The 69576-nt window shown below is 51.5% G+C and overlaps 4 protein-coding genes across 4 annotated transcripts in view; 1 reads left to right on the top strand and 3 right to left on the bottom strand.

Annotated features, from left to right (window-relative positions):
- The window catches only part of anks1ab (ankyrin repeat and sterile alpha motif domain containing 1Ab), a 28169-nt gene extending 17993 nt beyond the window's left edge, over positions 1 to 10176 (top strand). Inside the window, exons 4-14 of the mRNA XM_084705251.1 lie at positions 1357 to 1455; positions 1870 to 2016; positions 2601 to 2708; positions 2964 to 3122; positions 3842 to 3979; positions 4660 to 4731; positions 4990 to 5073; positions 5878 to 6015; positions 6229 to 6405; positions 8269 to 8367; positions 10046 to 10176. Of these exons, the coding sequence (XP_084561377.1) occupies positions 1357 to 1455; positions 1870 to 2016; positions 2601 to 2708; positions 2964 to 3122; positions 3842 to 3979; positions 4660 to 4731; positions 4990 to 5073; positions 5878 to 6015; positions 6229 to 6405; positions 8269 to 8367; positions 10046 to 10165 (1341 nt within the window). The 3' untranslated portion in view covers positions 10166 to 10176. The remainder of the gene's footprint in view (positions 1 to 1356; positions 1456 to 1869; positions 2017 to 2600; positions 2709 to 2963; positions 3123 to 3841; positions 3980 to 4659; positions 4732 to 4989; positions 5074 to 5877; positions 6016 to 6228; positions 6406 to 8268; positions 8368 to 10045) is intronic.
- Positions 10177 to 14234: 4058 nt separating this feature from the next.
- Positions 14235 to 19922, bottom strand: LOC146272234 (T-complex protein 11-like protein 1). Its single transcript, XM_084705252.1, is given in 11 exon segments — positions 14235 to 14919; positions 15256 to 15434; positions 15882 to 16063; positions 16559 to 16701; positions 16704 to 16748; positions 17406 to 17542; positions 17869 to 18089; positions 18780 to 18900; positions 19065 to 19197; positions 19518 to 19607; positions 19765 to 19922. Coding segments are annotated over 11 exon segments (1563 nt in total). The 5' UTR covers positions 19844 to 19922; the 3' UTR covers positions 14235 to 14686.
- A 413-nt stretch (positions 19923 to 20335) lies between these two features.
- Positions 20336 to 33273, bottom strand: LOC146272233 (polyhomeotic-like protein 2). Its single transcript, XM_084705327.1, has 9 exons — positions 33108 to 33273; positions 27326 to 27702; positions 26873 to 27062; positions 24374 to 24606; positions 23554 to 23671; positions 23180 to 23300; positions 22910 to 23024; positions 22479 to 22797; positions 20336 to 21841 (listed from the first exon to the last, which is right to left on the bottom strand). The coding sequence occupies exons 1-9, from the start codon at positions 33271 to 33273 to the stop codon at positions 21687 to 21689; spliced, it is 1794 nt and encodes a 597-aa protein (XP_084561453.1). The 3' UTR covers positions 20336 to 21686.
- Positions 33274 to 33275: 2 nt separating this feature from the next.
- On the bottom strand, positions 33276 to 51214 carry phc2b (polyhomeotic homolog 2b (Drosophila)). Its single transcript, XM_084705328.1, has 8 exons — positions 51079 to 51214; positions 45043 to 45139; positions 39317 to 39584; positions 38120 to 38266; positions 37916 to 38020; positions 37439 to 37594; positions 35810 to 35947; positions 33276 to 33482 (listed from the first exon to the last, which is right to left on the bottom strand). Exons 2-8 carry the CDS (start codon positions 45090 to 45092, stop codon positions 33276 to 33278), a joined length of 1071 nt encoding a protein of 356 aa, XP_084561454.1. The 5' UTR covers positions 45093 to 45139; positions 51079 to 51214.
- Positions 51215 to 69576: the final 18362 nt, after the last annotated feature.

Genomic DNA, 69576 nt, shown 5'->3' with positions numbered 1-69576 from the left:
CTCTCATCTCTCCTCCTCTCCCCTCTCCTCTCCTATATCCTCCTCTCCTTTCTCCTCTCTCCTCTCTCCTCTCTCCTCTCTCCTCTCTCCTCTCTCCTCTCTCCTCTCTCCTCTCTCCTCTCTCCTCTCTCCTCTCCTCTCTCCTCCTCTCTCCTCTCCTCTTTCCTCCTCTCCTTTCTCCTCTCTCTTCTCTTCTCTCTCCTCTCCTCTCTCCTCTCTCCTCTCCTCTCTCCTCCTCTCCTTTCTCCTCTCTCCTCTCCTCTTCTCTCTCCTCCTCTCCTCTCTCATCTCTCCTCTCTCCTCCTCTCCTCTCTCTTCTCTCTCTTCTCTCCTCTCTCCTCTCCTCTCTTCTCCTCTCCTCTCTCCTCTCTCCTCTCCTCTATCCTCCTCTCCTTTCTCCTCTCTCCTCTCTCTTCTGTCCTCTCTCCTCTCTCCTCTCTCCTCTCTCCTCTCTCCTCTCTCCTCTCCTCTCCTCTCTCCTCTCTCCTCTCCTCTATCCTCCTCTCCTTTCTCCTCTCTCCTCTCTCCTCTCTCCTCTCTCCTCTCTCCTTTCTCCTCTCTCCTCTCCTCTCTCCTCTCTCTTCTCTCCTCTCCTCTCTCCTCTCTCTTCTCTCCTCTCTTCTCTCCTCTCTCCTCTCCTCTCTCCTCTCCTCTCTCTTCTCTCCTCTCTCCTCTCCTCTCCTCTCTTCTCCTCTCCTCTCTCCTCTCTCCTCTCCTCTATCCTCCTCTCCTTTCTCCTCTCTCCTCTCTCTTCTGTCCTCTCTCCTCTCTCCTCTCTCCTCTCTCCTCTCTCCTCTCCTCTCCTCTCTCCTCTCTCCTCTCCTCTATCCTCCTCTCCTTTCTCCTCTCTCCTCTCTCCTCTCTCCTCTCTCCTCTCTCCTCTCTCCTCTCTCCTCTCTCCTCTCTCCTCTCTCCTCTCCTCTCTCCTCTCTCTTCTCTCCTCTCCTCTCTCCTCTCTCTTCTCTCCTTTCTTCTCTCCTCTCTCCTCTCCTCTCTCCTCTCCTCTCTCCTCTCTCCTCTCTCCTCTACCATGTCTCAACACTGCAGGTCAGGATTGATCCTGCTGCTGCTCTGATTGGCTGAGTCTTGCTGCTGTTGCATTAGATGAGATTGATTATGTTTGGCATGCGCAATTTATTTGACTCCTACGTCCTTCCACTGTGCTGTTCCAGGGCAAAAAGTGTGCGTGTGCGTTAGAGAGATAGTGTTTGTGTGTGTGTATGTATGTGAGAGAGATAGATTGTGTGTGTGTGTGTTGTCTGTCTGTGGGGAATGTTGCAATGTAATGACATTCCACTCAATGATGTGTAAGACTATTGTGTGTGTGCATACATGTGTGTGTGTGTGTGTGTGTAGGGCAGTAACGTGTTGGAGGACATGGACCTCAGAGACATGGGAATCACTGATCCTGGACACAGGAAGAAAATCCTCCATGCAGCCCGAAACCTGCCCAAGGTACCTCTCCTCCTCCTCCTCCTCCTCTAACCCCTCCTCTTCCTCCTCCTCCTCCTCCCCCTCCTCTAACCCCTCCTCTTCCTCCTCCTCCTCCTCCTCTAACCCCTCCTCCTCCTCTTCCTCTTCCTACTCCTGTAACCCATCCTCCTCCTCCTCCTTTTAACCCTTCTCCTCCTCCTCCTCCTCCTCTAACCCCTCCTCCTCCTCTAACCCCTCCTCCTCTAACCCCTTCTCCTCCTCCTCCTCCTCCTCTAACCGTTCCTCCTTCCATAACCCCTCCTCCTCTAACCCCTTCTCTTCCTTCTCCTCCTCCTCTAACCCTTCCTCCTTCCCTGACCCCTCCCCCTCTAACCCCTTCTTGTCCTCTAACCCCTCCTCCTCTAACCCCTCCTCCTCTAACCCCTCCTCCTCCAGGTCAAGGCTCTGGGTTGTGATGGTAGCTCCTCTCTCTCCTCCTGGCTGGATGTTCTGGGCCTGCAGGAGTACCTGCCCAACTTCCTGTCCAGCGGCTACCGCACCCTGGACTGTGTGAAGAACCTCTGGGAGCTGGAGATTGTCAACGTGAGGACGTTCATTCTCCCATGAGAACCTAAACTACATGATAGACCAGCAACTACACAACCCTCTCCTGCTCTCCTCTCCTGCTTTCCTCTCCTCCTCTACGCTCCTCCTCTACTCTCTTCCTCTACTCTCCTCCTCTGTTCTCCTCCTCTCCTCCTCTCCTCTTCACGCTCCTCCTCTCCTCTCCTCCTCTCCTCTCCTCCTTTACTCTATTCTTCACTTCCTGTCTTGACTTCCTCATCTCCTCTTCAGCTTCTCACCAGTGTTTTGTGAGTCAGAGATCCTGGGGGAGGAGCCAGACCTGAGGGGCTTAAAGCTAAACAGATTGGAGATTAATGATTGAGGAGAGTTCATTCTGTCTGCCTCCAGGTTGTTAGCCAACACTGATGTGGGAATGTCAGTCTGTATGATTGTGTGTATGTGTGTTTGTGTGTGTTTTGTACCCATCACCACCTGTCCATATCAATGTCAGTGCCGTTATACACACGCACACACACACACGCACACACAGGCGTCCCCAGCAGTGTGTGTCCAGAGTGGCAGGAGAAGACATGATGACCAGGACGCTGTGTCCTCCTCCGCAGGTGCTGAAGATCGTCCCTCTGGGACACAGGAAGAGGATCATTGCCTCGCTGGCAGAGCGGCCCTACGAGGAGGCGCCCACCAAGAACCAGCGCCTCTCCCAGATCAGGGTGAGGTCACGCCCCCTGACAGCACACGGCTCTAGGCCTGCACCAGGACAGAAGTGATGTGTCTGATGATGTTCAGCAGCAGATATGTAGGCTGTTATAATAACCATGATATCTCTGGGCCATGTGTGTGTGTGTGTGTGTGTGTGTGTGTGTGTGTGTCTGTGTGTGTGTCTGTGTGTCCGTGTGTGTGTCTGTGTGTGTCTGTGTGTGTGTGTGTGTGTCTGTGTCTGTGTGTGTCTGTGTGTGTGTGTGCAGTTCCAGGACCTGCTGTCCCAGGGCCCGTCCCCCCTGTCCCAGGTGGACCCCCACACCAGCCGCTCCATGGACCTGCTGCTGCCGGGGGAGGGGGGGCGCAGGAGGGAGCAGGACTGCAGCGTGTCGCTGAGATCGTACAGCGAGAGGCCCCGCTCCGTCGTCAGTATCTCTGCCTAGCTCCGTCTATGATCTGTCTATCTCTGTCTCTCTGTAACACCCTTCTCTCTCCCCCCCACTCCCCTCTCTCCTCTCCTCCCCTCTCTCCTCTCCTCCCCCATCTCTCCTCTCCTCCCCTCTTTCCTTTCCTCCCCTCTCTCTCATCCCCCCTCTCTCCTCTCCTCCCTTCTCTCCTCTCCTCCCCCCTCTCTCCTCTCCCCTCTCTCCTCCCCTCTCTCCTCTCCTCTCTCCTCTCCCCTCTCTCCTTTCTCCTCTCTCCTCTCCTCCTCCCCATCTCTCCTCCCCTCTCTCACCCCCCCTCTCTCCTCTCCTCCCCCATCTCTCCTCTACTCCCCTCTCTCCTCCCCTCTCTCTCCTCTCCTCCCTCCTCTCTCTTCTCCCCTCTCTCCTCCCCTCTCTCTCATCCCCCCTCTCTCCTCTCCTCCCCCCTCTCTCCTCTCCTCCCCTCTCTCCTCTCCCCCTCTCTCTCCTCTCCTCCCCCCTCTCTCCTCTCCTCCCCCCTCTCTCCTCTCCTCCCCCTCTCTCCTCTCCTCCCCTCTCTCCTCTCCCCCTCTCTCTCCTCTCATCCCCCCTCTCTCCTCTCCTCCCCCTCTCTCCTCTCCTCCCCTCTCTCCTCTCCTCCCCTTTCTCCTCTCCTCTCCTCTCTCCTCTACTCCCCTCTCTCCTCTCCCCCTCTCTCTCCTCCCCCCTCTCCCCCACAGGACCGTCAGAGTGAGCGTCACTGGCAGCCCCGCCCGGCCCTCAGGCCTCCCAGCCAGGCTGCCTCCTACACCACCGTGTCCGGCTGGCACCACCAGCCTGAGAAGCTCATCCTGGAGTCCTGCGGCTATGAGGCCAGCGTGGGTCGCCCTGTCACTCTCACCTTGTCATCCTCACCCTGTCACATCCTCACCCTGTCATCCTCACTCTGTCACATCCTCACCCTGTCACATCCTCACCCTGTCACATCCTCACCCTGTCATCCTCACCCTGTCACATCCTCACCCTGTCATCCTCACCCTGTCACATCCTCACCCTGTCACATCCTCACCATGTCATCCTCACCCTGTCACATCCTCACCCTGTCACATCCTCACCTTCTCACCCTCTCATGGAAACCCTCATCCTCTCACCTTCTCATCTGAACCCTCATCCTCTCACCTTCTCATCTGAACCCTCATCCTCTCACCCTCTCATCTGAACCCTCATCCTCTCACCTTCTCATCTGAACCCTCATCCTGTCACCCTCTCACACCTGTTCTCTCACCAACACTTCTGAGTTAAACACCAACAAAGTCTCTTGACTTTGGGAACTTCACAGAGTTCATTTGAATTTGAACTTCCCTGAATTAAACATTAACTGCTGTAATGGCACAAAGTTGCACTTTGCTTATGTTTAGTGCATAAATGTAAGAAATACTTTGAGATCTGGTGTTGTTGGTGTTGTTGTGGCAAGGCCTCGCGTCTAAATGTGTTTCATGCATGACCACAGCTTGTGTCAAAGCAGGCATCTTATCCTGACCTGCTCCTCCTCCTGCAGTATCTGGGATCCATGATCATCAGGGATCTACGAGGGATCGAGTCCACTCAAGAAGCCTGTGCTAAGATCAGGGTAGATCCACAGTCCATGCATGAGTGACTGAATGAGTGTGAGTGAGTGAAGTTAATGGATAAAGATGCATTGATGGATGATGTGCAGTCAGAGCATGGGTGTGGCAGATGCGTCCTCACGACAGCAGTTGTGACTATCTGACTTCATCCCAACATGCCTCCCCTCCCTCCCCCCCCTCCATTCCCCTCCCCTCCCCCCCTCCCCCCCCTCCCCCCTCCCCTCCCCTCTCCTCCCCTCTCCTCACTTCTCTTTTCTCAGAAATCAAAGGACTGTAAGAAAGGCCCTGTGGTCATCCTGTCCATCACCTATAAAGGGGTTCGCTTTATCGATGCAGCCACCAAGGTAAGAGACTATTCAGATTCCATTCAGCCTCCCTCCAACCTCTACCCGGCCTCCCTCCACCCTCTACCCGGCCTCACTGTTTCCTCCGCTAGATGGAGGTGTTCGTCACCATACATGCCATTACCTGACCTGCTGTTCCTCCAGACCACAGTACCTGACTTCCTGTTCCTCCAGACCACAGAACCTGACTTCCTGTTCCTCCAGACCACAGTACCTGACTTCCTGTTCCTCCAGACCACAGTACCTGTCTTCCTGTTCCTCCAGACCACAGTACCTGACTTCCTGTTCCTCCAGACCACAGTACCTGACTTCCTGTTCCTCTAGACCACAGTACCTGACCCGCTGTTCCTCCAGACCACAGTACCTAACCTGCTGTTCCTCCAGATCACAGTACCTGACTTCCTGTCCCTCCAGACCACAGTACCTGACTTCCTGTTCCTCCAGACCACAGTACCTGACTTCCTGTTCCTCCAGACCACAGTACCTGACCCGCTGTTCCTCCAGACCACAGTACCTAACCTGCTGTTCCTCCAGACCACAGTACCTGACTTCCTGTTCCTCCAGACCACAGTACCTGACTTCCTGTTCCTCCAGACCACAGTACCTGACCCGCTGTTCCTCCAGACCACAGTACCTAACCTGCTGTTCCTCCAGACCACAGTACCTGACTTCCTGTTCCTCCAGACCACAGTACCTGTCTTCCTGTTCCTCCAGACCACAGTACCTGACTTCCTGTTCCTCCAGACCACAGTACCTGACTTCCTGTTCCTCCAGACCACAGTACCTGACTTGTTGTTCCTCCAGACCATAGTAGCCGAGCACGAGATCAGGAACATCTCGTGTGCAGCCCAGGACCCGGATGACCTTCACACATTCGCCTACATCACCAAGGACCTGAAGAGCGGTCACCACTTCTGTCATGTGTTCAGCACCGTGGAGGTGGTGAGTCTGGACGCGTCTTCTGAACAAGGGGGAGGGGCAGAAGACGAAACCATAGCAACATCTGATGTTCATCCGTGTTCATCTCCTGATTGCCTCGTTACGGAACTTGATTAACTAGGAGGCTTTTCAGAGCAAGGCAGGACATCAGTGTTGATAAGTAACTCATCTTCATCTGGTCGGGACTTCCTGTTGACTCTGTGTCTTCCTTTCCAGACACAGACCTATGAGATCATCCTGACGCTGGGACAGGCGTTTGAGGTGGCCTATCAGATCGCTCTGCAGGCCCGGGCCAGGCAGTATGTGCCCCCGACCTCTCTGGTGTCAGAGGTCATTGAGACCAAAGCCAGCAGACCTGTCTCTCATAACTGGAGCAGCATGAGGAGAACTACAGTGAGTAGTTCAGCCAGCCAGCTGTGTGTGGTAGTGTTTGAGAGTGTGTGTGTGTGTGTGTGCTTGTATGTGTTTGTGTGTGTGTGTGTTTGTGTGTGAGTGTGTGTATGTGGGTGTTTGTCTGTGCGTGCGTGCATAAACAGTGATCAGATGAGAACTGGGTGTATTCAAGTTTCACACACAGCAACAACATTAGCGGGGTTGTGAAAGTGAGTCAGTTTTGTGCCAGCAGTACAGTACAACTTACTTGGGTGGAGGGAGAGAGCAGGGTGGAGGTAGAGAGCAGGGTGGAGGGAGAGAGCAGGGTGGAGGGAGAGAGCAGGGTGGAGGTGTGGAGGCAGAGAGCAGGGTGGAGGTGTGGAGGCAGAGAGCAGGGTGGAGGTAGAGAGCAGAGAGCAGGGTGGAGGTGTGGAGGCAGAGAGCAGGGTGGAGGTGTGGAGGCAGAGAGCAGGGTGGAGGTAGAGAGCAGAGAGCAGGGTGGAGGTGTGGAGGCAGAGAGCAGGGTGGAGGTGTGGAGGCAGAGAGCAGGGTGGAGGTGTCGAGGCAGAGAGCAGGTTGGAGGTGTGGAGGCAGAGAGCAGGGTGGAGGTGTGGAGGCAGAGAGCAGGGTGGAGGCAGAGAGCAGGGTGGAGGGAGAGAGCAGGGTGGAGGTGTGGAGGCAGAGGGCAGGGTGGAGGCAGAGAGCAGGGTGGAGGGAGAGAGCAGGGTGGAGGTGTGGAGGCAGAGAGCAGGATGGAGGCAGAGAGCAGGGTGGAGGTGTGGAGGCAGAGGGCAGGGTGGAGGCAGAGAGCAGGGTGGAGGTGTGGAGGCAGAGGGCAGGGTGGAGGCAGAGAGCAGGGTGGAGGTGTGGAGGCAGAGAGCAGGATGGAGGCAGAGAGCAGGGTGGAGGTGTGGAGGCAGAGGGCAGGGTGGAGGCAGAGAGCAGGGTGGAGGTGTGGAGGCAGAGACCATGGTAGAGGTGTGTGTATTGATCAGTAGAGCCGATCCTGTGGGTTAGTCTCTACTGCTCCTCAGTATTGATCAGCGCTGTGCTAACTGTGTCCATATTTACGCAGGCCCAGAGCCCTTGCTTTGATCCGCCCCTCTGACTCAATATGACTAGGCCTGGGTGAACCTGACAGTGATCATGTCAGGCCTCTGAGTCAACACAGCTGAGCGTGTTTGAGCATGCGCACCGGTCACCTTGGTTCATTATCTGTCCCATGTGAGGTCTGCAGAGACCAGAGGGCAGGGTACTGGGGCCGGGGGCCGGGGGCCGGGGGCCGGGGGCCGGGGGCCGGGGGCCGGGGGCCGGGGGGGGCTTGAGTAAAACAGTTTTTATTTCTAATCCTTTTGACTTTTTTCACCCACACAAGTACAGAAGTCTCAAACTGAATCTCCTGCGTTGTATGAATCCTTCGTTTTTTCTTTATTAGTAAAACGTATCTTGTTTTATTAATGCCGTATTTCTGGGTCGAATTCAGGAAGTCTCTCCTCCTTCGTAGCTAACAGTCCCTTGGAGAACAGCTGCTCACTTCATCTCCACAACAACTACTGAAACCTAAATAAATCACATCCAGTCAGATATATCTAGTTCATTCTTTATTAATAACGTATTCTCATTTGGCTTGTTCTCATCATTCCTTTTGCCGTGGTGAGTTTAAATACCAGTAAAATCTCTCAGCTCCTCTTTCTTCTTCTGCTGTTTTCCTTTGTAACGTTTCAGCAGTTGCTTCTTCTTCTGCTGTTTTCCTTTGTAACGTTTCAGCAGTTCCTTCTTCTTCTGCTGTTTTCCTTTGTAACGTTTCAGCAGTTCCTTCTTCTTCTGCTGTTCCTCTGCGTAACGTGTTTGTGTTCTTGTCTTCTTGGTCCTCTTGTTTCCCAGGGTGCACCTGTGCTGGACTGTCGCTGCTGTTATTGTCACAGCTGTACCACCCACCGGCCCTCCTTCCTCCCCCTGAGCTCTGCTAGCCCTGCAGTCCAGGTCTCCTCCCTCCTCTACTCCTCCCTCCATCCTCCCTCCATCACCCCTCCATCACCCCTCCATCACCCCTCCATCACCCCTCCATCACCCTTCCATCACCCCTCCATCACCCCTCCATAACCCCTCCATCACCCCTCCATCACCCCTCCATCATCTCCACATCACCCCTCCATCCTCCCTCCATCATCTCCTCCCTCTCTCCTCTCTCTCATGATTGGCTGCCATGCTCTTCATGCAGAGCACTCCATTTTCCTTTTTTTCCCCTTTTAACACAGACGTGTCTAAATGAGATGGATGATGTCACCTCTGCTGCCTCCTATCACACTCTGCTCTCTCACCATTCCATTAAAGCTTGTTCTTCTTTTCTTTTTGAAGAAATGCTCACTTATTTTTCTGGCTCGTGAGTGAAGTGCTGTGTAGTCTAAATGGATCGTGGGGAGATGGTCATCAACATTTATGTTTGAAGTGGTTTGTTGAGTTCTTACCAAGAGGTGGCGCTGGTCAGATGTTTTCGACGCCAGAGATTATGGAATGATTTTGTTTCTACGACCAGGAAGGAGGTCTGGAATCCTCCAGAGAGCTTCCTTGTGGAGCAGGATGTGTTGGGTGATACATGACAGCCCTCATGTAAACCCACCCTGATAATAACACTTTAAACATGGAGACCATGGCTGTGCCTGGGTAGTTATCCCAGCAGGTGGGCTAACTGAAGCACGCGTCTGTGTGGGAGCGTGTGTGTGTGTTTAAGCATGTGTGTGATGGTTGTTTTCCCCTGAGTCCCTGCTAAGAGAGAGAGAGGAGAGAGGAGAGAGAGGGACAGTGTTATCTGGGTTAGCTAGGCTTGTGTGTGTGTGTGTGTGTGTGTGTGTGTGCGTCTCTCTGTGTGTGTGTTTCTGCAGTCAGGTGTGTGAACGCTGGACTCTCCTCTCCAGCCGTCTCACACCCTCTCTCCCTCCACCCTCCTCCTCTCTCCCTCCCCTTCCCTTCCCTCTCCCCTCATTTCTCCCTCCACCCTCCCCTCTCCCTCTCCCCTCCTCTCCCTCTCCCCTCCCCTCCCCTCCCCTCCCCTCCCCTCCCCTCCCCTCCCCTCCCCTCCCCTCCCCTCCCCTCCCCTCCCCTGCCCTCCCCTCCCCTCCCCTCCCCTGCCCTCCCCTCCCCTCCCCTCCCCTCCCCTCCCCTCCCCTCCCCTCCCCTCCCCTCCCCTCCCCTCCCCTTACCTCACCTCCCCCCCTCTCCCTCTCCCTCTCCCTCTCCTCTCCTCTCCTCTCCTCTCCTCTCCCTCCCCCCTCCCCCCTCCCCTCCCCTCCCCTCCTCTCCTCTCCTCTCCTCTCCCCTCCCCTCCCCTCCTCTCCTCTCCTCTCCTCTCCTCTCCTCTCCTCTCCTCTCCTCTCCTCTCCCTCTCCCTCTCCCTCTCCCTCTCCCCTCCCCTCCTCCCCCCTCTCCCCTCCTCCCTCCCCTTCTCCCCCTCTCCCCTCCTCCCTCCTCTCCCTCTCCCCTCCTCCCTCCTCCCCCCTCTCCCCTCTCCCCTCCTCCCTCCTCTCCCTTCCTCCCTCCTCCCCCCTCTCCCCTCCTCCCTCCTCTCCCTCTCCCCTCCTCCCCCCTCTCCCCTCCTCTCCCTCTCCCCTCCTCCCCCCTCTCCCCTCCCCTCCTCTCCCTCTCCCCTCCTCCCCCCTGGCAGATTGGTCCTCAGGAGGAGGATCCAGACAGGCAGTCCCTAGGCAGCACCGCCTGGCTCTTCAACCCCAGAGACCCCAGCAGGCGTCCAGCCAGCACCAAGTACGAGACCACCATATTCTGAGGCCCACCCTCCACGGCTGCCCCCTCCCCAGCCCCCTCCCTCAGGGCTGCCCCCCTCCCTAGCCCCCACCCTCCATGGCTGCCCGTCCCCAGCCCCATCCCTCAGGGCTGCCCCCCTCCCCAGCCCCCACCCTCCACGGCTGCCCCTCCCCAGCCCACCCCACCCCGGCTGCCCCTCCCCAGCCCAACCCACCCCGGCTGCCCCTCCCCAGCCCCCACCCTCAGGGCTGCCCCTCCCCAGCCCACCCCGGCCTGACCCAGTACCTGAACGTAGCCCCGTCACAACCTCCTAGACCCTAGTCCCTCTCTCCTTCTCTGTCTCTCTCACACAAGCCCTGTGCCTTCTCACTGTGACAGACCCTCAGGGCTGCCCCCCCCGGCCCCCTCCCTCAGGGCTGCCCCCCCCAGCCCCCTCCCTCAGGGCTGCCCCCCCCCCCAGCCCCCTCCCTCAGGGCTGCCCCCCCCCCAGCCCCCTCCCTCAGGGCTCCCCCCCCCCCCCAGCCCCCTCCCTCAGGCTGCCCCCAGTGCCCTCCACATCCCCTATCCTGCCAGTCCCAAGCCCCTTCTCCTGTTGCAGCCTATCATGGACCCTCTGGATGCATCTGGACTGAACTACTGACTGATGATAGGTTGACCTGCTCTCTCAACCAAACTTACTCCTCCTCCTCTTCCTCCTCCTCTTCCCCACAACTACCTGCATCTGCATCCAACAATCCAATTACATATTTAGTGAAGAAAAGTAGCCTTATTCTGTCTCTTAGTAATAGTGAATGACAGTTTCATGTTTATTTATTTTTTTATACGGATGTCTTAACTCTTAAGGCACTCAACCATACAATGCACAAGGGACTAGTTTTCTGGGGAATTTATCACAGATTATTTTGTCTCAATGCAGAATGGAGGATCTAATGTCAGGTTGGGCTTGTGTCAGTGGTAGTACTGTGGTAGTAGTTTAACTACAGACCATAGTATTGCTTTGGATAAAAAAGCATCTACTAAACAATTACATTATTATTATTATTATAAATGCCCAAGCAGACCCATGTCTGCCCTCTGCTGCCCCTCATGTATTATATCTGTTTATTCCTTTGTTTACCTTTTGCTTTTATTTGTTTTTGTTTAGTTTGTTTGTTAAACAAACCCCTCAGGCAAGTTTCTTTCCCCATCTGTAGCTTGTCCTGTCTTACCAGGCATCTACCATCTGTAGCTTGTCCTGTCTTACCAGGCATCTACCATCTGTAGCTTGTCCTGTCTTACCAGGCATCTACCACTGTGAGGCGCTGTGGGGAGGAACTGCTCAGAGTCTGGCCTTATGTAGCAGGAAGCCAGACGGACTGAGATATGACAGACAAACAACGAAACTCAGCAAAACAAACTCTTTTTCTAAGCATTTCTGATCCTTCTGTAACGGGCTTCCTTCAAATCCTCCTCTCTGGACTAAGAACTGAACCACGTCATCCCTGCACACACACACACTCGCACACACACACATGCACACACATGACAGCTTGTCTGTGATCCAGCCTTACTTCAATCAATCCATACATCTGTAGGCCTCCCCTCCCATCTCCCTGTTTCCTGAACTGCACGAACTCACTTCCTGCTGGCTGGCCGCCATTTTGAACCTGTGATGTCATGATGCACACTACAGCTGGGAGCTGGGAATGAACCTGTACAACTCCTGCTGGCCCTGTCCTGCAACTGGACAGGGTGTGTGTGTGTGTGTGTGTGCATGTGTGCGTGTGCGTGTGTGTGCGTGTGTGTACTGTAGCTACTGATGGAGTGAACAGAGACAGTGTTCCATAGACCTGCACTGTGTCAGAACTGTTCTTCATTTGCCCTTATTTTGATACCAGAATAGGACATGTTTATGTTTAGTAGTATGTGGTGTTCAGTCAGACCGTGAAATACTGAAATATCTTCAGAGAAGAACCCCAAGGATACTGTTTTCAAATTAAATTTGGTAAATATTGTTTATAAAACAAGTGTGATTGCTGATTGCATTGATGATAGCATTAAACAATCAAAGCAAGCATGGAGCGCACTTATCTAGGTGTATTGTGTGACACGATTCACAACATCCCGAATGACACGGATCCATTTGATGCTACTGTTATCATCTGAGCAAGTGTCGTGGCTCTCCTTCAGTTAACGTCGGATTATTCACGGGATCTTCGTTCACGTCGCGTCCACTTGACCCTGATGTGGTGATCCCAGATGCTCCCAGCCTGAACACGTCATTCCGTTTAGAAGCACACAGGTCTGTGAGTTACAGACGTGTTAGAGAAACATTTGAAGGTGTGAACAAGCGATTATTGTGTAGGCTATATCTCACGGTTCCCCACGGGCTCTCTCAGCTGTGGTCTCTCCCAGTCTGTCTGTCTGCCTGCTCTGTGTGCTGTACTGTCTAAACTCTGTCTGCACTGGGTGGAGTTAGTGCCATCTCTCCTCTCCGTTTGTCTGTCTGTGCCGCTAATGGCTGTTCAGTTCTTCTCACACCCGTGTATCTATCTGGGGCCTCACTGGGGAATGTCTGTCGGTGTCAAACGCTGGCGCATTCTGGTGCTTCTGTCCTGTAGCATAGCTGTGTACAGGCACTATTGTCACGACTGTTGTCTTCTGTTGTAGCGATTCTTGTGACGCATGCTGTGCTCGTGTTCCGCACCCATGACCGCACGCGCACAGCTGAGGCGCCTGTTGTTGTGGTGGACCACTTTGGGTTTCCACAGTTCTTTTTTTTCCTTTTTTTTTTTACCGTCCTGTTTAGTTGCCTTTTTGTTGAGCAAAACACGGCACCTCATCTCACCTACATTCTCTCCACCATGATCATTAGGCATACCTGTCACACTGTGTGTTTATGTTCATCCATGTTGAAAGTAACGTAGCGACACATTTAACCCGCTCCAGTAAGCGTGCTGGATGTGGATGGATAAGCCTTACATTTTTAAACAACTGAGGCTATTTAAAGTGAACACAGTTTTGGTGGCATGTCATAGCTGTGCATGTTTCGGTCTTTTAACATCAGTGTCTCTCTTGTGTAGCTCGCTCCAACGTTCAAGTTCCCGGACACCCGTCTGTGAGTGGAATGGGGGAACGACCGTTGAGAATGTGTGCGTGTGTGTTAAAAGCATAAGAGTGGAGGATGAAGAGATTCACGCTGTTACGCTTCACAGCCCAGAGTGGCGAGGAAACTGTTCCAGCATCTGAAGAGGGTAACTTCCCAGGGATCTGTCTGTCACCTGTCAGTCACTCCACCTCTCTTGTCAGGTGAAAGGTCATCGTATAAGGTCGGGCTGGTTTCGGCCGCCCCAGCCTCGTTCATGTGCTGTAGGTACTGTAAACCAGGGGCGTAGGATTCATTAGAAACACTTTGAAAACGGCAGTTCCCCCTCACGAACACACACACACATCCCACACACATTGGCGGAAATCCCGAGGGAGACGGGGGACACAACCCCCCAATCCTATTGTCAAAATTATTTCCTCCCCCCCACGATACAAATTACAACCTTGATAATGTGTTACAGCAGTAGTTTTGGTGTGTCGCCTCTAAAATTGCTCTTGAGAAATGTTCATGTAATTGTCCCCCCAAAGTATATATGAGATTTTTGCCCCTTGCCCACACACACATTTATATTAAGAAAATTATATCTAACGGCCGCATCCTCAGTTATTTAAAAAAGCTGTCTCGCCAACATTTGAAACCAAACCTACGCCCCTGCCGTAACATGTCGATTCCACGAGCCACCTCTGATCCTCTCCGGAGATAAGCTCTGTAGCAGATGACAGGCTGAGGATCCACAGGAGGGTTCATGAGATGTGTTATAACGTGTTTAACTACTGTACCAGCATACAACGCTTTGCCCAGGACTATGGACAGAGCATGGTTACTCAATGATAATGTAATACTGTTTCAAATTTCAAAGCAATATATACATGAAATTAAATAATACTATGAAAAACGAATTGACTTATTTTTTTATGTTTACTGCTATGTGAGAAATTCTAATCATATAATTTACATTTGTCATCAGAATGTTTACCCCAACAGAAGACACACAGTAGGCTAATTCCAGTTCAGAAAGATAACTGTCATTTTATTTGAAAGAAAAGGACTTGCTATCTTTGGTTAATGCTGTTGTCTACTAGTTAACACATGTTAACTAGTAAACTATTTAATCCAAACTGCAGATCAAAAGGAAAATAACCAAAACCTTCCAGCAGCAGTAAGAATAAACGCCTCACTACATTTCTGGAACATTTTTAAATATATGTAACAGTTTTCCTTTATGAGGGAAACTATAGAAATATGATTGTACACGCAAAACCACCAAAGCATTTTCCAGTTATGACACAACAATGCAAAAAAAAGAAAGACATTTTTTTACTTTTTTTTTTTTTACAAAACACATATTTACATGATCCTGTAGTTGTACAATATACAATACACTGTCTCTGTCTCCTGAGTGATCCAGCATCTTATTAGCGAGGTGGAGCTCCAGGCTGGGGGGGGGGGGGGGGTCTAGCGGGAGTCTTCCCCCATCTCAGCCTCTCTCTCTGGGAACAGGACCCTCCTGAGGATGGGGGCGTAGAAGGGCCCGAACACAGAGCGGTTGAAGTGGAGGATTCTCCCAAAGGAGGAGGCCAGCGAGGTGAGCTCAGCCCCCACCAGGCGCAGGGCCGGGGGCAGGGCCGGGGCCCCCTGCTGGGAACCGGCCTCCAGCGTAGCCTGCAGGTAGCCCCGGACTCTCTCCCCTGGGACGGAGGGGAGGGAAGGAGGTAGAGAGGGGGGGAAGAGAGGGACAGAATGATGGAAGGATGAGGGGAGTGGTGGGGGTGGTAGGAGAGAAAGAGTGAGGGATGGAGGGGAGAGAACGATGAAAAGACGAGGGGAGAGAGAGAGAGGTGGGTGTAAAGTGAAGGGTGGGGGGGATGGGGAGATGGAAGAGAAAAAGTGGAGAGAAAGATGAAGGGAGAGGGAGGGATGCTATATGGCTATTGATAGCGGTGTTTAAATAACAATGGTGTGATGAGGTAATGACAGAAACGCCCTCCCCCCACACACAGACAAACACTCACACACACACTCACCTAGGAGCTTGCGGACAGGGTTGTCAGCCTCCCCCAGATCTGAGATCTGTCTCTTCAGCAGCTCCAGTCCCTCTCTGTCCAGCAGTGGCCCCTCCTGGACGCTCTCCTCCTGGATGCTCCGCACCTGCACTAGCACCAGCTCCGCGAGGCCCTGCAGCGCCCCCTGCAGGTCGCAGCTCCTGGAAGCAGCACAGAAACAGTGACACGCTGCCCTTCCCTCAGGGTGGAGTGGACCACAACTTCCACCCCAGCAGGATGAGAGTGGAAAGGGTCTCCCACGGCAACGGCTGCTTGGCTATGCTCCGTTTTCATTGGTTGCCCTCCTAGCTTACGGGACGGGGAACGGAATCCATGGAAACCTGATCCACTAGTCTTTTTTTGGAATGTGTGTCTTTCAGCTTTAAAAATAATAATAATTGTCCTTAATCCGTGTCTGGTGTCAGAGCCAAGACTTCCACCGGCTCTGTGTGGACGAGCAGGGCTGGAGAACAGCAACTAACACCCTGGAAGAGCCGCAATCTAAAATTCCATCACTGCCGACCTTTCAGAGAAGTTGAACTGCTGCTTATTCTTAGTGTTTTATCTGCTCCCAGTGACAGCCAGGATACAAACTCATCTCTTCTTACCTGCTGTGACTGCCCTCCAACAGGGCAGTGATGGTCTTCTTCAGTTTACCTACAAACCCATGCTGCGAGGAAACTGTGCCCCCACAATGAGTGGTGGTCAAAAGAAGTACTGCAGCCTCCAGAACCAGCAGATTCAGACTCCGACCCAGAGAATCCAGACGGACCCGATCCATCACTACCGTCTGAGAGAGAGAGAGAGAGGGAGAGAGGGAGAGAGGGAGAGAGGGAGAGAGGGAAAGAGAGAGAGGGAGAGAGACAGAGAGGGAGAGAGAGAGGGAGAGAGAGAGAGAGAGAGGGAGAGAGAGGGAGAGAGAGAGAGAGAAAGAGAGAGAGGGAGAGAGGGAAAGAGAGAGGGAGAGAGAGAGAGAGAGAGAGAGGGAGAGAGGGAGAGAGGGAGAGAGAGGTAGAGAGGGAGAGAGAGAGGGAGAGAGGGAGAGAGGGAGAGAGGGAGAGAGGGAGGGAGAGAGGGAGAAAGAGGGAGAGAGAGAAAGAGGGAGAGAGAGAGAGAGGGAGAGAGAGGGAGAGAGACAGACAGTGAGAGTAAAGTTAAATAAACAAATCTAGCAATTACATTCACAGGCACTATCAAATACAAACACAATCTAACTGTGTACATTTGATCTCAGAACTTTGCATCATCTCCATGTCTTCCCCAAGGTGGAGGCCGGCCTCTCTACCTCGGGGTAGTTGTGGTCTTGTGGGTCCCAGCGGAGCAGGTTCAGGTAGGCTCTGTTGAGGACGGCTGTGGGGCTGGGTGGACCAAGAGCACCATCAGGGGGGGGGAGACCCCCTCCGGTCCTGATGAGGGCTTGAATACGAACTCTTGGGCGGCCCCTCGGAGCCATGCAGTGGTGCGGTCCAGAGAGGCTGGGGGATGAGGAGGAGAGAACTGAGGTTTCAGAACTGTGGCTTTACGTGCTAATAAAGTTCTGAAGTCCTATCAATGATCCTGCCTTGGGTTTGAGAAACAAGAGAGTCTGACATTTCTTTGAAAAACAGGTTTAGAGAGAAAAACTCTTTACATCTGGAGACGCAGACCCTCACCTGGAGAGACCCTCACCTGGAGAGACCCTCACCTGGGGAGACCCTCACCTGGAGAGACCCTCACCTGGAGAGACCCTCACCTGGAGAGACCCTCACCTGGAGAGACCCTCACCTGGCTGGTTCCTCACCTGGAGAGACCCTCACCTGGAGAGACCCTCACCTGGCTGGTTCCTCACCTGGAGAGACCCTCACCTGGAGAGACCCTCACCTGGAGAGACCCTCACCTGGCTGGTTCCTCACCTGGAGAGACCCTCATCTTGGGAGACCCTCACCTGGGGAGACCCTCACCTGGAGAGACCCTCACCTGGGGAGACCCTCACCTGGAGAGACCCTCACCTGGGGAGACCCTCACCTGGGGAGACCCTCACCTGGAGAGACCCTCACCTGGGGAGACCCTCACCTGGGGAGACCCTCACCTGGCTGGTTCCTCACCTGGAGAGACCCTCACCTGGAGAGACCCTCACCTGGCTGGTTCCTCACCTGGCTCCTTGTCTAGGATCTGCTGGAACTTGGTCCGCTCGTACTGGACGGCCTGCTGGAGCAGGTGTGGTCTCAGGTTCTGGACGGTGAAGTTCATCATGTCGGTCTTCATCAGTCCCAGAACACGCAGGATCTCCCTGCAGCAGCACACCAGAGCCTTTCACATTCAACCTCAACATTAAGGGATCCTGTGCCATCAGTGCTGTAACGATAATGTATTCATTGAGCAGACACATTCAACTTCAACATTAAGGGATCCTGTGCCATCAGTGCTGTAACGATAATGTATTCATTGAGCAGAGCCTTTTATCCCAAACAACAGTGGAACACGCTCCAACCTCTTGATTGGTCAAGTGCTCTAACCACTGAGCTCTACCCTCCCTGACCCACCACCCACCTCAGGGACCCCCTGCTGCCCCTGCTGCCCCTGCTGCCCCTGCTGCCCCTGTCCCCTGTCCCTAACCGGAGGATGTCCACTGGGTCTGAGAGGCCTCGCAGGGCCCGGATGTCTGGGTCCCGTATGGGGGCACAAAGGGAGCCCATGGTGCTGGTGACGTAGGCGGCCAGGCGGGGCAGGTCCAGGGCCCCGTGGTGGGCCTGCTGCTGGATCAGAGGCAGGTCGAGAACCTCGTCCAGCTGGGCACGCAGCCTGGCATGGCCCGGCAGGAGCAGGGAGAGAAGGGTCTGAACACACACACAGACACACACACACAGACACACACACACAGAGACAGAGACACACACACACAGAGACACACACACACACACACACACAGACACACACACAGACACACACACACAGAGACAGAGACACACACACACAGAGACACACACACACACACACAGACACACACACAGACACACACACACAGAGACAGAGACACACACACACAGAGACACACACACACACACACAGACACACACACACACACACACAGACACACACACACACACACACACACACACAGACACACACAGAGACACACACACACACACACAGACACACACACAGACACACACACACAGAGACAGAGACACACACACACACACACAGACACACACACAGACACACACACACAGAGACAGAGACACACACACACAGAGACACACACACACACACACACACAGACACACACACGCACACACACAGACACACACACACAGACACACACACACACACACACACACAGACACACACACAGACACACACAGAGACAGAGACACACACACACAGACACACACACAGAGACACACACACAGAGACATCCAGTCAGTTATCATACTGTACTCACAGCCTTGACCTCCTGCAGCAGGGTGACAGCATGGCTGGGTTAGGGTTAGGGTTAGAGGGTCAAACCTGCGGCCTGTACTCACAGCCTTGACCTCCTGCAGCAGGGTGACAGCATGGCTGTAGTCTGGAGGGCAGCTAGACAGCTGCTCCTGGAGAACGTCCCAGAAGGCTCGGTGAACCACCTCCGTCACCCTCCCTTCCAGACTGAGGACCGTTTCAACCACAAGTACTCATGAGGGCAACTGCTATGCATTCTTAAGGTATTTTAATTAAATTCACTTCAAATATAGACGTTTCTATTGCTGATCATTACAAATGATCACAACTATAATGTGGTTGATTAGTGGAGGGCGGTGTGACCCCCCTACCTGTCTTTGGGAGGGCTGTTCTGTCTGAAGCAGAAGTCTTGGTTCATCACAATCTCGTGGGCCAGGCTGAGGTTGGAGACGCAGCCCTCCAGCTCTGCCCGCTCTGGTAAGGGGGTCCCCTTAGTGGGGCTGCCTAGGGAGGAGCAGGGGAGAGGACGAGGGAGAGAGATGGGGAGGGAGGGAGGGAGGGAGGGAGGGAGGGAGGGAGGGAGGGAGGGAGGGAGGGAGGGAGGGAGGGAGGGAGGGAGGGAGGGAGTGAAAGGGAGGATGAGAGGCACGTTCAAGGATTGATTGACTGTAACAGTTTAAACAGTAATTAAAAGTTGTCTCTTTAGATATAGTTTACATATAGTTTTGTTTTTAAATTTTCTTTCTGTTCATCTGGACTGCTGTAAAGCCGCAATTTCACTTTGGGGTTAATCCAGTACCCATAATAAGTGGTGTGTATCCTACCTGTGGGAGAGTCCAGTTTCTGAAGACAAGGTATGTCGATCGGTTTCTCTCCACTCGCTTCTTTTACCTCGTTTACATTCGGCATTGTAACTGCATTCATTAGAAGAGTTAGTTGCTGTAGGTGTACGGAATTGACAACGTTCTAACATTTAAATACAACGGGGTTATCAACAGACCATTTATTTGTTAATTTATCGGTCATCTTAAACTACCTAATAAAAAAAGAGGAAAAATAAGGTTTGCTTACCCACACGTTGGTGATGTTCAATTAAATAAAGTATGTGAGTGTTTGGCAAACTGGTGTTTGGTAAAAATTTCGCTTGCATTCAATGTTGGTAGCGTATTGAATAATTGTTATGTCCGGGTTTCGCAGCGCTGTCAGATTCAAACCAGGAGCGGACCATTTCACAAGGAGGGGGCATACATTATTCGAATATCGACATTACACCGAACCGAAGTCAAACGTGCCACTTCCAAGAAAGATTACGTTCACTAATATTCCACGGCAAACAATAATCCATTGAGTGTTTGTGTAATTTGTATTTTAATTAACTACAGTATTTTTTCTGGTACGTTTAGTGGGGGATTGGATTATTCCAAACTCAAACAAAAACAGAGGGCGTGCTTCTGACACATTCCACCGGGTTCCGCCCCCAAGACATTGCAACACGAGATCTGTTCCGTTGAGCAAGAGGCATTATATATCGCTGCTTTTGTTGGCATGGGTTCGGTAAAACAGACTAGTGACAACAGCTCCCGAAACATCCTTCATAAAGACTGACACAAACACACACACACACACACAAGAAGACAATGGCTTTTTGTTGCAGATTATTTATCATTGGAAAAAAGTTTGCGTTACAAATTCGTTCTTTGATAAATACAGGCATTTTACAAAGCATCTCAAAAGTCAAAAACTTCGTTTACCATCACATGACCACAAAGTACAAACAGACACAGACCAAGATAAGAACTTTATAAAAAAACAAACTCCCTTGAAACCGGACGATATTTACACATTTGCATATTTCAAAATATTAAACAACACCTTTTATTATAAAACATGAATAACTTAAAAAGCAAAACACAGGCATGTTATTCCTTAATTCACACATTCAGCAGTCTCTTCTGAAGATGGCGTTGCTTGGTCATTTCCATCTGGGTTGAGGATGTCCTGTGACTGAGACCCTTGAGTTAGTGTGTCTCCGCCCTGGTCTGTACTTCCTGTCTCACATGTCCCAGAACACACGTCTTGAACAAGTTTGGACGCATTTGGGTAAATCACTTTGGACGGAGAGAGAGAGAGCAAGAGAGAGAGAGATTGAGACAGAAAAAGTATCTTCCCTTGAAAACGAGAACTAAGGAGCATCTTTTGCAAGAAAAATAAACTCAAGTGCTTCTCAAACTTTTAGTCAGGCCTCTAAACAGAAAAACATTTCAGCCCCCCCCCTCCCATTTGAACTGCACCCTCTTCCAAAGCGTTATACTTCTCTCGTTATCTGCTCCCCCACACAACGTTCCACAAGCTTTTCAGTGTCCCCTGACATACACACTTGTGTTGCCAATAACCAAAGTAACAACCTCAAATAAAACACACCATCTAAGGTAAGAAGTCCTATGTTCAGTCACAATTACACGTCAGGAGAATATTATTTTAGTAACAATATCTCTGTTCCAACTCCCCTGAAGATGAATCACAACTGGAGCCAGAAGGGGGCAGGGTCTCCAGGGGTGGAGCCAGCAGGGGGCGGAGTCTCTAGGGGTGGAGCCAGGAGGGGGCGGAGTCTCTAGGGGTGGAGCCAGGAGGGGGCGGAGTCTCTAGGGGTGGAGCCAGGAGGGGGTGGAGCCTCTAGGGGTGGAGCCAGGAGGGGGTGGACCCCGCAGGGGGCGGAGTCTCTAGGGGTGGAGCCAGGACGGGGTGGAGCCAGCATGGGAGGAGTCTCCGGGGGGAGGGGTGGGGGGGCGCCAGCGGGGTTGGAGTAGGAGAAGAGCTGATATGCTAGTGCAGTCAGAGATATCAGTGCTTTGGTGACGAGTCTTACATCCTGTCCCCGAGTGAGACTCTCCTCCTCCTCCCACCACACACACACACAAAAACACACACACACACACACAGACACACACACAGACACAGACACACTGGCAGCCAGTCCAGTAGATGGCCCCTGGCTAGGAGTCTTTCAGCATGTTGATGCTGGCGTAGATCTTGAGGGCAGGACCCAGTTTGATGTTCATGGCGCTCATCAAGTGGTCCTCCTTCAGCAGGAGCAGAGCCTGGCCGTCGATCTCCTGCGAGCGGAACTCCTCCGCAATCTCCTGGCAGCCTGGGGCGACAACCACAGTCAGACCGCACTAACTAACCCACACACAACCACAGTCAGACCGCACTAACTAACCCACACACAACCACAGTCAGACCGCACTAACTAACTCACACACAACCACAGTCAGACCGCACTAACTAACCCACACACAACCACAGCAGTCAGACCGCACTAACTAACCCACACACAACCACAGTCAGACCGCACTAACTAACTCACACACAACCACAGTCAGACCGCACTAACTAACCCACACACAACCACAGTCAGACCGCACTAACTAACCCACACACAACCACAGTCAGACCGCACTAACTAACCCACACACAACCACAGCAGTCAGACCGCACTAACTAACCCACACACAACCACAGCAGTCAGACCGCACTAACTAACCCACACACAACCACAGTCAGACCGCACTAACTAACCCACACACAACCACAGCAGTCAGACCGCACTAACTAACTCAGTTAGAACTGCACTTCCGAATCCTTGATTATCTGCAAAACGTACTACATGCGTCATTTGCACGTCGCTGTGTAAAAATGTCTAAATGACCAAATGTAAATACTGAATGATCATACCTTATTGCTTACTGGGTTCTAAATGTTTGAGGGTTGGTGTGTGGACCAACCTGGTAGAGAGCGGATGAACTCGTACACCTCCCCCACCTTCCACTGGGTGGCGTTGGTGGGCATGAAGTGCTGAGAGAGGGGCGGCTCCCTGGCTTCCTGTTCAGAGCCCCTCCCTGCCGGGTGGTGTGTGGGGGCCCCCTGGGGGGGCGCCTGGGGGGGCCCCTGGGGGGGCCCGGAGCTGGCGGCCGACAGGGGGGAGGCGGGCTCCTCGTCGCTGGATGTGTCTGAACAGGGGCTGGACTCCCCCTGGTTGGCCTGGGAGGGGGGGTGGGGGGCCGTGGACCCCCGGGGGGGCTGTGAGGGTGTGGGGGACAGCTTCTGGAAGAACAACAGGGCAGATGGTAAGGGTTAGGGTTAGAAGAGATGGTCAGAGCTCGCTGGCTTATACCTGCTTGAGGACACAGGAAGTGGTACAGGAAGTAGATCCTACCTGCTTCTTGGCCTCCACGCTGGGACGGCCCACAGACCTCCTGCGCCAGCGATTGGTTGGTTTGCTCCTCTCTGGGCGGAACAGGCCCATCCTCTTAGTGCAGCCCACATTATACCTGATCACGTAGGAGAAGAAGATCACACGTCTTTCATGCAGGTAGGAGATTTATTGCAGTACATCCTAAATGATTTGTCTGTCGCTCTGGATAAAAGTTTCCACAGCGAGGCCGGGGGGGGGGCAGCGAGGTCGGGGAGGGGGGACACAGCATACCTCTTGGCACAGACCATGGAGCAGAACCTCTTGGAGCCCTTGAACTTGTAGTTGAAGTCCACCCAGCCACAGTACTCACAGGTGAGTTTAGGAACATCTGCCTCCTCCTGCTCCTTCAGCTCTGAGCACACACACACACACACACACACCAGTTAGCATCAACACTGGCAAGTTGTGCCTGAACAATGTAACATGTCAGAAGTCTACTGGAGTCAGCTAGCCAGTTGGTCAGCCACCCAGCCAGTCAGCCAGCCAGCCAGCCAGCCAGCCAGTCAGCCAGCCAGCCAGCCAGCCAGCCAGTCAGCCAGCCAGCCACCCACCCAGCCATTCAGTCAGCCAGCCAGCCAGTCAGCCAGCCAGTCAGCCAGCCTCACCTTGGTCCTCTGCCTCAGAGTCGGTACTGTTGTCAGGGTTACTGCCGGGGGTCTTGTCAGGGTCAGAGGAGAGCTGGTCCTTCTTGGGGCTGTCCACCAGGAGGGGGAACCGCTCAATCTGGACAACAACAACAACAATTTCACAAACATCAACATTAACACCAACCACAGCAATATCAACAACTATACCACAGACATCCACAATAACATCTATAACAACATCATCAACCACAACATTAACAATAAACACAACAAAAACAGCAAGATATCACAAACATCAACAATAACATAAACACCAGCACCAACACAATCGTCATTTGAAGGTAGGAGTAGAACAAGCACTGTGTAGTGTCTGACAGTCTCATCATGCCCCACCTCAGGAGAGGAACAGGAACCACAACCAGCCAGTAGGGGGCAGTGTGTCCCCAGACAGACGCCTCAATGTCAATGTGTCTCAATGTGTTTTGATCTACAATAATCCTACTGCAAATGATGCTGCTCATCTGAGGGCTTTCTGTGCAGATCTCTGACACGCGCTGGCATCCCCCTGATGGTGCACAGCTGACGCCCCCTCCGTCAGGTCTACACCCGGTACACGGTAAGGTGAGCCAGTTACCCAGCTAAGCTCAGGAGGAAGCCAGGAGGTAACTAGCGAGCAGCTGTCAAGCTGGCACAGTCCCGTGTAGGAAAATTATGTGTTTGTTTCAAGTAGGATACCCCTCAGGGCATACACACAAGTACACACACACAAACACACAGGACAGTGACAGCTTGTTTACTCCTTCGTAATGGACGCCCCTCAGAGAGCTGTAGCACTCACGGGGAACGGCTCTGCTCCCTCCTGGATGACGAAGCCCTCGATGACGTGTGTGAGGACCTGGGGCTTGACGATGGCCTGCGGGGGCTTGTTCTCTCCGTTCTGCGGCGCGCTTCCCGCCACCACAGGCGCCACCTCGCTCTCGTTTCCGGAGGTCATGTTCGCCGGAGGAGAGGGCGTTCCAGGTGATGGGGTTGAGCTGACGCGCTTGGTCGAAGCTGAGCTCTCCGCCGGAGCTGAGTCACAAACAGACAGGTAAACAAACGAAGTTTAGATCCACGAGACGTGTTCCCGCTCGACTCTGTCACTGCGGGGCCGACTGTCAAAACGGAGCGTTCCTAGTTGCGTAATTGTGGGAGTCAATTATGCACGAAAATCATGGATATCTAATCCCCCCACACCCCTTAAAATTATGTTGTGGTGTGTTACTGCGTCTGCGTACGGTTATTGTATTGTGTAAATTAGGATTTGAGATTGTTTACTGTTGATATAACAAGATACTGACAAATACCTGGGCGCAAAGAAGTCGATCTGCGCCTTTTCGAACGAGCATGTTTACATGCGGCGAGCACCAAAGGTTACACTAAGTTTGTAGTTCAGCATCTTGATCAGATAGCAAACAATAAGTGAACACATTTACATAAATCTGACCAAATACAATTCAACTGTTTAACGAGTTGCTCGACAATCAAACAAAAAACGCACGCAGACATCCATCTTGTAAACAAAGTCGTTAAAAGCGGGTTCTTTTCTACACATTAGCCCAAAGCTCCGCTAAAAGACTTACAAAGGTCTGCTTCCGTGCCCACTCTAAAAAGCTTTCGCTTATAGAGAAAGATTAAGAATTGGCTCACCAAAACTTCCTCTGTCGCTTCCCTTAAGCTTGTTATCCAATTTATTTTGGACGCTCACACAAAAATGCTAAATCTGCGCTACTCGTTGAAAGAGGCTCGAATCGCACGCCTCTCAACGGCAAAGGAGGGCTGATAAACGGCTCGACAATGTGCGAATCTCGCTCGGAGCTGCTGTGTTTCACGGTTTAAAGACAGGCGGTGCACTCTGGGCAGCAGGAGAGAAGCACCGCCTCCTCTCTCCCCCTGGACACTAATACAGGCTCCTCTTAACGCCATACATTACACTCCTGTAATGTTCACTAATACAGTTCAGGCTCGAGTCAAGACCAGTTTTAATTATGAACACAGTTGGATGGTTTCTGACTTCCTAAGATATTATACTCATACAGAATATGTATGACTCATACAGAATATGAGTATCAGTTAATTGTCTTCATGTTAACTAGGTAAAAGTGAATGGCCTTAAAAAAGAGAAATCCGGGTTTAGTCATTATTTTCCTGTTAAATATTCTACGGGCCAAATTATTTAATGGATCATTCAATTATATAGGTGAGTGAATTCACTGGAAAACAATTACAAGTAGCCCAAAGTAACCATGGAGACCACATCACCCATGAGCTTGGTGACCAGTGATGTCACCACATTCACCCCAACACCGGCAACAAGAAAAAAGCAGTTTTATTACATCAGCAATACACCCTAGAAAACAGGGAGCCAGAATGGGGTGTTGTGTGGGTGGAGCAGAACCCCACTGCAGCGTTGCGTCTTCACTTCCAGGAAAGCATTGTGCAACGCAAGGTTTCCACTAACCAGAAGGACACATTTGACACTAAATGTTTTCCACAGGAAAAACTAAACATGGCTGAACCATCTCAGTGCTAAACTACCAGCACCTCTGTTCTCTTGTTGTGGCAACAGAGGTAACAAGCTGCTTCAGCTCATTGTTTTATCACCGCAATTCCATATATATATATATATGTACATATTTTGGGGGGGTTCAGAACTGCCTGTTGCTGTGTAAATGGTTGTACAGTTTTAATGACTGAGTAACGTCATACAGATGATGAGGCCCTGGACTCAGAGTCACTAACAACATGTGCAGCTCAGAGGAATCTGATCAACTTTTACATTTGAACATCTTTCTAGAGAGGGGGAGGAGGAGAGGAGGAGGAGGAGGAGGGAGGAGGAGGAGGAGGAGGAGGGAGGAGGAGAGAGGAGGAGAGAGGAGGAGGAGGGAGGAGGAGGGAGGAGGAGAGAGGAGGAGGAGGGAGGAGAGAGGAGGAGGAGGAGGAGGAGGAGGGAAGAGGAGGAGGAGGAGAGAGGAGGGAGGAGGAGGAGGAGCGAGGAGGGAGGAGAGAGGAGGAGGAGGAGGAGGGAGGAGGAGGAGGGAGGAGGAGGGAGGAGGAGGAGGAGGAGGGAGGAGGAGGAGGAGGAGGAGAGAGGAGGAGGAGGGAGGAGGAGAGAGGAGGAGGAGAGAGGAGGAGGAGGAGGGAGGAGGAGGAGAGAGGAGGAGGAGAGAGGAGACAGGTGTGTTTGAGTCCAGGTGTCTAAACTCAAACTAGCAAATGCATCCCATCAGGAAAAAATTCTTTTGGCGATAGTATGACAAAGGCAACTGTGACGTAAAAAGAGGGTCGGGGCTACTACCTGACGGGAGGCTAGTGGGCGTGGCCACGGGGGTGGAGTTGGGCGTGGCAGGGGCGGGCTTCGGAGGCTCGGAAGGCTTGGCGACCGGTGAGGGAGAGGGGGCGGGGCTCTGCTGGGCGGCAGTGGGCGGAGTTTCTCTAACCACCAATGAGGTGGGCTTGTCTTTGCTGTCTTGATCCAATCGGGACGCCTGGGGGGGAGAAGGAGAGAGAGTGGATAAAACAGAGGGAAAGACAGAGAATGAGAGCAAGAGAGAGGAGGAGATAGAGAGAGGAGGAGATAGAGAGAGGAGGAGATAGAGAGTAAGAGGAGATAGAGAGTAAGAGGAGATAGAGAAAGGTAGAAATAGAGGAAAAGAGAACTTGAAGTCACTCAAACATACTACATGTCATATAAACACAACTCTTTTTCTCAACACATTGTTCCATTGTGGCCCCCGGGCCCCCGTCGTACCTGGCCCCTGACCTGCGAGGCGGTGGGCTGGATCTGGAGGTTGATGGGGGTGAGCTGGACGGGCTGGGCCTTGGCCTGGCTGAGGGTGAGGCCGGGGTGGAGCGTGTGGTGGGGGCTGATGGTGGAGTGGAAGATGGTGGCCTGGTGGTTGGCCGGTGGGGCCTGGTGGCTGGCCGCCGGGGCCTGGTGGCTGGCCGCCGGGGCCTGGTGGCCGGCCGCCGGGGCCTGGGGAGGGCCGGGCGGTCGGGGCTGCACAGGGCCGGGGGTGTGGAGGTGAGGCTGGATGGAGGCTGTCTGGAGGAGAGGAGCTCTCTGAGGAATGTGGCTCTGCTGCTTGTGGTGGATCACCAGGGAGTGGGGCTGGATCTGGGTGTAGGCTGGAGTGGGGACACACACACACACACACACACAATGTAGAGTCAGTGAAGAGATCCTTGTAACCCACTTGTTTCACGTGGGATAAACCCCAGAGCCCAGAGCAGGCCAGCTGGCTACCCTCCCTATCAACCTGAGGAACACTGCAGGCTAACACTGAGCCTGCTCCACATCCTGACAACTGCCACAGCAAACCATGTGGGAATCACCCAAGAAACCAAAGCAGAAACCCACTCCACAACAGAGAAGCCGGTGTATGAAAGGAGCCTTGCAGCTTCTCTAGGCTAGCGGGCGTTGACAGAACGCAGCATTAAGAGCGTGTTGAAAAGCCCACATCAGAGTTCTGAAGGAGTCATTGCTCACTAGCATCCCACTCAGACTAGCCCGTCAGCGCCTGTCAGCTCTGGAGCAAACACACCATCTACCCAGGAACAGAGCTGCCTCCAGCCCAGCCCAGCCTCCTCCTCCTCTGGGGTCAGCCCAGCGGGGCCCTGGCCTCTACGGAGGACAGCTCTGTATAAACACAGCTCGGGGCAGACACGGGGAGGGGAGGAGAGGGGATTCATGACTTACTGACTGTAGTCAAGGGTGAGTCAGTGTGACTGCTACTCTGCTACCTCAACACACACACACACACACCTCCCTCTGGGAAACCCAGAGAACCTGCTGAGTCACCTTCACTGCTCCGTAACGAGACGGGCTTCTCTCAGACTGCTCCCCAGAGAGGCTCCTGAACACAGCTCCGCCCACGACCCCCTCCGGCAGCAGGGACACTGTGAGGCTGGGAGAAGCAGGGCTCTGGTTCTGGAGGGGGGCCAGCCTACAGGGCCGGGCCCCCCTCTCAGGCTCCGTTGTGGGAAAGCAGGTCTGGGGCCGCATGACTGGAGGGTGTTTTGGGTGTGGGGGAGGAGACCACTGCCTCCCCACAGCAGAGCTGGGAGGGTTCCATCATCCAGCCTCCTCAACCCCGGGATCTGCAGGGGAGGGCCTTCCCATGTGGGGACACAGGACTCACAGGCAACCCAACTTATGGTTCAAATACACCGGATACAAGAAGCAGCCCTCACTATCCTACTCACAGCCTTCTCAGAGCCCTAATGAGGAACAGAGAAAAAGAGAGAGAGACATAGAGAGAGAGACATAAAGAGAGAGAGAGACATAAAGAGAGAGAGAGACATAAAGAGAGAGAGAGACATAAAGAGAGAGAGAGACATAAAGAGAGAGAGAGACATAAAGAGAGAGAGACCTCTTGCAGAGGAGAGAAGAAAAGGGGGAGGAAGAGGGGGTCATTCTCCCTCAAGGCCGGGGGATGAGGAGAAGAATGAGTCAGCCCATCCCTCCCACACACACACACTTCCTATGGAGTGTGTGTGTGTGTGTAGCAGGATGTCTACAGGAGAGGGCTGTGTGTGTGTGTGTGTGTGTGTGTAGCAGGATGTCTACAGGAGAGGGCTGAGTGTGTGTGTGTGTGTGTGTGTGTGTGTGGGGCGGCCTGCATGGCCAGGCCCTGGAAAATCCCTGAGTTTCCAGTCAGTCTCTGGCTGCTCCTGCTGTCGTCCTCATCTCCTGAGAACCTCCATTCTGGTCAACAGACAGCAGCAGACAGGGCATAACCAAGCCTCGTCAAGCCTCAGAGACAGGAGAATGTAGCCTACACCTTACCCTCAAGTCTGACAACCTAACAGGGCAAGTACATCCAGTAGCAATCTGGGTGCAGAGAGGTGTAGGAGGGTGTAGGAGGGTGCAGAGAGGTGTAGGAGGGTGCAGAGAGGTGTAGGAGGGTGTACAGAGGTGTAGGAGGGGTGTAGGAGTGTGTAGAGAGGTGTAGGAGGGGTGCAGAGAGGTGTAGGAGGGTGTACAGAGGTGTAGGAGGGTGTAGGGAGGTGTAGGAGGGTGCAGAGAGGTGTAGGAGGGTGTACAGAGGTGTAGGAGGGGTGTAGGAGTGTGTAGAGAGGTGTAGGAGGGGTGCAGAGAGGTGTAGGAGGGTGTACAGAGGTGTAGGAGGGTGTAGGGAGGTGTAGGAGGGTGTAGGGAGGTGTAGGAGAGGTGCAGAGAGGTGTAGGAGGGGTGCAGAGAGGTGTAGGAGGGTGTAGAGAGGTGTAGGAGGGTGCAGAGAGGTGTAGGAGGGGTGCAGAGAGGTGTAGGAGGGTGCAGAGAGGTGTAGGAGGGTGTAGGAGGGTGCAGAGAGGTGTAGGAGGGTGTAGGAGGGTGCAGAGAGGTGTAGGAGGGTGTAGGGAGGTGTAGGAGGGTGTACAGAGGTGTAGGAGGGGTGCAGAGAGGTGTAGGAGGGTGTAGAGAGGTGTAGGAGGGGTGCAGAGAGGTGTAGGAGGGTGTAGAGAGGTGTAGGAGGGTGCAGAGAGGTGTAGGAGGGGTGCAGAGAGGTGTAGGAGGGTGCAGAGAGGTGTAGGAGGGTGTAGGAGGGTGCAGAGAGGTGTAGGAGGGTGTAGAGAGGTGTAGGAGGGTGCAGAGAGGTGTAGGAGGGTGCAGAGAGGTGTAGGAGGGGTGCAGAGAGGTGTAGGAGGGTGTAGAGAGGTGTAGGAGGGTGCAGAGAGGTGTAGGAGGGTGTAGGAGTGTGTAGAGAGGTGTAGGAGGGGTAGAGAGGTGTAGGAGGGGTGCAGAGAGGTGTAGGAGTGTGTAGAGAGGTGTAGGAGGGGTGCAGAGAGGTGTAGGAGGGGTGCAGAGAGGTGTAGGAGGGGTGCAGAGAGGTGTAGGAGGGGTGCAGAGAGGTGTAGGAGGGGTGCAGAGAGGTGTAGGAGGGGTGCAGAGCCTCCCCTCTATCAGACAGGAGGATGAAAACAACACAAAACATGAGAGCAGATGCTCCAGGCTGGTCCCCTGGAGACAGGAAGCCATGCTGCAGGGAGTTCAGCCCTCCTCCTCCTCCTCCTCCTGAAGGCTCTACCACCCAGCAGACAGCTGCAAGGAGTTCAGCCCTCCTCCTCCTCCTCCTGAAGGCTCTACCACCCAGCAGACAGCTGCAGGGAGTTCAGCCCTCCTTCTCCTCCTCCTGAAGGCTCTACCACCCAGCAGACAGCTGCAGGGAGTTCAGCCCTCCTCCTCCTCCTCCTGAAGGCTCTACCACCCAGCAGACAGCTGCTGGGAGTTCAGCCCTCCTCCTCCTCCTCCTCCTCCTGAAGGCTCTACCACCCAGCAGACAGGAACACTGCTCTGTGGACCAGGGTACCACCACTGCTGACTTAGCTGGCTGGCTGCCAGGGCCAGTTCCCCCCCTGGTCACACTTCTCTAGGAAGAGAGCTCCACACATCTCCGGGGCACACCTGTCCCTCACGACCGCTACCATGGCAACCCTGGGTAATTATGAGTGCATGGCCAGTTTCAGGCTCCGCCCCCTAACCCTGCCTGAGTCCATTACTGGCTCCCTGGTACGCACTCTGCTAACCCCCCTGCATGGCAAACAGACAGGCTTTACACACACACACACACACACACACACACACCACAAAACAAAGTCGTCCCAACACACATCTGTTCTTCAGCAGGTACACTCACTCCTGCTGGAACTCCGACTCCGTGTCAGACCACCTGTTAGAGGAGGAGGAAGACAGCCTGCCCTTCACAGCTTCTGGTTTACAAATCCGCTAGGATGTTCTACACCGAACCCTAACTCTCCCACACATACATTCACCACACCCCCAACACTCACACACACAACTCATGTTCTTCCCTCCACATCTAACCCTAACCCTTTTGCAACCTCTCCACCCCCCCCCCCCCATCCCCCTTCCTCCCTCCACATCTATCCATCCCTTTTGCAACCTCTCCACCCCCCCCCCATCCCCCTCCCTCCCTCCTCGCATTCTCTCTTGTTCTACATCTGCCCTCTCTCTCCTGTGCTCGTGTTTCTGGTCATGGATGTAACCCAGCAGGTTCAGACATGCAGACCTCAGCAGGTAACAGCCTCACAAAGCGCCTCTGTTAACACCTCATAGTATGTACACACACACAGTACCCAGACAACACTGCTCTTCTATGGATGTTGTCCTCTGTTGCTACATGGTTGACTGGAAACTTGTCTTAATCATGTCCAGATGACACTGTCATTTGGTTCATGATAAATAAAAACGCCGGGACACACTTATGGTGTCTTACAAGACGCTCTGCTGCCCTCTAGTGCATATTCCAGGAACCTTGGCGAGTACAACCAGTTTACTACTGAGTGTGTGCTACCATGAGGACAAGCAGTAGTGTGTGCTGCCTAGTGTGTGCTACCTAGTGTGTGCTACCTAGTGTGTGCTACCTAGTGTGTGTTACCTAGTGTGTGCTACCTAGTGTGTGTTACCTAGTGTGTGCTACCTAGTGTGTGCTACCTAGTGTGTGCTACCTAGTGTGTGCTACCTAGTGTGTGTTACCTAGTGTGTGCTACCTAGTGTGTGTTACCTAGTGTGTGCTACCTAGTGTGTGTTACCTAGTGTGTGCTACCTAGTGTGTGCTACCTAGTGTGTGCTACCTAGTGTGTGCTACCTAGTGTGTGCTGCCTAGTGTGTGTTACCTAGTGTGTGTTACCTAGTGTGTGCTACCTAGTGTGTGCTACCTAGTGTGTGCTACCTAGTGTGTGTTACCCAGTGTGTGCTACCTAGTGTGTGTTACCTAGTGTGTGTTACCTAGTGTGTGCTACCTAGTGTGTGCTACCTAGTGTGTGCTACCTAGTGTGTGTTACCTAGTGTGTGCTACCTAGTGTGTGTTACCTAGTGTGTGCTACCTAGTGTGTGCTACCTAGTGTGTGCTACCTAGTGTGTGCTACCTAGTGTGTGCTACCTAGTGTGTGTTACCTAGTGTGTGCTACCTAGTGTGTGTTACCTAGTGTGTGCTACCTAGTGTGTGTTACCTAGTGTGTGCTACCTAGTGTGTGCTACCTAGTGTGTGCTACCTAGTGTGTGCTACCTAGTGTGTGCTGCCTAGTGTGTGTTACCTAGTGTGTGTTACCTAGTGTGTGCTACCTAGTGTGTGCTACCTAGTGTGTGCTACCTAGTGTGTGTTACCCAGTGTGTGCTACCTAGTGTGTGTTACCTAGTGTGTGTTACCTAGTGTGTGCTACCTAGTGTGTGCTACCTAGTGTGTGCTACCTAGTGTGTGTTACCTAGTGTGTGTTACCTAGTGTGTGTTACCTAGTGTGTGTTACCTAGTGTGTGTTACCTAGTGTGTGCTACCTAGTGTGTGCTACCTAGTGTGTGCTACCCAGTGTGTGTTACCTAGTGTGTGTTACCTAGTGTGTGTTACCTAGTGTGTGCTACCTAGTGTGTGCTACCTAGTGTGTGCTACCTAGTGTGTGCTACCTAGTGTGTGCTACCTAGTGTGTGCTAGCCAGTGTGTGTTACCTAGTGTGTGCTACCTAGTGTGTGCTACCCAGTGTGTGCTAGCCGCCCTTAGGGTTAGGGGTATACACACCTGGAGCGATGAGAGCAGAGCCCCTTCCCACAGTCACACTGCGGCTCATGTTCAGGGCCCGCCCCTCCGAAGCCGCCTCCCCCTTCATGTTAAGGGCCCGCCCCTCCAACGACGCCTCCCCCTTCATGTTCAGGGCCCGCCCCTCCGAAGCCGCCTCCCCCTTCATGTTCAGGGCCCGCCCCTCCGAAGCCACCGCTGCCTCCCCCCTCCGACCCCCCTCGTAGAGAGATGTGGACGCGCCGGGCTTCCCCCCGGCCCCCCGGGGGCCCCCTGGCTGGGGGTCTTGGGGGGGGCAGAGGGCTGGATGGGGGCTGGGCTCTGCTTCAGGCTGAGGGCTTGGAGGCCCGGGGGGCCGCGGAGGGCCAGGTTCTGGACCTGGATAGAGGAAACAGGAAACACTGTCTGCTGCTGGTGTGGAGATGAGCAGCATGAACACTCATACAGTTTCTGATACCGTTTAGTCCTTCCCTCAAATCCTTGAGGGTTTAGGTTGGTTATGGGGCAGTTCTATGGGCATATGTGAAGCCCTCTGTGACATGCTTGCATGTAAAAAGGGCTATACAAATAAATGTTGATTTGATAAAGTTAAACAATTTGAACCTTTCAAAACTTAATTTTCAAAAATAGTTGTTTTTTATCCCTTTTTTCTGTTTTTTTTTCTGAAAAAATAATTGTTACAAACTATGTCCAAAATATTCTCAACCTTTCTAAACTTTCTCGACTTAAAAACGTAAAAAATGATTTAAAAAATTTACAGAGAAAATAAATCTAGATATTTTTTTCTTTAACATTTCTTAAACCTTTTTATCGCCCCCCCCCCACACACACACACACAAACAATCGACCCAAAAAAATAATCAAAAAGGTTTGTTAGAACCTAAAAATTGAGTTAAAAAAATATTTCACACACAGTGAAGGGAGGGGAGAGTAAAGCAGAGCAGAGTGCAGTACTCATCAATAATGAAAACTTTTTGGGTAAACTTCTTTCAACCCTTTTAAAACTTTTTTCCAAAAACATGTTTTCAACTGTTCAACTAGTGGCAGGGTGAGAGCGAGGTTTATTGAGGCGGCTTGGGCTGTCCCAGAGCTTTGGGTGGGAGTCTACATTAATGGGGTGGGAGTCTACATTAATGGGGTGAGTGTTCCAAGTTTTCCTTCCATTTTCCACCTGCCGCTGTTTTAGATTAGCATCGGTTGTAGCCTTAATATTCCCCCTAGACAACGACGACCGTAACATCAACCTTTCTAAACTTTTTGTACAAAAATATTTTGTAATCTTTTTTAAACCCACGACACAAAAAGTTTCAATTTGTTTCAGAAAATTTTTGTTACAAACTTAGTCCAAAACATGTTTGTAACCTATGAAAAAATGAAAAATATCACAGATATTGTGAAAGGAGGAAAACTGAGTAAAGAGCAGAACACGGTCCTCATCAATGATGCCATCAATTATTATTATTCTACTTTTTTTTCAACCTTGAAACAAACAGAAAAATGTAACCTTTCTAAACTTTTTTGCAAACATAGTTTAACCTTTACAGTTTTCAGAAAAGAATTGTTAGAAAAAATAAAAAATGTCTTTGCTCTCTATTGCCCTCTATTACATACTCCAGGTACTGCAACAATAGATCAGAGCTACGTTCAGTTTGAGCATGTGTTCGCTGGGACTTTTATGTTCTGTCCCTGAAACACCTCAGACACTGTCAACACCTGTTTACAGGTGGAGACGGTGGTAGTACATTTACATTTAGTCATTTAGCAGACGCTCTTATCCAGAGCAACTTACAGTAAGTACAGGGAAATTCTCCCTGAGGCAAGTAGGGTGAAGTGCCTTGCCCAGGGACACAACATCATTTGGCACCGCCGGGAATCGAACCAACAACCTTCTGATTGATATCCCGACTTCCTAACCGCTCAACAATCTGACCCCCCCCAGTATATAGTGATATACAGTGTCATCTATAGAGTGTTATTAACACTGATATACACAGGATCATCTATAGAGTGGTGTATACAGTTTAATCTATAGAGTGATGTATACAGTTTAATCTATAGAGTGGTATATGCAGTTTCATCTATAGTGTGGTATATTAACATTTAGTCATTTTTACATTTAGCCATTTAGCAGACGCTCTTATATGCAGTTTAATCTATAGTGTGGTATATGCAGTTTCATCTATAGTGGTATATACAGTTTAATTTATAGTGGTATATACAGTTTAATCTATAGTGGTATATACAGTTTAATCTATAGTGGTATATACAGTTTCATCTATAGTGTGGTATATACAGTTTCATCTATAGTGTGGTATATGCAGTTTCATCTATAGTGGTACATACAGTTTCATCTATAGTGGTATATACAGTTTAATCTATAGTGGTATATAGTTTAATCTATAGTGGTATATAGTTTAATCTATAGTGGTATATAGTTTAATCTATAGTGGTATATACAGTTTAATCTATAGTGGTATATACAGTTTAATCTATAATGGCATATAGTTTAATCTATAGTGTTATATAGTATTATCTATAGTGGTATATACAGTTTAATCTGTAGTGGTATATACAGTTTAATCTATAGGGGTATATACAGTTTAATCTATAGTGGTATATACAGTTTAATCTATAGTGTGGTATATACAGTTTAATCTATAGTGTGGTATATGCAGTTTAATCAGTTTAAGAGTGGTTAAAGCTACCTGGGAGGAGGCCACCTGGCTGGAGCTCTCTGATTGGACAGCGGTGACGGTGGCGGTGGGGGTGAAGATGAGCTGGGGGGAGAGGGGTACAGCCCGGCCCAGAGTCCTGGCCACCTGGACCAAGTTACTCTGCTGAGCCTGGGAACACAGCACAGAGCACACAGTACTCAGACACACACACAGTACTCGGACACACAGCGCACACATAGCACTCAGAGACACAGCACTCACACAGTCCTCAGACACAGTCCTCAGACACACAGCACTCAGACACACAGCACTCAGACAGCACTCAGACAGTCCTCAGACACACAGCACTCACACAGCACTCACACAGTCCTCAGACACAGCACTCAGACACAGCACTCAGACACAGCACTCAGACACAGCACTCAGACACAGCACTCAGACACAGCACTCAGACACAGCACTCAGACACAGCACTCAGACACAGTCCTCATACACAGCACTCAGACACATAGCACTCACACAGTCCTGAGACGCACAGTCCTCAGACACAGTCCTGAGACACACAGTCCTCAGACACAGTACTCAGACACAGCACTCACAAACACCAGTAAGAAAGCATGCTGTGTGTGTCCATGAGTATTTGTGTACTGTGTTTATCTACGTATGTTTATCTACGTATGTTTATCTACGTATGTTTATCTATGTGTGCATCCCAAGGTTATTATAGTTTTGCATTTTTCATTGGTTTTTCTTGCATTTTGACTTTTTGTTTTCAAATTCAGTTTAGTTTTAAGTAGTTTTTAAAGCGGGTTTTTTAGTTTAGTTTCTATTTTTGAACATGCTTAGTTTTAGTTGAGTTTTTATTCATTTAGTGTTGGTTTTAGTCTTTAACCAAAGCTTCCTCCCGTTTGTGGTGTTCCTGCCTATTTACTAACCAGCAGCTATCGGTTGGCCGGTGAAAGCACTGCGGTAGTGTTCTCTGTCCTACGGTTGTCTCCGCCATGCTGCCTCGCCCTGTACCGGGGTTAGCGTCTGTTTCAAGGGAGGGGGGCTAAGCGTCTTATTAACGTAAGATAGGTTGGCGTCCTTGTGCGCACTTCTGAAATGTACTTTTAAATTTGTGGGATTTTTCCCTGTAATAAATTGTCCACGTTTGACACAGTCATATTCAAACTAATCCCAAATAGGACTCAACCGTAATTTTTTTTTGGACTTTCGGTACCACCATGATGCCAGGCAAAGAGCATGCTGTGTTCAATTTGACATGGAATGTCGTAATTTCTGGATTCCCAGCGGGAAATCGTATTTGCTCTCTGAAAGACAGGACAAAGACCAAGGACATTTACTCAATAATTGTATGTTATTTTAGGTAGTTTTGCGACCAGACAAGACAGTTTTAGTTGGTTATCGTTTTTTTTGTAATGCCTCGTTTCTATTTTTATTTCAGTTAAATACCATGTTTTTACCACCTAGTGTTCATTGTGTTTTTACCACCTAGTGTTCATTGTGTTTTTACCACCTAGAGTTCATTGTGTTTTTACCACCTAGAGTTCATTGTGTTTTTACCACCGAGTTTTGTTATTGTTTGTTTTCGATTTACGATTCGTTTACGATTATAACACCATCCTTGTGTGTGTGTGTGTGTGTGTGTGTGTGTACCATCTGTGCCCGCAGGTACATGTGGGCCTGGCTGGCGAAGGTGGGGCTGGACTGAGGACCCAGCAGCACGGTGTGCTGGGAAATGGTGGCGGGGGAGGAGCTAACGCCTTGGGCACGACTGATGAGCTGGGCGGCTGGGGAGGGGGAGAGGTTGATCTGGGAGGGAAGAGAGGGAGGAGGTTAAGAGATGGGGAGAGAGACCCCTCTACAGAGACAGAAAGGGAAGAGGGAGAAAGAGAGATGGTGAGAGGATGAGAGAAAGAGAGAGAGAGACAGGATAGAAAGATGGAGAAAGAGATGTGTGGAGAGAAAGAGAGACGGGAGAGGAGATGGAGAGAGAAAGAGATAGAAAGAGAAAGAGAGACAGAGAGAGAGAGAGAGAGAGAGAGAGAGAGAGAGAAGGAGGATGGAGAGAGACAGAGACAGGAGAGGAGATAGTGAAACAGGAAAAAGAGAGACAGGGGAGGAGAGACTTACGGTTCCAGCAGCAGCTCCAGGCTGGAGAGCTGATCCTCCGTTGGGCAGAGTGGAGCTCTGAGTGGAGCTCTGAGTGGAGCTCTGTCTGCCCGCTGCTAGACTGGCCTGGCAACACACACCACAACACTTACTTAGGACTTCTGGGTGTCTGAGTGTGTGGTGTGTTTATGTGTGTGTGTCAACGTGTGTGTGTGTGTGTGTGACCTGCTGTGCTGCGGCCAGACTCTGCAGGCTGTGTTGCTGCTGCAGGGCTGCAGTCTGCAGCATGAGGTGCTGCTGCTGGGCAGCGTACATCTGCTGCAGGTACTGAGCTGCTGAGCTGGGCCCCCTGTGGAGAGCTTGCTGAATCACCTGGGGCGGGCGGGGAGGGGAGGGGGGGGGTGAAGAGAGACAAAATAGAAATGAATCAAAAGCAAAACAAAAGCGAATCTGCATTAGCTGCAACAATGTTACCATGCAGCGAATCTGCATTAGCTGCAACCAGGTTACCCATGCAGCGAATCTGCATTAGCTGCAACCAGGTTACCCATGCAGCGAATCTGCATTAGCTGCAACCAGGTTACCCATGCAGCGAATCTGCATTAGCTGCATCCAGGTTACCCATGCAGCGAATCTGCATTAGCTGCAACCAGGTTACCCATGCAGCGAATCTGTATTAGCTGCAACCTGGATACCCATGCAGCGAATCTGCATTAGCTGCAACCAGGTTACCCATGCAGCGAATCTGCATTAGCTGCAACCAAGTTACCCATGCAGCGAATCTGCATTAGCTGCAACCAGGTTACCCATGCAGCGAATCTGCATTAGCTGCAACCAAGTTACCCATGCAGCGAATCTGCATTAGCTGCAACCAGGTTACCCATGCAGCGAATCTGCATTAGCTGCAACCAGGTTACCCATGCAGCGAATCTGCATTAGCTGCAACCAGGTTACCCATGCAGCGAATCTGCATTAGCTGCAACCAGGTTACCCATGCAATACTTGTGGAGTGAGCGAGCTGCAGCAACAGTAGGTACCTCCCTACTGGGCAACACAAAATAACAAAACACTCACAACTCCTATTTATATATCTTTTAGATATCTTTTAGTTAGGTGGCTTCCCCAAGACTAACAACCACAACCACGCTGAGCGGCGTCAGGACGGTGGTTATGAACTGGGTAACTGGACGCAGGTCCTGGCCTGTCTTCAGTTAGCTCCAAGCAGACTCGGAGGTTCCAGTGTGTTCGTATGGAGAGAACACGCACTACCTACAAGCACCACCAGGGGTCAGTAGCACAGCAGCACAATGGATAACGAATCGAAGTGTGTTACCGTGTTAGTTACATAGATACATATATATGTGTGTGTGTGTGTGCTGTGTCTACGCGTGTATGAGTCTATGTCCCCAGGTGAGGTCTTACCTGAACAGTCTGCCGGTCAGAGATGCCACTGTACACAGAGATCTGAGAGACCTGCCTCCCTGCTCCTCCAGGAGCCCCACTCGCCACCACCCCACTCTGGGCTGAGGAGGAGGGGGTGGAGGGGGTGGGGGAGGTGGTCATGGTAGAGGTGGTGGAGGAGGTGGCCCCAGTGGCAGTGGATGCTGCAGCCCCCTGGTCACTGTCCATGGTGCCCTCTCCCCTTCTCACCCTGGAGCCCCTACTGCCCTTCTGTATGGCTCTCCTGTACCTGCAGGGGGACAGGGTGGAGGTCAGAGGGAGTCCACATTATTCTGAAGGAATTCTGGGACAAGAACTGGTTCCAGAACCCTACCACAAGACCCCAGAACCAGAAGACTGGGTGACCACCCTAGGACTATTATATATGAAGCCTATTTTAGCAGGAGAGAAGCCAGATATTCGAGCCTTTAGCTGAATAAATCCATTGAGGTTCGTTTTGTTATTCCAATGCCTACCGGAGATGTGAAATCTAATTAGAGGGGCCTGTTTAAATAAACAGTGTTTTCCCCATCAGGCTCTGATTACAAGCACACGTTGACTCTTGGAAACGCTACCCCAAAGGTTTGGCTTCATAAATACCAGCCTGCTGTTGAGCCCACCTATCCCTGCTCTCCATGAGGAGGGGGAGGGGTCAGAGACCAAGTGCTCACAACCCACCACACAGGGTCACTCCCCTGACCAGCACACAGGGTCACTCTCCTGGCCAGCACACAGGGTCACTCTCCTGGCCAGCACACAGGGTCACAGCACACAGGGTCACTCTCCTGACCAGCACACAGGGTCACTCTCCTGACCAGCACACAGGGTCACTCTCCTGGCCAGCACACAGGGTCACAGCACACAGGGTCACTCTCCTGACCAGCACACAGGGTCACTCTCCTGACCAGCACACAGGGTCACTCTCCTGACCAGCACACAGGGTCACAGCACACAGGGTCACTCTCCTGACCAGCACACAGGGTCACTCTCCTGACCAGCACACAGGGTCACTCCCCTGACCAGCACACAGGGTCACTCTCCTGACCAGCACACAGGGTCACTCTCCTGGCCAGCACACAGGGTCACAGCACACAGGGTCACTCTCCTGACCAGCACACAGGGTCACTCTCCTGACCAGCACACAGGGTCACTCTCCTGACCAGCACACAGGGTCACTCTCCTGACCAGCACACAGGGTCACTCTCCTGACCAGCACACAGGGCTTCATGAGGACTTGACCATGGCGAGGATGGGAGGGATAAGGGAGAGAGAGATAGAGGGAGGGGGGGAGGTTGAAGGGAGGGGGAGAGAGAGAGACAGAGGAGGAGAGAGAGGGAGGGGGGAAGTTAGTGAGCGTGAGGTGGAGGTTGAGAGTTTGGATAGGGGGTTTGAATGACAGTGAGGCTGGGGGGTGGTGTGTTGGTGTAGTGAAATAAGGAGAGCCAGTCTCCTCCCCCTCCAGCCTGTAAACATGAGTCCTGCTCTGCAGCAAGCACTATGCCACACTATATATCTAGAGTACACAGAACACGCTGACAATTAATCGAGTACATTATTAATGTAGCCTAGCTGTCTGCTTCTATTGTGTGAGTTAGATAAACCTTACAACTACCTTCGTAGTTGTCTATGTAGCTCGAAGCGTACAATTTGAACCCTTTTCCCTCTTGCTTGAAAGGCAGCAACATAGAACCACAAGAACATTGTTAATGTTCATTTTGGGAAGGCAACCTAAACTCCTCGTACAAAACGGCATTTTGTGTTTGAGAACTAATGTAACTACTAGCTACCGGAAGTTGTTGACCTAGCTTGTGCAATATGCGGAAGTGATTTGTGCATAGTGGTTTGAAGTGTGCGTATGCATTTCACTCCAGCTTGAGCCAAAATTCATAAAATTCCATTTGGTGCTAGAATTATATTAAATTCATATTTACATTAATTTTCATATTAAATCATACACCGAACAATGTACAACATATTGAAGTGAAGAACTAGGGATTTCTAATGATATAAATATTTGTATGATTATTTAAGGTAAATCATCTTTCATCATGAACATTTCACGCATTTGTTACACATCTTCTCCATCCACCATATTTCATCAGACAACTTCATTTTCAACCGCTTTTATTCCAACATAGCCTTGATGGTCCTCCTGTTTTCCTCGTTCAAAGTTGCATGGCATTATACTCTTTGGTAACATTATGACCTCTGACCTACAATCTAGTGTCACAGACATTTCCTAGTTCCATCTTGCAAAGATCTAACTTATGGCTATGCAGGAATAAGCAAGCTTTAGGAAACAACATAATGACAGTTTATCATGCTACAAGCATTCATAGCAACATCATTCATAGATAGGATATATTTTTCTCCTGCACATTTTCATGAGCTAATATAGCAGGGTGTAGACTAGCAATCTCTTTCACCACCTGAAAGCCATGCATGTTCACGAAAATGAACAATCTACCAGAATGCGTTTTTTAGTTAAATTTGTTACATTTGTATTGTAGTACCACAGAGTGGAGTATTCAGCCATGTCATATTTTGTTATTTAGCTCAATACAAATATTGAACCAAGTGTTCTTGTTATCCCATAAACGTACTATTGAAGCTACATTAGCCTAGCTCTTTTCTGTGGCAAAGCACTGCAAAAGTTGGAAAAATTCAACTCATGCTACACACCTGCCGTACCCCATCCAAATCCGATTTCGGTTGACTAGCCAACTGCAAATGTTAAGAAAAACGAATATATAATGATACATACCATTACCTTTAGTATACATTAGTTGTAATCTTGAATTATTGTTAATTGATCAGTAGTTAATGACAATCCTCTTAAAAACCCAAAGCTGTTCTAATCTTTAGCACTCAACATTCTAGATTCTAGTTCTGAAACCACACCTGCCTGTATTCTAAATCCTGCAGTTTTAGTCTCCAGATTCCAGATTCTAGGTCCATGCATCCATCACCCCACCCTCACCCCACCCTCACCCCACCATCATCCTCATGCTACCACACACACCTGGGCTGCGTTTCCTGATAACGATGGATCGTAGCAACGATAGAGCAAAAAACAAAACCATACGTGCGTTTCCCAAACATGCTCGTAAGGAGTAGGCTAATCTATGCGCTTTCAAGAGCTATGAATTTTCAAGAAACACTTTAGCTATGATGTCTTTGGGAACGGCCCGTAAAACTAAGATGCGTTGTACGATGGATTCTACGATCAACTTAGGCTTACGATGCGTTCAGGAAACGCAGCCCCGATCTGTTGAGAGAAACCTGAGCTGGTCTGGTGAAAGCACTGAGGCAAAGCAGGCGCACACTAAGGATGTAAACAGAGTTAACAGACACACACCTAGCCTCGACATCTACCTGGTTGGTAGGAGTGAGATCTCTGAAACTGAATACTAGCTATGGCACCACTCGGTCCTGCAGTATTTATGTCCTGGAGAGGATCAATCATACAACCATCACACCAACACAGGCTGGAGACTGTGCAGGAGACTGTGCTGGAGAGGGACTGGGACAGACAGACCCTCTCCCCCTCCCCCTCTCTCTCTCCCCATCTCTCCCTCTCTCTCCTGCTCTCTCTCTCTCTCTCTTCCTCCCTGTCCCAGTCTTTCACCTAGTCTCTCTCTCCCTGTGTGTGTGTCTGTTGACAGCAGACAGGCTACAGTGAGCTAGCTGCTAGCAGGAGCCTCCCTCACCTAACAAGGCTGTGGTCTCGACCCCTGATGATGACACACAGTAAATAAAGGAAACCCTTAGCTGCAGTCCCATCCACAGATCAATAGATCAGAGTGGTGCACTGATGGGTTTAAAAAGCCAGACTATAAAGACATAGGAACAGAGGGAGGAATAGAGAGAGAGGGGGAGAGGGAGCTGGAGAATGACAGAGGGGACTGGAGAGTGTGAAAGTAGAGAGGGGTGATGGGAACACAGGCATGAAAGCAGACATAGCCCACCCCCAGCACCCCCAGCATGTCCTTCCTCCTCCCCAGCATGTCCTGCCTCCTCCCTCCTCCCCAGCATGTCCTACCTCCTCCCCAGCATGTCCTGCCTCCTCCCTCCTCCCCAGCATGTCCTACCTCCTCCCCAGCATGTCCTACCTCCTCCCCAGCATGTCCTACCTCCTCCCCAGCGTGTCCTACCTCCTCCCTCCCCCCCAGCATGTCTTACCTCCTCCCCAGCATGTCCTACCTCCTCCCCAGCATGTCCTCCCTCCTCCCCAGCATGTCCTCCCTCCTCCCCAGCATGTCCTGCCTCATCCCCAGCATGTCCTACCTCCTCCCTCCTCCCCAGCATGTCCTGCCTCCTCCCTCCTCCCCAGCATGTCCTGCCTCCTCCCCAGCAAGTCCTACCTCCTCCCCAGCATGTCCTGCCTCCTCCCCAGCATGTCCTACCTCTTCCCCAGCGTGTCCTACCTCTTCCCTCCTCCCCAGCATGTCCTGCCTCCTCCCTCCTCCCCAGCATGTCCTCCCTCCTCCCCAGCATGTCCTGCCTCCTCCCCAGCATGTCCTGCCTCCTCCCTCCTCCCCAGCATGTCCTACCTCCTCCCCAGCATGTCCTACCTCCTCCCCAGCATGTCCTACCTCCTCCCTCCTCCCCAGCATGTCCTACCTCCTCCCCAGCATGTCCTGCCTCCTCCCTCCTCCCCAGCATGTCCTACCTCCTCCCCAGCATGTCCTACCTCCTCCCCAGCATGTCCTACCTCCTCCCTCCTCCCCAGCATGTCCTACCTCCTCCCCAGCATGTCCTCCCTCCTCCCTCCTCCCCAGCATGTCTTCCCTCCTCCCCAGCATGTCCTACCTCCTCCCCAGCATGTCCTACCTCCTCCCCAGCGTGTCCTACCTCCTCCCTTCCCCCCAGCATGTCCTACCTCCTCCCCAGCATGTCCTACCTCCCCCCCAGCATGTCCTCCCTCCTCCCCAGCATGTCCTACCTCCTCCCCAGCATGTCCTACCTCCTCCCCAGCATGTCCTACCTCCTCCCCAGCATGTCCTGACTCATCCCCAGCATGTCCTACCTCCTCCCCAGCATGTCCTGCCTCCTCCCCAGCATGTCCTGCCTCCTCCCTCCTCCCCAGCATGTCCTACCTCCTCCCCAGCATGTCCTACCTCCTCCCCAGCATGTCCTACCTCCTCCCCAGCATGTCCTGCCTCCTCCCTCCTCCCCAGCATGTCCTACCTCCTCCCCAGCATGTCCTGCCTCCTCCCTCCTCCCTCCTCCCTCCTCCCCAGCATGTCTTCCCTCCTCCCCAGCATGTCCTACCTCCTCCCCAGCATGTCCTACCTCCTCCCCAGCGTGTCCTACCTCCTCCCTTCCCCCCAGCATGTCCTACCTCCTCCCCAGCATGTCCTACCTCCCCCCCAGCATGTCCTCCCTCCTCCCCAGCATGTCCTACCTCCTCCCCAGCATGTCCTACCTCCTCCCCAGCATGTCCTGACTCATCCCCAGCATGTCCTACCTCCTGCGGCCCCCCCAGCATGTCCTGCCTCCTCCCCAGCATGTCCTACCTCCTCCCCAGCATGTCCTACCTCCTCCCCAGCATGTCCTGACTCATCCCCAGCATGTCTTCCCTCCTCCCCAGCATGTCCTACCTCCCCCCCAGCATGTCCTCCCTCCTCCCCAGCATGTCCTACCTCCTCCCCAGCATGTCCTACCTCCTCCCCAGCATGTCCTGACTCATCCCCAGCATGTCCTACCTCCTGCGGCCCCCCCAGCGGGTCCTCTCTGCAGGGCCGTGGTGCCCCATCCCCCAGGAGGCTGCTGATCGACGCTGCTCTTTGTCTCCCTCACTGCCTGGACCCCCGTGTGTCAGAGAGAGAGGGAGAAAGAATGTGTGTGAGAATGTGTATGTGAGAGAGTGTATATGTGAGAGTGTTTGAGAGAGTGTATATGTGAGAGTATGTTTGAGAGAGTGTATGTGACAGTGTGTTTGAGAGAGAGAGAAACAGAGAAACGGAGAGAGAGAGAGACAGAGTGTGTGTGAGTGTGTGTGATGTATCCAAACCCTATCCCCTCTGCCTCCACTAACCCTCCAGTCTGCTCCCAGACCCAGCAACCCACCAACCAGGACGCAGCCTCCTGATTAGGTGGTATCCTAGCGACAGCCAACGGGGCGCCTATGGAATCCCCCAACAGTGCTGCATGCTGATTGGCTGGCAGGAACCTCCCTAATGAAGATGATGGTAATGGTAATGATTTTAGGCTCCTCTCTCCCCTCCCCCTCCTCTCTCTCCTTTCCCTCCCCCCTCATCTCCCTCCCCTCCCCCGCATGAATTCAGGATTTGGTATTTAATGCATCCACTGCAGAAAACCAGGGCCATTATCTAGGATCACCAAAAAAACCCAAACCCCATTCGGTCACAACCCTCTACCTGTGTACTGAGCATCATGGTCAACGTTAGAAACAAACAGCTAACACAGTATATAGGTTTTCTACATCTATTCCTCTTCTTCTTGTGACCCGGCAATGATCACGCACCCTGCCCTGCTCCCTCCTGCCTGCACCCTGCCCTGCTCCCTCCTGCCTGTACCCTGCCCAGGACCCTCCTGCCTGCACCCTGCCCTGCTCCCTCCAGCCTGCACCCTGCCCTGCTCCCTCCAGCCTGCACCCTGCCCAGGACCCTCCAGCCTGCACCCTGCCCTGCTCCCTCCAGCCTGCACCCTGCCCTGCTCCCTCCAGCCTGCACCCTGCCCAGGACCCTCCAGCCTGCACCCTGCCCTGCTCCCTCCTGCCTGCACCCTGCCCCCTCCAGCCTGCACCCTGCCCTGCTCCCTCCTGCCTGCACCCTGCCCTGCTCCCTCCAGCCTGCACCCTGCCCTGCTCCCTCCAGCCTGCACCCTGCCCAGGACCCTCCAGCCTGCACCCTGCCCTGCTCCCTCCTGCCTGCACCCTGCTCCCTCCAGCCTGCACCCTGCCCTGCTCCCTCCTGCCTGCACCCTGCCCTGCTCCCTCCAGCCTGCACCCTGCCCTGCTCCCTCCTGCCTGCACCCTGCCCAGGACCCTCCTGCCTGCACCCTGCCCTGCTCCCTCCAGCCTGCACCCTGCCCTGCTCCCTCCAGCCTGCACCCTGCCGGGCTCCCTCCTGCCTGCACCCTACCCAGGACCCTCCTGCCTGGCTAGGCCCACACCCTAGACCCAGACCCACACCTTAGATCCAGAGTAGACCCACACCCTAGACCCAGACTAGACCCACACCCTAGACCCAAACGCCAGACCCAGCACCTGCCTGGGGCAGGCTGTATAGATGGAGCAGCGCAGGCGTGAAGCTCATTGATTACCATCTCTGCATTAGCATATAGATTAGCTGAAGACCAGAGAATGAGCTAACATCTGTCTGGAGGGTTGGACGTAGGGAGGGGGAGGAGGAGAAAGGGGAGAGGGAGGGGGGTAGAGGGAGGAGGGGGGAAAGGGAGTGCAGGGGAGAGGGAGGAGAACGGGGAGGAGGAACTAGAGGGGAGTGAGAGGAGGAAGGATGAGAATCATGAGGCTGGAATAAATTTGGGCTCTGTCTCAGTCTGATGATCTCCATGTACACACACATACGTGTACACACACACATACGTGTACACACACACACACACTAGACACAGACAGCAGAACAAGGTCAACAACAGTTAGCCCTGCTGTCCAACCCTATGAAGCATGCCTTCATCTCCATATGCTCAACTGATTCATTCCAGCCATGTTTGGAACGGGCTCTTGTGAGTCATCCATATTTAGAACGCTCAGAGTCCAGCATGCGCTCCCATTGAGACGGTTCTGGCAGGAGATTCTCTACCAATCAAAAGATTGGAATATTCAGCCTCACAAAACAACCCCAGCCTCGCCAAAGACTGAAATATGGGCTGGTCTGGGCTGGGTGGCTGGGCAAGCTAGTAAGAGAGAGAGAGAGACAACAAGAGAGAGAGAGAGAGAGAACAAGAGAGAGACAGAGACAAACAGAGAGAGAGAGAGAGAGAGAGATGTTGAGACAGCGGAAGAGAGGAAACGAGTAAGATGATAGTGAAAGATGAGTGAGAAAGCATGAGAGACAGTAGGAGAGAGAGTAAGATGCTGAGATAGGGAGGGAGAGACAGACAGAGAGAGAGATGCTGAGATAGGGAGGGAGAGACAGACAGAGAGAGAGATGCTGAGATAGGGAAAGACAGACACAGAGAGAGACAGACACAGAGAGAGACAGAGAGACAGAGAGAGAGACACGCTGAGATAGGGAGAGACAGGCAGAAAGAGACAGAGAGACAGAGAGAGAGACACGCTGAGATAGGGAGAGACAGGCAGAGAGAGAGAGTAAGATGCTGAGATAGGGAGGGAGAGACAGACAGAGAGAGAGAGCATGAGAGACAGTAGGATAGACAGAGAGATGCTGAGATAGGGAGAGACAGACAGAGAGAGAGACAGTAGGAGAGAGAGATTGTGAGATAGGGATAGACAGACAGAGAGAAAGTAGGAGAGACAGAGAGAGATGCTGAGATAGGGAGGGAGAGAGAGAGCATGAGAGACAGTAGGAGAGAGAGAGATGCTGAGATAGGGAGGGAGAGAGAGTGTGGGAGTCTATGGTGGTCATTCAGCTTGTGTTACAAAACAAACACTGTAAGCAACAATACCTCCTGGAGAGTGTGTGAGAACAGATGTGTGTGTGTGTGTGTGTGTATGTGTGAGAGTTGTGTGTGTACATCCACACTTGTAATCTGTCCCACACCTGCACCTATAGCTCAGGGGGTACAACACCTGCCCCAGTTCCTATAGCCCAGGGGGTACAACACCTGCCCCAGTTCCTATAGCCCAGGGGGTACAACACCTGCCTCAGTTTAAGAGGTCAAGGTTTTCTTTTCAAAATTTTGGGGGCATAAATATTGAAGCAATCAGGCATATTTCTCTTCTGCGAGGAAAGATTTTAGCTAACAAACTCATCTGAAAATACAATCATACTTCAGACAATGTTGTTGAGAAGCACTTTGTCATATTTGCCAAAAGTAACTTCACGTCTTGATAGCAACCATCTAAAGGTTTGACAGTAATATGAAATCATTCCGACATCTGTGGGCATCGCAATACTGTAATAAACAGGACCGATCATTAAGGGGTACCCTGACTAGTATTGGACGGGCTACCTGTCTGTCTACCTCCCTACCTCTGCCCCTCCTCTCAATTCTCCATACTGTAGTTTTGTGGGAGTGGCTTAGAAGGGAGGAGGTGGGATATTTTGGTTGGAATCGTGTCAAACAGAAGCTAAAATAGCTAGCTTTGTGCAACTTGCCTACCCTGCCTTTAAGTAAACGTTATTGGAATTTAATTTATTTACTGAAGTTACATTCACTGAGTTTGCTAGTGTAGCTATGTTGAATACAGTCTAGTTCTAGCTAAAGTTAGTATACTAGCTGGAACATTATTTCATGATTTATTAAAGAAGAATTAGAATTAGCCACCAACACAACACCACTAACCCAGGCCAGAGTATAGCCTCAACACCACTAACCCAGGCCAGAGTATAGCCTCCAACACCACTAACCCAGGCCAGAGCATAGCCTCCAACACCACTAACCCAGGCCAGAGTATAGCCTCCAACACAACACCACTAACCCAGGCCAGATTATAGCCTCCAACTCCACTAACCCAGGCCAGAGTATAGCCTCAAACACCACTAACCCAGGCCAGAGTATAGCCTCCAACACCACTAACCCAGGCCAGAGTATAGCCTCCAACACAACACCACTAACCCAGGCCAGATTATAGCCTCCAACACCACTAACCCAGGCCAGATTATAGCCTCCAACACCACTAACCCAGGCCAGAGTATAGCCTCCAACACAACACCACTAACCCAGGCCATATTATAGCCTCCAACACCACTAACCCAGGCCAGAGTATAGCCTCCAACACCACTAACCCAGGCCAGAGTATAGCCTCCAACACAACACCACTAACCCAGGCCAGATTATAGCCTCCAACACCACTAACCCAGGCCAGATTATAGCCTCCAACACCACTAACCCAGGCCAGAGTATAGCCTCCAACACAACACCACTAACCCAGGCCAGATTATAGCCTCCAACACCACTAACCCAGGCCAGAGTATAGCCTCCAACACCACTAACCCAGGCCAGAGTATAGCCTCCAACACAACACCACTAACCCAGGCCAGATTATAGCCTCCAACACCACTTACCCAGGCCAGAGTATAGCCTCAACACCTGTATGGGCATTTAGTTGGAAACTTGAGAGGTGAGGCAGAGGGCAGCAAACAAACACACACACGTTGAGGTGTAAATGTTCTCACAGCAACACCAGCTTGAACTCTCCTCGTGCTAAAAGCCTTCCAGCATTGTCAGGAATAACTCTTCCTCCCATAATAACCGCCTCAGTCCTCCCCACTCACATCCCAGACATCACATCACACTTAACAATTAACCCCCGGAGCCTGGGGGCGGGGCTAGAGGCTTGGCTGTAACAAGAAACAAATCAGTTTCTCTGCCTCTGAAAATCAACCAATTAGAGCCGACTGCAGAGCAGCAGGTATGATTGAGACCCTGTGTAATGAGGCCAGACAGACTCCTGGTTGCTGTGAGCACAGACAGCCCAGTGACTGCAGAGCGCAGGTACAGCCGGGCTCTCAGCTCAAGCAGCCAGGAACTGCTGTTATTAGGGGAGGAGAATATACCTGTGTGGCATAGGTTAGGGAGGGTTTGCACAGTGTATATGTGAGGCTATGTATGTATGTATGTATGTATGTATGTATGTATGTATGTATGTATGTATGTATGTATGTATGTATGGTACCAGTCAAAGGTTTGGACAAAGCTCTCTGGAACATGGTCAGGTCATGCTGGGTGACACTGAGCATCAGCTATACATGTGTAGTCCATGCAGGCTGTCAGCAAAGCAACAACAAACCAAAATAAGAGGACATACCAAATCTTAAAATAATCTGAGATATAAAATACTCTGTCAAATATAAAATATATTTTTTATGAAAAAAAAGTTGATTACGTTCGAAACATATGCAAATAGACCTGTGACTTATAGACCTGTGTGTCTGTACATACGCATGTATAAGCTCTAGTGACGTCAAGGAAGTCTTTAGCGTCCATTAAATTCTAATTTGGGTCCCTGAATGAGCCAGGGGCAGAAAGGCTACACTTCCCCCATGCGGGTTAAGAGTCTCCAGCTGCACTTGCCCAGACAGCCCCCCACCGGGGTCGTGACCCAGAGGAAAGAGTTGAACTCTCAATAGGATACTTGCTCAAACTAGCTACCTACCTCCATTCCCCGCACCCGGGGAAGAGCTGGGTTGTATACGATACAAATTACAACTTATGTTAAAGCTAGTCACAGTACACGCTGAGAAATTAAGACAGCCCTCAACCAAGTAACTACAACGGTTGTGCCAATGAATGCCTAACCGGATCAGAGGTTGGCAGAAAAGCGCATTCCTTTACTATTCACATCTACAACAATTGCCTTATGAAATCCAGTGTGCTGCGTATGAAGCTATGGTTACATCAACTGTTAATACACGTTTCTCTGTTTCAGAGTTACTAGTAGTGGATAGCTAGTTCGGCTAACGTTAGCTAGCTAGCTAGCTACGTCCTTTGCCCCTCAGTAGTCCTGTGGCACGCACGCACGCACGCGCTCGGACCAGCACGGTCACTGACCCTTGTGAGCACAACAAGAGCTCCCGCTCCGAGGCCTCGAACGGCCTGTTTAGGATCGAAACGTATTTTAGCCGCCATACCTTCCAAAGAGAGCGTGTGATTCCCCACTGGTGTGCACTGTCTAGCCGCCTGCCTGCTTCGCTACACCATGTCTTGATGTTGTTTTATCCGGCGGTCCTGGAACACAGCAGCTCGAAGGCAGCAGGGAGGGAGAGCCCGACTCTGCGCATTAGCATTCCATAATAGGGCACGTGACACCTTCTCAGCCAATGGGTAGGAGGAAAGTCTGCTCGACACGCCCCCCCCCCCCTCCCTCGTCTGGTACTCCATGCGCCTGTCAGGTCGGTACTACGGAGCCTGTCATGGTGTCCATGGCAACAAAGGGGCTTTAACCCTCGCTCGAGTTTTATTGGCCAAACCTTTCTGATGTGTGCTGAACGTTCCGCAGCGATGAAGAAACACCAATATAACCGGGATTTGAATTTGCGAAATCCCTGCGGCTATTACCGTTATTTCTATAACTTCAGGAAAGAAACGAAATTACACAATATAGTTTGAACGATGACGTTTTAGGTCAGCGTAAGAAAACAAAGGAAAATAAATAAAAATATGCATTGTACATTAGCATTAACCCTTACTGATGCAGTTTACCAGTGTTAAAACCAAGTAGGGGGCAATTAGCAAGGATAAACAACACATAATATACATGAAATTCAGCTTGTGTGTGTGTGCGCGCCTGGATGTGTACCTTTGTGTGTGTGTGTGTGTGTGTGCGTTTAATTTCAGAGATGTCATTATGAGGCTGTATGGAGGTGGTCATATCCTCCTGGTGGTCAGGTCTCCTCTAGGCCTGAACCTCCTCTGCAGTTACACATCAATACATCAACTCCACACAGAGAAGTATGCCAGGAAAGTAACCTTTGACATTTTCAATTTTTCAATTTTTTAAAACATTGTGGCATGGTAGTGTCATCCGAAAATTTGACTGTAACTGTACAACAAGGAAAGTGGACAGCAATAAATTAGGAACATTACAAATACGTTCTATGTTCCGTGTTCCATGTTCCGTGTCCCATATTCCATGTTCCGTGTTCCATATTCCATGTCCCAGAGAGGCCCCTGTTGTGCAGCCAGTGACATGAGAGGGAATGTATTCATGGGCTTGCAGATGCTGAATAATTGATCTGAAGATGAATGGTTTGGTTGGACCTTGAGGTAATGATCTGCTTTTTTATTGCTCCCTTGACACTTCCAGCATCAGTTAGGACATGACATTCCAGGAACACAGATATTCCCAGTAGATGTACAGTAAAAGACAGGCAGAGCCAGACACAGACAGACAGACAGGCACTGGCAGACAGACAGACAGGCAGGCACAGGCAGACAGACAGGCACAGGCAGACAGACACAGACAGACACAGACAGACAGACAGACAGACAGACAGACAGACAGACAGACAGACAGACATGCAGACAGACAGGCAGACAGACAGACAGACAGACAGACAGACAGACAGACAGACAGGCAGACAGACAGGCAGACAGACAGACAGACAGGCAGACAGACAGACAGACAGACAGACAGGCAGACAGACAGACAGACAGACAGACAGGCAGGCAGGCAGGCAGGCAGGCAGGCACAGCCAGCCAGACAGACACAGCCAGCCAGACAGACAGACACAGCCAGACAGACAGACAGACAGACAGACACAGCCAGACACAGCCAGACAGACAGACACACACACAGACAGACAGACAGACACAGCCAGACACAGCCAGACAGACAGACACACACACAGACAGACAGACAGGCAGGCAGGCAGGCAAACAGGCAGGCAGGCAGGCACAGACAGACAGACAGACAGACAGACAGGCAGGCAGGCAGGCAGGCAGGCAGGCAGACAGGCAGGCATGCAGGCAAACATATCTGGATGTATGTAGCCTTAATCTCCATGCGATTCACTGAGAGGTACACTGAGGTTCTGGAGGTACATCCAGAAACATTCTTCCTGGAAGGAGCAAACCTTTAAACTTCTACTTTACAGAATATCATGGATAGATGTAATGGGTTGTTCTTAATTCATGAGAATCAGAATTAAATATTTATAATGACTCCTTCTACTAAGTCGGTCTTCTACGGACACAAAACACAGGGTCATGTGCCAGCTCTGCCCACGCATGAACCATGACTTTTAAAACCCACACATTAACTTTTTACCTAAATGCAAATGTGGATCTGATACTGAAACTTCAAGGAGGCTCTAAGCAACAAGCCAGACTGCGGGGAAATCAAATGCATTTAAAGTTTAGCATGTTTTGGTTGCATTCTAAAAATATTTTCATATCCAAACAACGATTTTCAGTCAATTTTTTTTGCAGCTTTCTGTGAAAAAGATGACGGGCAGCATTGTTGTGTCCCACGCTGTCACCTAGTGGTCACAAAATGAAGCTGCAAGAATTCCAAGGAACACAAGAATAAACTCACACACATCAAATGAACACGGTGAATAAATGAACACAGTGTGAATAATATAAATTATCTCCTCACATAAACTACTGTTTTAACCCACCTTTATTTGCCTGGGAAAACTGACAAAATAATATACATATATTTTTAAGGTCACGTTTGGCACAGAGCAGTGAAGACTCAAGATGCCCTGTCTCTATGGGGAGCTCTATCTTTAGTCTCGTCTATTAGATTTGCGGCAGCAGCCTGGTTCTAAACTCAATTAGGAGGCTGAGATGAACACCACTGGTTCACCAAGTGGCCTTAGATCAAGCTAGGAGAACAAAACAGAGCGAGAGGGAGGGAGAGAGAGAGACATAGAGAGATAGAGACACAGAGAGAGAGAGACATAGAGAGATAGAGACAGAGAGAGAGAGACATTGAGAGAGATACAGAGAGAGAGAGAGAGAGAGAGAGAGAGAGAGAGAGAGAGAAATACAGAAAGAGAAACAGAGAGAGAGACAGAGAGAGAGAGCTCTGCCAGCCCCGTGATAGGCCTCTTCACTGACAGCATAATGGCTTCATAGCATTAGCACATCAGGTGATGACAGGAAGGAGAGAGAGAGACTGGAGGATGAGTCGCCCCTCTGTGAGAGACTGGCTGACAAGAAAGCTGGAACTTTTCACTCTCCTCATCTCTGCTCTCTCTCTCTCTCTCTCTCTCTCTCTCTGGCCTCTCTCTCTCTCTCTGGCCTCTCTCTCTCTTTCTGGTATCTCCCTGGTATCCCTCTCTGGACTATCTCAGGAAACCCCACGGTCTGGTCGGCTGCTTTGGACTGTTTGAGAAGACACGGTTGAGAATGACCATAATCAATGGGGTCAAGCAGGCACAGGTCATCGTCACGGAAACAACGGCTCTGGTCAAGGAACCCTATGATGCTGAGGTAAGCGCTTCCTGTTTCTGATTAACCTCCTAGAGATACTCCTGTGTAACCCTACAGGAGGGTATCTCTCCAGGAGCAGGGTTGGAGGGTAACCCTACAAGAGGGTATCTCTCCAGGAGCAGGGTTGGAGGGTAACCCTACAGGAGGGTATCTCTCCAGGAGCAGGGTTGGAGTGTAACCCTACAGGAGGGTATCTCTTCAGGAGCAGGGTTGGAGTGTAACCCTACAAGAGGGTATCTCTCCAGGAGCAGGGTTGGAGTGTAACCCTACAGGAGGGTATCTCTCCAGGAGCAGGGTTGGAGTGTAACCCTACAAGAGGGTATCTCTCCAGGAGCAGGGTTGGAGTGTAACCCTACAAGAGGGTATCTCTCCAGGAGCAGGGTTGGAGTGTAACCCTACAGGAGGGTATCTCTCCAGGAGCAGGGTTGGAGGGTAACCCTACAGGAGGGTATCTCTCCAGGAGCAGGGTTGGAGGGTAACCCTACAAGAGGGTATCTCTCCAGGAGCAGGGTTGGAGTGTAACCCTACAGGAGGGTATCTCTCCAGGAGCAGGGTTGGAGGGTAACCCTACAGGAGGGTATCTCTCCAGGAGCAGGGTTGGAGTGTAACCCTACAAGAGGGTATCTCTCCAGGAGCAGGGTTGGAGTGTAACCCTACAGGAGGGTATCTCTCCAGGAGCAGGGTTGGAGTGTAACCCTACAGGAGGGTATCTCTCCAGGAGCAGGGTTGGAGTGTAACCCTACAGGAGGGTATCTCTCCAGGAGCAGGGTTGGAGTGTAACCCTACAGGAGGGTATCTCTCCAGGAGCAGGGTTGGAGTGTAACCCTACAGGAGGGTATCTCTCCAGGAGCAGGGTTGGAGTGTAACCCTACAGGAGGGTATCTCTCCAGGAGCAGGGTTGGAGTGTAACCCTACAGGAGGGTATCTCTCCAGGAGCAGGGTTGGAGTGTAACCCTACAGGAGGGTATCTCTCCAGGAGCAGGGTTGGAGTGTAACCCTACAGGAGGGTATCTCTCCAGGAGCAGGGTTGGAGTGTAACCCTACAGGAGGGTATCTCTCCAGGAGCAGGGTTGGAGTGTAACCCTACAGGAGGGTATCTCTCCAGGAGCAGGGTTGGAGTGTAACCCTACAGGAGGGTATCTCTCCAGGAGCAGGGTTGGAGGGTAACCCTACAGGAGGGTATCTCTCCAGGAGCAGGGTTGGAGTGTAACCCTACAGGAGGGTATCTCTCCAGGAGCAGGGTTGGAGTGTAACCCTACAGGAGGGTATCTCTCCAGGAGCAGGGTTGGAGTGTAACCCTACAGGAGGGTATCTCTCCAGGAGCAGGGTTGGAGTGTAACCCTACAGGAGGGTATCTCTCCAGGAGCAGGGTTGGAGTGTAACCCTACAGGAGGGTATCTCTCCAGGAGCAGGGTTGGAGTGTAACCCTACAGCAGCGCAGGTGATGCTGTAACAGTTCCAGTGTGTTGTGTCTGTACCAGTCAATCTTTTACAGTGGGAGTCGTGCTAGTGAATGATAACAAAACAAAAGAGAACTGGAGATAAGGTTACCACCCCCTCCTTAGTAAAGAGAGCAGGATGAGGTAATGGGAAATGCAGTCCTCTTTTTCCGCCAAGCTTGCCAGGACTGAATCCTAAATGAAAAGAAGCTAGTTTTAATCCTAACAAGAAGTTTCACTCATGTTCAGATTCCCAATTTTGCATTCTTCCTCCACAAGGCGGCGATCTTCTGTTAGAGTTTCTCCCTCTTAATCGTTCTAATAAGGAAACGGGACACGGTTGGTTAACCTGACCCGCAGACTGAATGTAAGATTGATGTTGCATCAAAGGAGAGCAGGACTCAGTTGGAGAAAGAGAAACTTTGAAGTATCTCAGCCTAGATAGTTGAGTCCACAAATATAGCCATCTTCAAGTACACTGGAGTACACTAAAACAAATATCTCTATATTTCAGAGGCTTGTTTCCCCAGTTTCACACGATTGAATTAACAACCTGTTTGAGCTACTTTTGGGCAGCGGCCGACGTGCTGTCTTGCCTGCTAGCATTGCTTAGGATCATGTGTGGCTTTGCGTAAGCACAATTAATTCCATAAGCTGATCATTAAGAACAAGAGCATTTAGTGCGACAATCGCTCTCATGCCCAGTCAGCTGAAAAACTAAAATAAGTAAACCGTTGACTCTAAACTGACCAAATTGCTCAAGTGTATTCTAAATGCAAGTTAAAGTGAGATGGTCACCTCTCGTTAGATTATTTCGTCTGTACTTCCTCAATGGTGTACAGAAATATAAATTTGGAGAGTGACGACCAGGGGTAATTGTTAGTCTGAAACAATAGAGATTCCTAAAGTAAAACATTCTTTGAGATTGTTTCCCAAAACCGGCGTTCTGTCTGCTCCATCTGCCGTTGACTTCCTTTGTTTTTAAAGTGACTCGACGTGTCTCAGTTCCTGGTCGGGTGTTGAATGGAGAACATACCCAGACGTTCGCGTGAACAAGGGCGCACTAAACCAGAGTCTTAGATCTCAGATTCTTTATTTTGATAAGAAATCCTGGTTTTGCTGCTCATTGTTACCGTGGTTACCGTATAGGCTACATCTCCGTGTGACCGACTGGATGTTTGCTCAGGGAAGAAGACGGTTGAAAGGAAGGATATTTAGTTGAATTCAACCCCAGCATACCTTCTTTAAAGGGCACTACAATGGTTCAAAGTGGGTCATCACGGACATCCTGTACATTGTGTTACACTATAAACAAACGGTAATGCATGACTGAGATGGACCACAGGGGCAGAGGTAGGACATCCCATAATAAGCACGCCAACAAAAACAGAACTGTCACTAAAGGCTGACCTCCTGAGAGTGTCAAGATCAAAGGTCAACATAACCTGTCGGTGCTGCCCCTTGGCTAACTGCAAGGCTGAACACCCAGCAGTTCCCTTCTCTCTAACAGCCTCTCTCCACCCTGGTCCTCAGGGACCGCTGCCCTGCATGTTCTAGATGTTTCCCAGCTCCAACACACCTGATTCTAATGATTAGGTCGTTATCAAGCTCAGCAGAAGCCAGGTGACGACTTGTTCATGTGAATCAAGTGTGTTGGAAGTGGGACACATCTAATGTTGGGTACACGACACAACAATTGGGCCGATTTTCCCCCTTCCGACGATCCTAGGTAATTTCCTGATTATCTGCAAATGATTTGATCAGATTTCCCTTGGTGTGAGGTGTGTTAAGAGTAACTGAACCTGCTCGGAAGAACGTCAGAGGCGCCCCGATTGCAAATCCTAAATATTCAACATGTTGAAGTGTGTTGGTCAAGTGTGTTGGAAGTGGGACACATCTAATGTTGGGTACACGACACAACAATTGGGCCGATTTTCCCCCTTCCGACGATCCTAGGTAATTTCCTGATTATCTGCAAATGATTTGATCAGATTTCCCTTGGTGTGAGGTGTGTTAAGAGTAACTGAACCTGCTCGGAAGAACGTCAGAGGCGCCCCGATTGCAAATCCTAAATATTCAACATGTTGAATATTTACGATCAGAAATCCAAATGTGTGGTGGGAACCCCGAGGACCAACCCAGAGTTTATCACGTGAAACGAAACAATATCCAATCAGAAAGCAAGCTGAGAGAAGACAGAAGCATAACAAATTGAGTCACGGTGCAGCACAAAGTTAAATGGAATTGATTTGTGGCAGGTTGGAAATCTGTTTGTGTGTGGTGTGCTGTCTTTGTCAAATCATGGCACACCACACACTGTAGGAGCAAAACGGCTAAATCTAGGATTTTTTGTCCTCATGTTTGTGGTCTCTCAGAGTTTGAAACTCTTAAGGTAAAAAAAAAAATGTTTTGTGTATCCCCAGCATAAACATGCAGGGCAGAGGGTCCCTTAAGACCGGGGTGGAGAGAGGCTGTTCTGCAGCTACAGCACTGTCACGCTGGGCCCCACCTGGGCCCCACCTGGGCACCATGTTTACCTGCTGCTAGGGCCTCTTGCTCTCCTTGCCTGGGACCAACAAAGACTTCCAAGAAGTTTGCAGAGAACAGATTAGTTAGTCTCCGCCCCCTTTTAGGAGCGCTTGACTGACCCTGGCAACAGTGCATACATTCATTACTGCGATTCTCTCACGTCCAATCAAAACAACAGGATTTTGGCTGTCAAACGTACAGTGCAGTGTGATGATCATGGCTGGAGCTGGGGGAAGTCACTAAATCTGCCCCACACTCTGCCCCACACTCTGCCCACACTCTGCCCCACACTCTGCCCCACACTCTGCCCACACTCTGCCCACACTCTGCCCACACTCTGCCCACACTCTGCCCCACACTCTGCCCACACTCTGCCCACACTCTGCCCCACACTCTGCCCACACTCTGCCCCACACTCTGCCCACACTCTGCCCACCCTCTGCCCCACACTCTGCCCACACTCTGCCCCACACTATGCCCACACTCTGCCCCACACTCTGCCCACACTCTGCCCACACTCTGCCCACACTCTGCCCCACACTCTGCCCACACTGTGCCCACACTCTGCCCCACACTCTGCCCACACTCTGCCCCACACTCTGCCCCACACTCTGCCCCACACTCTGCCCCACACTCTGCCCACACTCTGCCCACACTCTGCCCACACTCTGTCAAAACAAACATCCAAAAGATGTTGGAATGGGGAAACACTGAAGTCTGTACCATTTCAAAAATGTTGAAAATAAACATTAATAACGTTAACTAGTAAAATAAACTTACTTTTATTTGTTTTTAGAACATATGATCATTCAATCATCTGTCACATTGTCTATCAACCAACATATCATTGAATGAAGCATTGATCGATCAATCAGAGTGTGGAGGATCAGAGGGCCTGGTCAGTGTGTGGAGGATCAGAGGGCCTGGTCAGTGTGTGGAGGATCAGAGGGCCTGGTCAGTGTGGAGGATCAGAGGGCCTGGTCAGTGTGGAGGATCAGAGGGCCTGGTCAGTGTGTGGAGGATCAGAGGGCCTGGTCAGTGTGTGGAGGATCAGAGGGCCTGGTCAGTGTGGAGGATCAGAGGGCCTGGTCAGTGTGGAGGATCAGAGGGCCTGGTCAGTGTGTGGAGGATCAGAGGGCCTGGTCAGTGTGGAGGATCAGAGGGCCTGGTCAGTGTGGAGGATCAGAGGGCCTGGTCAGTGTGGAGGATCAGAGGGCCTGGTCAGTGTGGAGGATCAGAGGGCCTGGTCAGTGTGGAGGATCAGAGGGCCTGGTCAGTGTGGAGGATCAGAGGGCCTGGTCAGTGTGGAGGATCAGAGGGCCTGGTCAGTGTGGAGGATCAGAGGGCCTGGTCAGTGTGGAGGATCAGAGGGCCTGGTCAGTGTGGAGGATCAGAGGGCCTGGTCAGTGTGGAGGATCAGAGGGCCTGGTCAGTGTGGAGGATCAGAGGGCCTGGTCAGTGTGGAGGATCAGAGGGCCTGGTCAGTGTGTGGAGGATCAGAGGGCCTGGTCAGTGTGGAGGATCAGAGGGCCTGGTCAGTGTGGAGGATCAGAGGGCCTGGTCAGTGTGGAGGATCAGAGGGCCTGGTCAGTGTGGAGGATCAGAGGGCCTGGTCAGTGTGGAGGATCAGAGGGCCTGGTCAGTGTGGAGGATCAGAGGGCCTGGTCAGTGTGGAGGATCAGAGGGCCTGGTCAGTGTGGAGGATCAGAGGGCTTGGTCCCTCCCCAGTAGCTACAGGACTGTTGACTGTTCGTGCAGCTTTAATTCATTCCTGTCTGCATGGTTAATCCTTCCTAACAGCCTCCCTAACAGCCTCTCTGGAGCGGCAGTACAGGGCAGCTCTGGCGTGGTAACGGCATGTTCACCTTTGTAGAGAGGAAAGAAAAACAACACACACTTCATTTGTTGCCCAATAACCTTTTTAAACACCAAAATATCAGCCCTGATGATTTAAATGATTTGAATGTGAAGTCACTGAGCTGAAGGAGAGCTGCAGTCGTGTTTGTCCAGTCACGTCCGTTCCTCCGTGATCGCAGCCTGCAGTTTTCTCTCTCTCTGTGCCCTCGGCGACGTCACAGTGAAACGTATCGCGTCAGTCTGCCCCCTCAGTGTGTCTGTCCATAGGACTGTGGACGAACAGACGTGATGAAAGGTTTGGTCTGGAAACCATGTCTCTATTAAAGCACTGACCTACTTAATTTTAAACATCACCAAACATACAGGATGGTTCCATCAGAGCATCGCTCAGTGGAGGTGTGGTTGGGTTTCCTGTGGTGTTTTTATAACTGTGTTGTAAAAACCACAGAAAGTGTCCAGCTTCTGCATAATTCAGTAGAAAGTTGAGGTGCATCTGTGTGTGTACCTTCGCGGATGTGAGTTTTTGTGAGACTGTGTGTTCTCGTGTGTGTGTGCATCTCTGTGGGAATGTGTCTGTGTGTTTGCACGTGTGTGTGTTCTCGTGTGTGTATGTGAATCCGTGTGAGGATGTGTGTGTGCTGCTGAGTTCATCAGAGGTGAGCTGCAGGGGCTGCTGGGGCTAGGGGTGAGGCTGGGGCTGGGGCTAGGGCTGAGGCTAGGGGTGAGGCTGGGGCTGGGGCTAGGGCTGAGGCTAGGGGTGAGGCTGGGGCTGGGGCTGGGGCTGGGGCTAGGGCTGGGGCTAGGGGTGAGGCTGGGGCTTGGGGTGAGGCTGGGGCTAGGGGTGAGGCTGGGGCTAGGGCTGGGGCTAGGGGTGAGGCTGGGGCTAGGGGTGAGGCTGGGGCTGGGGCTAGGGCTGAGGCTAGGGGTGAGGCTGGGGCTGAGGCTGGGGCTGGGGCTAGGGGTGAGGCTAGGGCTAGGGGTGAGGCTGGGGCTGAGGCTGGGGCTGGGGCTAGGGCTGAGGCTAGGGCTAGGGGTGAGGCTGGGGCTAGGGGTGAGGCTGGGGCTGGGGCTAGGGGTGAGGCTGGGGCTGGGGCTGGGGCTGGGGCTGGGGTGGGGACAGTTGGGAGGTGAAGTCCAGCTCTGGTGTGTTGCCAAGCTGTCGTTTCTCTGAAAGCACTCTATAGAGCTCCTACTGCAGCCTGGTCACAAGACACTGGAGAACAATTCACCTGTGTTAGTATAGCTGCTGTCTCTGCTCTCACAGGCATGCTCACAGGCACGCACACCAGCTCGGGTAGCTTCCTGCCCGAGAGCGAGAGAGAGAGAGAGAGCGAGAGAGAGAGAGAGAGAGAGAGACAGAGAGAGAGAGAGAGAGAGAGAGAAAGAGAGAGAGAGAGAGAGAGAGAGAGAGAGAGAGAGAGAGAGACAGAGAGAGAGAGAGAGAGAGAGAGAGAGAAAGTGTCCCCTTACTGAGAACTGAGTGACATCAGAGGCGGAAGAAAAGCGCGAGAATGAGAGACGATGAGCTGCTGTGCACGTCTGCCATGTCTGACTGGGAGGAGGAGGTGGAGAGGGGGGAGGAGGGGAGGAAGAGGAGAGGGGAAGTTGGTTGGCTGTCTGGCTGGCTGGCTGGCTGGCTGGCTGGCTGTCTGGCTGTCTGGCTGGTTGGCTGGCTGTCTGGCTGGCTGTCTGGTTGGCTGTCTGGCTGTCTGGCTGGTTGGCTGGCTGTCTGGCTGGCTGTCTGGCTGTCTGGCTGTCTGGCTGTCTGGCTGTCTGGTTGGCTGGCTGGCTGTCTGGCTGTCTGGCTGGCTGGCTGGCTGGCTGGCTGGTTGGCTGTCTGGCTGTCTGGCTGTCTGGCTGTCTGGTTGGCTGGCTGGCTGTCTGGCTGTCTGGCTGTCTGGCTGGTTGGCTGGCTGGCTGGCTGGCTGGCTGGCAGGCAGGCTGTCTGGCTGGCAGGCTGGCTGTCTGGCTGTCTGTACATCAGGTCCAGTAGGAAGGCCTCAGTAATGCATCATCATGCTGAGCATTTCCTGATCCTCCTAGGGTTAAAACCTTCCATTCAGACCTTCACACTGTCATGGACACCAGTGGACTAAGTATGGCACCAGTGTGTGTGTGTGTTCCAGTGGGAGCTGTATTTCGATCCAGAAGTAAGTCTGGGAAATGATCTCACTGGTATTTGGGTATTTCAGAAAACAATGTCTGTTTGATTCTTCCAGCGCTGTGATGGAGCCTTAAGATGAAATGTCCTCCCTTCTCTCCTACCCTACCCTCTCTCTCTCCTTTCCTCTCCCACTTCTCTCTTTCCTTCCTCTTCCCTGTCCTCCGTCTCTTCCTCCCTGTCCTCTGTCTCTTCCTCCCTGTCCTCCGTCTCTTCCTCCCTGTCCTCTGTCTCTTCCTCCCTGTCCTCCGTCTCTTCCTCCCTGTCCTCTGTCTCTTCCTCCCTGTCCTCCGTCTCTTCCTCCCTGTCCTCCGTCTCTTCCTCCCTGTCCTCTGTCTCTTCCTCCCTGTCCTCCATCTCTTCCTCCCTGTCCTCTGTCTCTTCCTCCCTGTCCCTCCATTCCTCATCCCCCCTGTTGGCTGAGCCCCCTGGAATCCAGATGCTCCAGTGACTCTACAACAACACAGAGATCTCCTCTAACTCTGGCTGACAGGCTGTTGTTTTGTTCAGGCTCCAGTTCAGGAGGGCCTTCTCTAATGAGGCCGGGTGAACCAGGCAGAAGGGGCTTCTGGCTGGGCTGGTGTGACAACAGCTGGGATAGGCGTCCGATGTCCAAACATGTTTTCAGAGACAGTCCCTGTGTTGACCTCCTTCACACTCTGAATAAGACTTTCCATAAGGAGCAGAGGAGCTGGACGTGTGACTGGATCATTCCCTCCGGGCCTCCTGGGCCTCCTGGCCTCCTGGCCTCCTGGGCCTCCTGGCCTCCAAGCCTCCTGGGCCTCCAAGCCTCCTGGGCCTCCAGGCCTCCTGGGCCTCCTGGCCTCCGGGCCTCCTGGGCCTCCAAGCCTCCTGGGCCTCCAAGCCTCGTGGCCTCCTGAGCCTCCTAGCCTCCTGGGCCTCCAAGCCTCCTGGGCCTCCAAGCCTCGTGGCCTCCTGAGCCTCCTAGCCTCCTGGGCCTCCTGGCCTCCTGGGCCTCCAGGCCTCCTGGGCCTCCTGGGCCTCCTGGCCTCCCTGTGTTCTGTGGTGGTATCCCGTCTCCAGCCACAAACAGGCAAACGTCCTAACCCTAACAAGCTCGTCGACATTCTGATACGGCCGTTGATTTTAACGACCAATCAGATTATACAACCATATAGATCAGGTAGAATTATTGGCCTGTTAAGGTTTTCCCACACATTCAATAAAGGATCCAGAACTTTCCTTCAGCATTGTGACTGTGCCAGGAAGGTCATTATTCAGCTGTACAGTTACTGTAGTCGGGTCCTCTGTTCTGTAGGTTAGAAACACAGACGGCCATAAGAGGTTCCATGGTGACCTGGGTTCTAATGTACACTAGCCTGATAACATCATGTATCAAACTGGCACTACTGCTTCTCATATAAAGCAGACTGATAAATGATCTCTCTTTCTCCCTACCTTTCTCTTTCTCTCTTTCTCTCACGCTTTCTCTCTATTTATATTTCTCTCTCTATTTCAGTCTCTCTCCCTCTCCTACTACACTAACAAGATAAGTTGCAGGCTCTTTCCAACAAAGGAAGGGTCATGGGAAAAGCTGCCTACCGTTGAACAGCAACAATAACACCCACAGATTTCTGACTGCCCTCCTCTGTTTTGTTTCTGTTCAATTACTGTGGGATTAAAACAAATTGAGCCCATCTAAAATCCCACTCATAGACCTTTTAATCAGGGTGGATTTAGGGGCCCTGCGGGGCCAGTGGCCGGGGGCCGGGAGGCCACTGGCCGGGGGCTGGGGGGCCAGTGGCCGGGGGCTGGGGGGCCAGGGGCTGGGGGGCCCGGGGAGGGAGTGGAAAGGAGTAGCCCCGGTCTCCAGCCTGGCCGCCTCTTGCCCTGGTGTCGGGCGCTTGGCATGGAGGCAGAGACACACATAGGGTGAGTGTGAGTGTGTGTGAGTGTGTGTGTGTGTGTGTGTGGGGGGGGGGGGGGTAACTGGGTCATTGGTTCCTGGATCCGGCCAGTGCCCAGAGAAGCAGGGCAGTTCTGGAGCCCAGTTCATTGAACTCGCTGACCACTTAGTTACGTATTCAAGCAATCCAACAATCCCCCCTTTCTGCTGATTGCCTGCACATGTGGAGACAGAAATAGCCCTCTTTCAACGAGATGCAGAAAGGTACGCCTCAAAAGTACCAATGACTAAAACATTTAATATCTTTATCTGCACACTTAAATGTGTCAGCTTGTCTTTTTCTGTAAAGGTTAGGTCTTCCAGCAGGGCATGAATATGTGCAGCTCTCCTGTGTGTTGTGGTCACTAATCAGTCCCAGATGAATGAAAGGAGCCCTCCCAGGGCTCCTGGGTTGCTAAGCTGCTTAACAACTCACAGAGAATGGATGCTTGTGCTGGCTGGTGGGAGCACAATCTGGCAGCTCTCAACCTTCTAGAACTGAATGGATGGATGTGGCAGTGGGACAGATTACTTGTTGCACACGTAACAGAACTACACACAGACACACACACACACACACACAGGCTTATTTTACTATCCTAGTAAGGACAGACAATTCACTCTCATTCAAATTTGGTTATAAAACCTAACCCCTGACCCTCTTAGATTATCTCTTGAAGTTGTTAGGCCCGAAAAAATACCCCCACAAGGATTTCAAGGATTTTGTTTACCCTCCTTGTGGGGGGTATTTAGACAAGACCACACACACAGACACACACTCACACCACACACACACACAGACACACACTCACACCACCACACACACACAGACACACACACCTCCATGACACATCTGTCACTGAGAACAAAGGCCACTTTCCCACATAAAGGATAGCTTGGATCTGAGTCATGCAGCATCGCTGCTTGTGCCGGATCAATCCCCAAACCCGCAGCAAAGACTCTGGTCTACAAAACCAAAACAAGTGTTTAGTTCCCCAGTACTGTAGCAGGGATCCCCTGGTGTGTGTCCAAGCTCTCTTGACTGGCCAGCTTCCAGAGTTACTGAGGTTACTCAGGACAAAGAAACAGGCAGTCATGTGGCAACATTGCCCAACTTTCTGCTGAAGCTCAGTCCTGTTTGCAGACACGGCTTCTGTTGTCAGGATCTGACCACACTGTCAGCATAGTCTCACGGCACAGGGACTGACTCAGAGCCACGGTGTCAAACCCAGCAGCTCCTGACCTCTGTGCCGACACAACTGTTTACTTTGACTTGATGTTTGATCTGGGTGCGTCTTCTCTAATTTCCCAAGACTGCAATCTCAAGTCATTATTTGGAAACTGTGAAACTTTACAAGATGCTACTCTGGGACCAATCAGAGAGCCAGACAGGACAAGGAGATGACTATTGTTGTGCCAAACAGGTGTCAGACGTTTGATTAATGTGGATGGAATGCTGTCGTTTCTGGGATGATGTATTGTTATTGCCGGGCAATACTATTTGTACAGTGAATGGTTTATTATGTATTGCATCTGTCATTGTGCCACACCTCTCCGGGTTATGAAAACCACCTGGACCAGACCAGTCTGTACCAGACTGGACTGAGACCAGTCTGTATCAGACTGTACTGAGACCGGTCTGGACCAGACTGGACCAGACCAGTCCCAGCATCTTTGGCTAGCGTTGAGTCCACCCACTCTGCTGTTGTCCTCTGTCAGACATTGTCTGGACGAAAGACGAAGACTTCTCTGAGCGTCCTGTCCTGGATGCATTGACGAAGTGAAGAGAGGGGAGAAGTGCTTTGAGTGAATTGGAGAGCTGGGGTCTCATTTATAAAACTGTGCGTAGGATTCTTACTAAAAGTGTACGTACGCCATTTTAGGCTTTTGGGCGTACGTACACTTTTAGTAAGAATCCTCCGCACATTTTTATAAATGAGACCCCTGGTCATGCTGCAGTGGGAGAGATGGTCAAGTATTTGATTGTGACATAAATAGTTCCATGGGTGCTATTTTGGGTGAAGCTGATCCAAGATGGTTCAAACATGCCTGGGACTGAACACCCTGTCCACATGTTACGCAACTACTCGCAGAGTTTGTAAGGCCCAGAACCAAAACAAACAAGGGAATCAAATCAGACTGTAAGAGCTCTGTGTCTGTAATGGCAGCCATTTTCCCGGCTTGTGAACACACGCTCGCCCTGTTCTGATGGTTGGTTTACTCTGCAGTCTGGGCTGTGGCAGCTGTCATAAAAGATGTGTTATCCTTTATGACAGTCTTATCAGGAAGATCTGCGACCAGACAGCCTGCGAGATGCGTCTCCTGCAGCTGATTGCTGCCAGGTGAAGAGGAAGCAGATCTTCTAAGGAAGATGTAGAGAAACCAAAGTTTTAGCTGGAGGTTGACGGTGGGAGGGGAGGTGGTGGTGGTGGTAGTGGGGGTAGATTGTGCTACCTAAACAATACTAACCAGGACCTGGAACCTTCCATGAGCAATGTTTACCATGGCAGGCAGCTCAGAGTAGCATAGCTCTGAACTCCTGAAGCATGGAACACAAACGGTGCTTAATCATTGAGTGATTTCCCATCTATTCTGAGGTTAATGGTATTTTTGGGTTGCAGACCACATTGCTTTAGCTCAGCCCTTCAGGGTCAGGGTTCTCAGCCCTTCAGGGTCAGGGTTCTCAGCCCTTCAGGGTTCTCAGCCCTTCAGGGTTCTCAGTCCTTCAGGGTTCTCAGCCCTTCAGGGTCAGGGTTCTCAGCCCTTCAGGGTTCTCAGTCTTTCAGGGTTCTCAGTCCTTCAGGGTTCTCAGCCCTTCAGGGTCAGGGTTCTCAGCCCTTCAGGGTTCTCAGTCTTTCAGGGTTCTCAGTCCTTCAGGGTTCTCAGCCCTTCAGGGTTCTCAGTCCTTCAGGGTTCTCAGTCTTTCAGGGTTCTCAGTCCTTCAGGGTCAGGGTTCTCAGTCCTTCAGGTCGAAGCACTCATGGTGCTTTATGAGGCAGAAACTCACCACATAATCCTTCCCCCTCCCCTCCTCTCCCCCCCTCTCCCCTCCTCTCCCCTCCTCTCCCCTCCTCTCCCCTCCTCTCCCCTCCTCTCCCCCCTCTCCCCTCCTCTCCCCTCCTTCCGTGGCAGCTGTCATAAAAGATGTGTTATCCTTTATGACAGTCTTATCAGGAAGATCTGCGACCAGACAGCCTGCGAGATGCGTCTCCTGCAGCTGATTGCTGCCAGGTGAAGAGGAAGCAGATCTTCTAAGGAAGATGTAGAGAAACCAAAGTTTTAGCTGGAGGTTGACGGTGGGAGGGGAGGTGGTGGTGGTGGTAGTGGGGGTAGATTGTGCTACCTAAACAATACTAACCAGGACCTGGAACCTTCCATGAGCAATGTTTACCATGGCAGGCAGCTCAGAGTAGCATAGCTCTGAACTCCTGAAGCATGGAACACAAACGGTGCTTAATCATTGAGTGATTTCCCATCTATTCTGAGGTTAATGGTATTTTTGGGTTGCAGACCACATTGCTTTAGCTCAGCCCTTCAGGGTCAGGGTTCTCAGCCCTTCAGGGTCAGGGTTCTCAGCCCTTCAGGGTTCTCAGCCCTTCAGGGTTCTCAGTCCTTCAGGGTTCTCAGCCCTTCAGGGTCAGGGTTCTCAGCCCTTCAGGGTTCTCAGTCTTTCAGGGTTCTCAGTCCTTCAGGGTTCTCAGCCCTTCAGGGTCAGGGTTCTCAGCCCTTCAGGGTTCTCAGTCTTTCAGGGTTCTCAGTCCTTCAGGGTCAGGGTTCTCAGTCCTTCAGGTCGAAGCACTCATGGTGCTTTATGAGGCAGAAACTCACCACATAATCCTTCCCCCTCCCCTCCTCTCCCCCCTCTCCCCTCCTCTCCCCTCCTCTCCCCTCCTCTCCCCTCCTCTCCCCTCCTCTCCCCCCTCTCCCCTCCTCTCCCCTCCTTCCGTGCCCCAGGCCTCACCTCAGCGGGAGCCATGAACAACACTGTGTTTAGAGGTTTAAAATCATTGTTTCTGATCAAATACATGTTGTCAGCGACACAATAGTGTTCACATTATTCCACAATGCCTACGATGTAGGTAAAGAACACTCAGCCAATCACTATGTTGTTCTATAGCTGATGTGTGAGTTGTCTTTCCTCCGCTGTGGCTACTGTCTCGACAGGCCTTGTAACAACACTCCTGGAGGTTCAGTTAAGGAAAATTCTGTCTTCACTAACCACAGCAGCTACTAGGAACGGTGAACAAAAATAGGATACTACCCATGACTGATTTCAGCATTGATGACTCTCTAAAGCAGAACACATGACCAGTGAGGCCAAACTTTACGCAACCTAATCACCAGGTACACCTCGATCAATACCAGCGCAACAAGTCTCTGATCAAGAAGTTAACCATTCAGAGGAGTGACAGCTCGTTTTATACAGCATTAGCTTCAAGATGGCTGGGAAAGAGCTTGTTGGACGCAGGCCACACTTCTAAGCTGTTCAGGGTCTGGATTAACACTCTGAGGCTTCATCCATCACAACAGAGGGGTGATTGTGCAGCTTTGCTGGGAGGAGCAGAGGGTTACAGCAGCCGAGGCTGCAGAGATGGAGCTGTAGATTGGGAGCTGTGCAATCATGAAAACACTGTCGGCTGAGTTCGGGTCAAGTGGTGACTCAGCAAAAAAGTCTATCAACCGAGGTTGACTGGTTTGACTAACCTGCATCTTGTGCAGACCTTACGGAACTCTCCCTGGTGGGGGGTTGAGACTAACTGACTGGACTGACGTGATGTCAAATATCAGAAAACATTTGGTCCAGGTTTACATATTTTCTCTGTGTTCTCTGATCGCTAGGAATAGGTAGAGAGAGTGAAGGTTGACACAGCTCAGCAGATCCTTTGAGACAGACTCCCCTGTAAGACAGACTCCCCTGTAAGACACACTCTTCTATAAGACAGACTCTCCTGTAAGACAGACTCTTCTATAAGACAGACTCTTCTATAAGACACACTCTTCTATAAGACAGACTCTCCTGTAAGACAGACTCTTCTATAAGACAGACTCTCCTGTAAGACAGACTCTCCTGTAAGACAGACTCTTCTATAAGACAGACTCTTCTATAAGACAGACTCTTCTATAAGACAGACTCTCCTGTAAGACAGACTCTTCTATAAGACTGATTCCCCTGTAAGACAGACTCTCCTGTAAGACAGAGTCTCCTGTAAAGCCTAGTTTAAACTTATGTCGCCGACACTTTTGAAATGGTCGCCGACGAAGAAAAAAAATTGTCGCTGAAGCTGCTGCATTTATA

The sequence above is a fragment of the Hypomesus nipponensis genome, chromosome 9 (assembly GCF_054491055.1).
Source record: "Hypomesus nipponensis isolate SF chromosome 9, ASM5449105v1, whole genome shotgun sequence".
Lineage (NCBI taxonomy): Eukaryota > Metazoa > Chordata > Actinopteri > Osmeriformes > Osmeridae > Hypomesus > Hypomesus nipponensis.
This window is presented reverse-complemented; position numbering and strand designations above follow the sequence as displayed.

What these genes read in the sequence shown, in the direction of transcription:
- phc2b (XM_084705328.1), bottom strand. Translation starts at nt 45,092, where the DNA reads ATGGGGCACCACGGCCCTGCAGAGAGGACCCGCTGGGGGGGCCGCAGG. An exon ending in GTCTGGCCGCAGCACAGCAG is followed by an intron (nt 38,021 to 38,119) that starts GTCACACACACA and finishes GTGTGTTGCCAG; the next exon opens with GCCAGTCTAGCAGCGGGCAG. An exon ending in GCCAGGTGGCCTCCTCCCAG is followed by an intron (nt 33,483 to 35,809) that starts GTAGCTTTAACC and finishes TCCTCTATCCAG; the next exon opens with GTCCAGAACCTGGCCCTCCG.
- LOC146272233 (XM_084705327.1), bottom strand. Translation starts at nt 33,273, where the DNA reads ATGAAGGGGGAGGCGGCTTCGGAGGGGCGGGCCCTGAACATGAAGGGG. An exon ending in GCGTGGAGGCCAAGAAGCAG is followed by an intron (nt 22,798 to 22,909) that starts GTAGGATCTACT and finishes TTGTTCTTCCAG; the next exon opens with AAGCTGTCCCCCACACCCTC. An exon ending in GTTCATCCGCTCTCTACCAG is followed by an intron (nt 21,842 to 22,478) that starts GTTGGTCCACAC and finishes TTGTCGCCCCAG; the next exon opens with GCTGCCAGGAGATTGCGGAG.